The following is a 72,089-nucleotide window of genomic DNA, read 5'->3' as shown; positions in this document are numbered from 1 at the left end:
AAACAGGATATATATAATGACACACATATAATGCAATGTAATATTTCAAAACATTTTAATAAATAAATAAACATTTTAATTTAACCTGCTTACAAACAAAGTTGATTAATTGAAATAAATAAACTATTTAAAGAATAAAACGGAAAATGTAAAATTACCACAAAAACACACATGCATATAATAAATTGTGTTTGTTTATACTGTGTTTGTAATCTTTATTCATAAGTATCATGTTGATAACAATAATGTTGATATTTGTAAATAAAAAATTATTACATTTATTAATCATGTAAATCTCCTGCACCTGTCATAGACGTCCACATGACGTCCAAACAAATTACCCAGTCCAAAGTTTCAAAAGTTGAATATCACAATGACTCCAAGCTGGATCTTGGTTGGACGTCCAAATTGTGAACCTAGTTTGGATGTCACATAGATGTCCAGAATCCCAACATAAACAAAACTTCTGCCTTTATAAAGGTACTCACACTTACTTATGATCAGTTAATCAAGTGCATTTGAACAGTGCTATTCCTAGTTGGAAGACTATACTTAGTTTTTCCCAAGGAGTACTGTGAAAACTCTTGTACACGGCCATATATTTGTTGATTTTGTTTGTTGACCATGGGATTTTAAAATTAGGATCCTTAAATATTAATGAACTGAAGCCCTTAAGCTTAGTTCAGGTTGGTAACTCAAGTAGCACAGTATCGTACACTCTCCTCACATCATAGATATAAAACACATCTTCCTAACTTGGTGATCTCTTTAAACTGCAAAACGTCTTATTCCTCCCTCTGTAAGTCTATAGCCAAGACCCTAAACTGTAACTATACACTGCTGTTGTGTCCAATCAGTGATTTCAAAGGTGGTCTAAATGAATGGTGTAATCAGATAAATTAAATGTAGATGTATCCTTCCCAACTAATTTAGGATATATTTTACCAAGCAAAGTTTGTACATTTAAACAGCTGGTTCTCCAGACTATTGGTTGGTTTCTGAGGAGAAAACCTGTCAAATATAGTGGTGGTTAGTGAGGAAGCCTTCAGGAGGTACATGGAGCCCTAGCAAAATCCAGTCATGTGTCTTTTTGTGAATGCTGTTGCATCATGTATCCACTCAGAAGACAATGTGTTTATACAGGCATTACAAGTACAACACAAACAGTGTCTGTAGATGGAACAGCCATCAGCAAACAGGAAGCATCCCCTAAGCTCTACCTCTTCAAAGAAAGCGTCCTCGCCAACACAGCTGTGGGTGACTGTGCGGCACCAGCTCCCTAAATACGGGCTTAAGCACAGATTGACGTTAATTTTTCAGTGCAGAAACAGTGATTGATTATATATGCACACATTTTAGTGACAGGAATGGAAATCAAGTTTGTAAACATGTAGGATGTCAAAACATTCCAGGACAGTGAAAGCCGACGGACGAACAATACACCTCGAGCTGATTTACACGTATGTGATGCTCTACAAAATGAGCCTGCACAGCTTTCTGTGGGGTTGAATGACTCTGGTTGCACAAGTCTTGATGACTTTATATAGCCTCTGTAGAAACTATCTACACCCTCACTTATCTTAACTGCACTACTGTATAGCTCTGTGTAAATAATCATTCTGTACATTCGATAATCTTTAATCCTACAACTGTTTACAACTTGCATAGTTTCTGTATAGCTGTATATCTCAGATTCTGTAAAGTTATTTATTTCATATTCTGTATAGTTTTTCATATTTATATCCTGTTCATAGCCTGTACATAGCTTGTACTCACTACAGCCTGTACATACTTATAGTTATAGAATATTCACAACATACTTCATACCGTGTACATTATAACGTACCATAATAGACCCATTTCTGTAATATACTCACATATCTATATTATTGCTAATATATATTGTAATATATCTATTAGGGGTGCAACGATACACAAAATTCACGGTTCGGTTCGGTTCGATACTTTGGTGTCACGGTTCGATATTTTTTTGATACAAAAAAAAATGTTCATGCCTTTTTAATTTGTCATTTATTAAAATTATAAATATATATTTTAACTCAAAAGTACAGTTTTTAAATTTAACCCTAACCCTTGTGCGTGTTTTTTATTTTGACAGCGAATGCGCACCTGCGGACCACTTATGTGCAGCCCTGGTTATTTAGCTCATCATATCGCAGCCACAGAAATTATTTTGTCCATGAAACCATAAAGCTGCACTTTCTTTTTGCCTTATATTCTGATTTGTCATAACTTCTCCGTTTTGTGGTAAGCTTTTCTTTGGCTGTCACTTCTTCACCCTGACCTGTCTTATTTGGCTCAGCAGAACTAAAATATATATCCTGCTGCTTTTATACACGCACTCACATAAGCTCAGCGATTCTCTGCGCGATCAACCTCTCACATGTTTAAGCTTGCTGCGTGAGATTTCACTTGTCATGTTTGCATAGTAAGCTAACGATTAATAAGACGATGTCAGAGGAATTGGTGCACAAATTATCATCACTCACAGATCAGTGCTGTCGCTCTCTATACACAGTTCGCACGATTGCAAAGTGAAAGCAAAAAAACAAGCGCAAATTCAAACGTGATTTCAATATGTCACATATTGACAGTGGCTCACCGATGCCAATGACATAATTACCCAGCTACATTTCCGAAAGAATGCAAAAGCATTGACATATATTTTTCCTTCCTACAATAGCCCGACGGGCAGGGAAGAGATAGATTTTGGTAGCCCGACTGAAAAAATCGCTAGCCCCAGGACATCGGGCTAGCGATTTTGCGAGCCCTGTATCTGATTGAGGAATCACTCATCTTTGGAAAAGAGAGTTTATTACAGAGAAATGTCTCTTTCCAAAATAAAAGCTATACTATCCGCTTCTTCTGGGCTATATTCTCAGCAGCATAAGGAGAATCATGTGCTAACAGCTGTCTAAATGACTCGGCTAAAGTTAGTAGCATGCTTGTTGTTTTTGTCTTTGCACTAGGATGATGTCGGCGTAAATGTGCAGTCATATTCGTTGTGTTCCCACTAGTGCTTTCAGGTTAATCTCGTTGAAATGACCTTAACGCCACAACACGGCAAATCTCCGTTAACGAGCTACCGCCGATCGCCCCGTGCATGGGGCTAGACGGCCAACACGTTAACGAGCTAACTGCGCTAACACACTAGTTCCCACCCATGTAATTGAGCATTGCATGGCACATCCAACATACTGTTTTACTTTAGTCCATGACTCGCTTACCTTCAGGGTCATACGTCACATGAAAACCAAAATAATTCCAAACGCCAGATCTGAATGAGGGTGGGGAAGGTCCATGTTGCAAGGAGAGCTTAACTTCTGTCTTGCTAGCTTGCCCTGCACTCTTCCTTCTGACTATGCTGTCTGTGTTGAGCACTCAGTGGATCTGCGCTCGACAGTGCAGCCTAGGCGGAGTAGTCGAACGCAGATTCACTGAGCACTCAACACAGACAGCATCGTCAGAAGGAAAGTTGATAAAATAAATTACAAATGTTGTATTGTTCGATACATATGCGTACCGAACCGAAAGCACTGTATCGAACGGTTCAATATCGATACGAATATCGTTGCACCCCTAATATCTATATCACTAAAGCACTTCTGGATGGATGCAAACTGCATTTCGTTGCCCTGTACCTGTGCATGTGCAATGACAATAAAGTTGAATTCTATTCTAATATATAATAGAATAGAATACTATTCTATTATATCCACCTCCACATTACTGACAGACTCCAAGTCACCTAAACCTCCACTGTCTGCGCTCTGGCTAAAATGCACCATTGTCTTCACCATCACCTTTTCATGTTTGCAGTGCAATTTCCTGCAGATGATTTCATCCCCTGCTAGTGCCAGTGAGGGACTCTGCATTTTATATAATAACCAGCGACCCTAGGACACAGGAGTAGGGAGGGGGTGGCTTTTGAAATGTGCAAATGAAGGAAACTGTGCCTGCAGCCACCAGCAGGACTCAAATTTCTATTGCGTGCGCACACACACATACACACACACACACACGTATACAGTATATGCACACATACTATCTCCCGCCTTAGAGCAGAGACAGACAGGCAGAGGGTGGCCTTATTTTCTATCACGATTCACCACCAGGATGTGTGGGTTGTCTCCTTTTCTATCCTTCTTTTCTTTTAGTCTGTCTCCTGCCATTCCTCTCCTCTAATTTACCTTGCAGTCACTCTCGGGAAGTATTTTTTAATCCATTGCCAATCTATTTCTGCGATTCATTCTCTCCTGGTTCTGTCTCGTTTTAAAAGAAAGTGCTCTTCTGTGTGTTTTCAATAACTGTACCATAACACCCCTTCTTATTACAATGTGCCACCGCACAGGTCTTTCTTAAAGTTCTCCTAAATTAGTCAACGTTTCTAAACTTTGAATTAAAAATCCCCTGTTTGTTTGTTTTTCTAACAGTTGAGAACAAATAGATGTGCATTTGCAATGGCCATTCAGTATCTTTCCCTGAAGAAAAAGAAAGGGTTTGTCTGATGTGCTTAGTCATCTCTGCTGATTACAGTTATTGTGGGAGGTTTTTTTTTTTTTTTGCCTTTTTAATAAAACCAACATTTCTTTCTTTGGAATAAATACGGTACTATCTAATTTAAGTAATGTCTGGAAGTTTTATTTTAGTTCTAAATGAGAGTGGGTATAAGTTTTCCTGGAGTTCTTGTATTAAATCAAAATAACTTGTCCCTTCCAAGGGCACTGTTAGCCACCAGGAAAGTGGCTAATTAACATTAAGATGGTCCCAGCAGCTAAGCAGGAACAGTGGTTCACCAGCTTGCCCAGCAAGTAGTCCCTGCTGAAGAGGGCAAAGTCACAGCAAGCCAAATCTGGCAAGTAAGGCTGAAAGGTGAGTAATGATTATGGTGTTCTGTCGCAAAGAGACAAACACCACAGTTTATGTTCTTTGCTTTACAATGGAACTCTGGGAAATTCAGACTGTTGTGGATGAATTGATGCTGCACAACAATTTTGTAAACCAAAACACCACGACGGCTTCCGATGTGGCTCCCATGGCCTGTATAAAGAAGGACATGGGTCCCATGATTTCATCCATTGGTTTCTGAAATCCCATTTTGAAGCCTTGAGATTAACACTTTCATCATCGCCATCTGTGTTTCAGAAAAACACATGTGTTAGTGTGGGGGTGGGTCTGACTATGAAAACCACTTGCTCATTTGTTAACGACTTCTGGATCAGAAGTCATTAACCAGCAAACATAACAATAAAACCATGACAAAAAAAATCGTTTTCATTCAAAATGACCCAAAAGGAGTTACTGAGCTCATAAACTGAGCAGGAAAGTGTTTACAGAGGTCAAGTCAGAAAGCTGTTTTCCCATTTAACCTCTGTAGGACCAGGAGTCTTCTTGCAACCACGACTATCACCATCTAGTGGCCATTAAACAGAATGCAGGTTTAATGTATTACTGTATGGCTCTATTTTTCTAACATGAAACCTAACTCCTTGTTTGCACTGTCTGTGGTGGCTCCTTATCTGAAGTGTTTTCAGGTTTCAACTCTGCTAACTCTTTAATTAAGGACTGTCCTCTGGTTTCTGGGTCATAGCCGGTTGTCTGTCTAAAGAGTACAGAAAGTCCTTATGATTTCTTGCTGCCACTTATATATTTTTAGAGGTTGACAAGTCTTGGATAGCAATGCTTTTAAACTGATGGCTTCTGTCATTTTTCTAAGAAAATCTCCAACAACACATGAACTAAATCTCCAGCTAAAGTGAGGCAGTGAGTGATGATGTGCAGGATGTGATATTGGGTCAGTATGAAAAATTATTAGATCCACCTTGTCATTTTAAAGTAGACATCACTACATATGGCTTCTAACAAGCTATCTCTGTCACTTCAGCTAGGTCTGTGCTCTCTCCCATTATAACAATCTGAAAGTTCAGGCTGAAACTTGAAATTGCTCAGGGTAAGGTAAGGCAAGCGCTTATGTCTCATCTCACCCAATTGACACCCACAGTTTAAAGCAGAAGAAAGGCTGGCTGCTGCTGTCATGCTGCTTTTTTCTTATTCCTTAATGAGAACATTCGAGGGAGAGGCGGACAAAGAGACAGAGGGAGCGAGGGAGGAAGCATCGGTGTGAGCTTGTAGGCCCAACAGCTGGTATCACAAAATATGGCTCCTCAGGTAGCTTGGCAGTTGGATCCTGCCTCAGTAACAAGACTAGAATAATGAGCTCCTTCACCCTCATCATCCAGTTCTCGCAAAATGCAAAAGTTAGCGTTCACGTCCCAGCCACACAGGGAAATATGAAAGTCCTACAGCACTCATCTTACACTTATACTCACTGGCTGGTATTTATCTGGGGTTTTTCTTCTCACAAATACAAATGTGTGTTAATTTTTCTTCCTGATATTTATATTAATGAATGTGGTACCAAAATTAGAATCGCACACGAAAAGTTCCGTTTGATATATCTCAAAAAAGACCTTACTTTACTTCATATCTCCGCTTTCATACTCACTTCTTTGCTCCTCACACTGACAGAAAGCACCACTTCAGGCAAAATCATAACTCAGCCAATGCCGAGGCAGATGTGTGAGCATTTTTCCACAAAACTATGAACCTCTTAATAGCTAGTTACTCTTACACCATTGCAACTGGGACACTGTGTGCTGTGGATTAAATCCAAGAAAACTGAGTCAGTTTCCAAAGACTAGTGTTAAAGTGTGCAATTTCAGCCATGAAGATTGTATTTTTACAGCACAGTAGAAAAAAACCATTTGTTCATGCAGATTTCTATTACAGATCACCTGTAGGTGGGTGAATATGGATATAGCTAAGGCCTAAAAATAATGTGTAGCCATTTTTTTTTGATTGGTCACCATAGTCAATTCCTGTATCCCAAGCTTCGCTTCTGTCATTTCCAGACATTAAACTGGACTTCTACATTCTATCTGTGATGTTAGAGACTAGCAGATAACATGAATTCTAGTGTGATAGAGCCCATCCACGTATTCTGTGCTTCATTCTTGGTAAGTGAATTTCTCTTTATTTGAATGTTATTTAATATTGATTAGCATGTATTGTTGGTTACTGCTTTCTACTAGCATTAGCTCAATCAACTCTCCTGGCTAAATACTCTCAATAATGTCTCACAAAGCGGTGGCCAAAACCTTAACACAATCACATTTATTCCCTATATTTGATTTATTTTTGCTTTTGCACATATATAAAATATGGTGTCTTGGTGTCTGCGTTTCTTCTGCTAGTGACCTGCTAATCTGAAGCTCTGCAGCAAAAAGGGTTTTTAACTTTGGTTAATCTGTGATGTGACAATAAAACTGAAACTTAATCTGAATACAGAATGTGTAATTAAGTCTGTATTATCCAGACACTTTTTAAAATATTGACACACACCTACTTAAATTATTGCTTAAATGTTGTACTTAATAAAATTTAAAAACAAAATCAAAAGATTGCTCAAGTGCTACTGGTAGAACCATTGACTATTTCAAACTGGTAAGCTTGGGGGTGTAACCATATGTGCATTCAACCACAGCTATTTTATATTTGGTTCCATCCAACCATCCTAAATTTTCTTTTGATTCTCCAGTTCTGCCTTGAGGGGGTGCTGGAGCCTCTCCCAGCTGTCATGGGGCAATAGGTGGGGTACAACCTGGACAGGTTGCCAGTCTGACAGGGCTAACACAGAGAGACAACAGCTACTCGTTCATACACTTACAACCAACTGACATGAACTAAATGGCTGTGATTAGGTGAATCACCAGTTAACCTAATCACAGCTAGAATAGCTGGAGAGAACCCAGAAAGACACAGCAAGAACATCCAAACTCTACACAGATGGAGCCTCAAGTGCATGTTACAGCATCTTACAGTAGCTAGGCCATGTGATGGACGATGTACATTTTTCATTGACTATGATGTGTTAACTCACACAGCTCTCGAAGACTATTTAAGTTGAGTTTTAATTTTCTGCAATTTTCTGGTCACACTGTCCAGGTCCAAAAAAGAACCATTGTAAAGAACAGCGGTCCCCAACCTTTTTTTCACCACAGACCTGTTTATGTCCGACAATATTTTCACGGACTGGCCTTTAAGGTAAATACAACAAATTAAAACCAGTACTGGTACCAAAAAAAAAGAAGATCTATTTATAACACACGAGAAAAGACCCAGGGAAACAGACTTAACAATAAAAATGACAAAAAATTACCCATAAAAACCCTGAAAACCATAAATTTCACACCCAAGCCTCAACTCTTGCGGCCTGGTACCAAACAACCTGGTACCAAACGACTTACCCCTCACACTGCACGGTTGGCTTCAATTGTTCATTTAAGTAAAATATGAAATTTCTGTCTTTATGGGCATATTTATTTTATTTCTTATATATTTGATAGTGGACAGTTTAGTTTTATCTTACTGACAGTTGCAACACTGTCAGTGTTATTGTTGTTGGACATAATATTATAAGAATAGTAATCAGTTTCTCTTTTCTAAAACAATAACAAAATAAAAACTATTCTGCTTGTAGAATCTGATCAAAATCAAGCTGCAACTTCTGGGGCTAAAGATGAAACCAGTGCAGAAGTGAAGAAATCTCCAGTCACTTGAAGCTGGCATCAAAGGCATGTCAGTCTCCATAAAAACCCACGTTAAACTGCGTTACTTCACATTAAAAAAAAACACGTGTACAGCCTGGTAAGATTTCACTCTCTATGGACTTTCCCCCTTAAAACAACTGTGTGGTCAGTGGAGGTGTATATAATCTCACCCATTTGAATAGTCTTAAGGCTTAATGATAGGGGTGTAGCTGCTTTCATTGGCAGGTGTAGCCAACTGCTTTGTGATACAGTTTTTCCAGGAAGTGCGTACAGCTGAAATCCTAATCTGAGGGAAATGCCAGTATATTTGTATTTTTATCAGTCTGTTACTTGGCATTAGCATTATTTCTGGTTCAGAAACCAGCCAGCCTGCTGCCATCTGCCGTAGGGGCGATCGTGGCTCAAGAGTTGGGTGTTCGTCTTGTAATCGGAAGGTTGCCGGTTTGAGCCCCGGCTTGGACAGTCTCGGTCGTTGTGTCCTTGGGCAAGACACTTCACCCGTTGCCTACTGGTGGTGGTCAGAGGGCCCGGTGGCGCCAGTGTCCGGCAGCCTCGCCTCTGTCAGTGCTCCCCAGGGTGGCTACAATGTAGCTGCCATCACCAATGTGTGAATGCGTGTGTGAATGTGTGAATGACTGGACATGTAAAGCGCTTTGGGGTCCTTAGGGACTAGTAAAGCGCTATATAAATACAGACCATTTACCATCTTTTACTTAAAGTCTTTAAGGTCAAACTACCTTCAGATAATTTGACTTGAATCAACTAATTAGTTGTACACTTTTAAAATGTTTTAAATCTGTCTAGAAACAACATAGTAATTATCACATGAGCACAGAAACATGCTTAATGCAAATACATGATCGTGTTTACACGGAAGGATCACTTCTTAATTCTTAGTGTGCTTTCAGTGCAGGTGATGGAGCATAAATGTTACAGCTGTCACTTTGTGCTGAAATTAAATGATGACACCACATTACAACTGCAGATCCTGCATCCCATCACTTATTCTAATCTCATCTGGCTGCCTGACTGTTTTTGAAAGCTGTGGTGTTATTTTGTAATTGTAAAAATCTGTGCATGCCATGTCTCTGTTTTTTAATTAGCAGGTTGGTGATAGTTGAGGAGGTTTTGTTACACTGTGGTGAACATGAAGGGTTGTTGAGGCGGCAGTGCTGCAGAGGAAAGCTAGAAAATGAACATTCAAGCTGCATCTCTAAGCCTTAAAATTCCCTAATCCACCTCCCCCCAAAGCGCCATCCCATCTTTCTATGTTTAATATCGCTGGCAAAATCATTACACAAGTCTGAGCCAGGTGATTAGCATATAGCCCTAAAGCTGAATTGCTGCAGTCCAGCCATTACAACATTATAAAATTGCGATCCGTAAGCTGTAGGCTGCAGCTTCTTGTATAAGAATTTTAACGTATGTTGAAGGACTGCGTGGGGCACCCTTGGGAAAAGTATTTAACCTTTAACTGCTTCCCTTAATGTCACTCCGTCCCAGATATGGGCCACAGCAAAACAGAGGGAAAAGAGCAAAATACTGTGGTGCAATGATGCCCCCATATGGCGGCAGAGAGAACAACACAGGCAAAAATACTGGAATAGTCTTCCTGTAAGGATTCTTCCTCAGTTAAAGGTAGTAACAAATAATGTGGGGCACACATTTCAGTGACTGCAAACAAATCTTACATATTTACATTAAAGAAATAAAGTAGAAAATAAAATTTTCACTCCCCTTTTAAAGGGTTAAATGTAGATGTAAATGTAGCCTATACTAATGTTGGGGGGGGAGGATAGCGCATATTGCTCATGAATAGTATAAAAGAGCAACATATGGAATATATATGTAGGATCAAAACCCACTGGTTTTGGATTTTGAGCTTTTTGAAGCCTCAACATTTTGTGTTTTGGGTGTCACCATGTGTTTTTTTGGATCAAGAAGTTACCCTTACACTGATAAAAGACAGGAGTGCTAAGTTATCGGCTAATGGTAGCCAACTACTTAGCAAACTGCATACATAAACTGGGGCGATCGTGGCTCAAGAGATGGCAGTTCGTCTTGTAATCGGAAGGTTGCTGGTTCGAGCCCCCAGCTCAGATAGTCTTGTTCATTGTGTCCTTGGGCAAGACACTTCACCCGTTGCCGTACCCGTAAAGCGCTTTGGGGTCCTTGGGGACTAATTAAAGCGCTATACAAATACAGGCCATTTACCATTGGCTAATTGGCGCTAAGACTAATGAAACCCCGGAATTTCACCTATCCAGCTTTGGCAAATATATGGGATGGTCTGCAAGCCGTGCTCTTGATCAAATAATACATTAAAAATGCTTCAAATGGCTTTAACAAACACACACAGAGTAGTGGACGAGGCTGAGCTGAGGAAACTACAGGGCTACAGCTGCTTTTTTATGTATGTAAAAAAAGAAACATTATTTTAAGGAGTAGTAGTAGGAAAAGCACAATAGATGTTGGTTATACAAGTGTTATAAAGGCACAGTGCTACATACTCTGCTAAGTTTATTCTTAAAACTTCCTAAATACAAAAGGATTTATACAAGAGGTTGTTTTGGGACTGTGACTGATGGTGGGTGTCGCTTTCTCTTTCAATTAGGTAGTTTGGACTAACAGAAGCTATTTTAAAACTCATTTGGCCAGAAATTAATTTGCTGTGCCTTTGTAGAGTTCGGTGTTTGTACTTCCCTTTTACCTTCATCTTTCATGTAATCAAACGTTATGCTTATGCTCCCTTTTTTGGACAGTTTATCAGTTTTACTCAATTTACAGTACTGTGCAGAAGTTTTGAGTCATCCCTCATTCCTTTATATTTTGCTTCAGAAAAGTCAGACATCCTTGTAATTTGTTTAAAGTGGTCCTGAGCAGTTCTCCAGTCTTTCTGAAAGTTTTTTGAAGTTTTAAAGTTAACATCGACTGAGTAACATGCATAAAAAGGCACCAATGAACCAGTGTTGTGTCTACACATAATGGACAACATAGCAGAGAACCAATTAAATGATATTTTGTCTTTAGGCACTTTATTACCAACAGCCTGTCGTAAAAGCACATCGTTTGCACCCATTTGTTTAGTTGACTCTGTGACAAATGTCCAAAGATAAAAAAGTTTGACAGATAATAAAATAGTATTTAATTGTCTGTATTAATGTAGTATTATAGTATTTAAGACCTATCAGTCAAAAACATTCTGGCTAAAGCCAGGTCGTTAAGAAATAGGGGAAAATGATCAGGTAATTCATCTAATGTTCACTGAAGCTTCAGCAGAAATGGTTTCAGTAGAAGGGTAGCTGTCACAAACCTATTGTTAAGGAAGGCAAACAGGGAGCAAAGGCTCAGGTATACCAAATTACAGAAGAACTGGACTGAAAATCAGTGGAAAATCCCAATTTGAAATTTTTGGTTTAAATCATCCTCAGTAATGTGCAGAGAAGGTCAGGAGAGAGGTACAATAGTGTCTGCAGTCTGTAAAACACAGTAGGGGCCCTTTCATGGTTTGGTGGCTACATTCCAGCCAGTGGTGTTGGAGATCTGGTCAAAACTGATGGAATTATGCATGCATAAAAGTACTGTCATGTTTTGATCTGCAATGCAATATAATCTGGAAAGCATCTGACAACTTAATTTTACAGCAATGACAATGATTCCAAGCACATTGCCAATACAGTAAAAGCATAAATGGATTAAAAACAACAACAACACACAATTATTTTCTCTATTCCCCTGTTTGCATGTTTAAGTACATTACTGCGCCTATTTCCAATTTTCCTAGTGTAAGTGACTCAAGACTTTTGCACAGCACTGTATATCAACTTGTGTATGTCTATTGTTGGGTTAAGTTTCCTTATACAGGTGAATCATGTTGGTCCCAGTTGAGTTATACAGATACCCCAATACCTCAACATGACCCCATTACATTTCTTGAGCAAATGTATTTTTCTTCTTCTGCAACTTGTTTCCAGTTGGAACAAGTTTCAAAATGTCCAAGGTTTGTGAACTGACAAAAGACTGTAAAAATATCTCACTGCATTTGAAGTAAATATAGAATAAGAAGCAAGAAGACAGAGTTGCAGTGTTTTATTTGCCATTCCCTGTGGAAAGGATTAGTGAAATAACACCGACTGCAAATAATAACCTGTGGAAACTCTCATGCATTCGCAATGTGAAATATTTACAAAATGTGATTTTTATATGGATATACAGTGCTGAGAGTGAGAACCAAGAGTTACTCACGTCAAACATATTATAGGCTGTGTGAATACATTGGCCTTTAGTTGTTGGCAGGGTAAACTTACCCCACACATAAACACTGTCATGGAGCAGATATGATTTGCAGTGGCAGAGTTTACAGAGCTTTGTACAGCTGCTCTGGAAAAAAAACTTATAGCAGCTTTCAGTGGCAGCCCCATTAGTATCATAGCCCTGTTCAATAGATGTGATAGAGGCATTTTCATCTGGATGCAAGCTGATCTTCTAGGCAGAGTGCCCGACAGACACATCAACATGACATCGCCAACAAAACCTGGGCAAAGTCTTTTTTTTTTTTTTTATCAAAGCTGCTACATTTCAAACACATTCAGTAAAATGGGTCCATTTGTCAAAGTTTGTTTCATTTAAAAGAGACCTTACTGAAAATATCTGATCTCTTTATTCAGAATCACAAAACACTACTTAATTTTTTTTTTCCTCACTCAATTCCAAGAAGAGAAATACTGTTCCCTCTGCGGAGGGTCATAAGTTCCAGTCATAAAGTCTTATTAGGCAGAAACCACTTATTTATCCAAGTCAATGTTGCAAAGTAGTTTTTATAGTAAGCGATCTTACTTGCGTTTCAAATGATTTGTGAGGAGGCCTGAGAGGAAATGTGAGATCCACTACTTCCTGCAAACAGTTTAGACAGGAGAATGTTTCACTCCTCCCAAATTGTCGATCAATTTCATTACATTATCAATTTCAATTGCCTTTATCCTCTCTCCATGTGAGGAGGGTTTGCTTCTTCTAATGTAGCTAGAGCACTTGTCATTGTCTCTTTGCTTGCCCCATACTGTCTCTGTGGGCTGTCTTAGTTCTGGACTTATATATATAAGCATATAATTTATAAAAACACATCATATACAAGTGCAATATGTGATTAAAATTAAGACATTACATGTAAGTGGTAAATTTGATGTTCATCAAGCAGCCCTTTATATATAACCTTCCTTGTCCTCTCATTCTTATCTTTCTCCATGTCTGAGTGAAGTTATCTCTCTTTCTTTATTCTCCTACTGAAGTACAGCAGCTGGACCTTCTGTTTGTTGAGCTGATAGAAACGTTGAATTTGACATGCACCTGCCACTTAAAACAGCATCACTCCCTTCATGCTTCCTCCTCTTCTGTAGAGCTAGCTAGATTCAGAATTACCACAATCACAACTTAAGGACAACTGCACTTCTTCTGGCCCACTTTAATCCCGGAGTAAAAATGCTATAAATTATACCTTTTAACCAAAAGTAACGAGTCAGTTTATTAACCTTAAATATTTGTAGCAGCAATATTCATCCAAATAAAATGTTTCTACAGAATGAGTATATTAACATTTGGTATTTTATATACAGTTTTCTGGTAAGAATTGTATAGGTTTCCATAATTTTTGATTGCATTGTGTCACATCTGCTGTGGCAGACGTGGAATGGAGAGAGTGTGGACCCAAATGCTGACAATGTAGTTGGAGTGAGGAAATTTACAAAAAGCGAGCCTTTATTTGGGGCTGCACAAAACTACAAACAAAAGCAGAAAACGACAAAGACTAAACTAACAAAACCTAATGTGGGAAGCAAATAAAAAAACAAGCACATAGAAACTAAAGACCAGAAAACCTGAGACATGGACCATAAGAAACACAAGTGCACATATGCAGACGATCCAACAACAGGCAAAGAAAGACAGGGGACTAAATACACAAAGTATAATGAGGGGATGGGAAACAGGAGGGAAACACAGCTTGAGACAATCAGACAAACGAGACGGGAGAACCAAAACTGAACACACTGACATGGGACGTGAGATTGTCAAAGTAAAACAGGAAAAGTGAGACACGCACACACTAAGACACGGACTTGACACTGAGACTGGAAAAAAAAAAAGCAGACATGAGAACGCAGGCAACTGGGGAAGACAGAAAGGTAACACAGAAGGCATACACAGAGACGATACACAGGCTAAGATGAACGCTGAGGGGGGGAGAGCTGAGATCACTAAGAACCTAAGACATAAAGATAACCAAAACCATGAATAACAGTAACCAAAGAATATTTAATCACAAACACAAGCTCTGGGTCTCCAGACCCAGGACTATGACACATTGTTTGCTGAAGGAATGAGCTTCTAAAACATTCTTCCACAACTCATCATCGTTGCCTAATAGTAAATATGCAGTAATAGCAAATATTTATTTAGCTATAGACGTGATGACATTTTAAAAATTTTCAGTCAAGAAGGAGTGCAGAGGGGTGAAGCTGTCCTGGAAGAGTACAGCAGGCTGCAGGAGGTTGTCAACATTTCTGAAAGAATAAAGGCAGGCAGCACAAAACAGCATGTTTTAATATGGTTCAATTGTCTGATCAAACAGTGGAGGAAGTCCGGGGTAGGGGCTTCAGGGTCTCTGCTTGCCTTGCTGTAAAAGTCACTACACACCACTGCCATTCACTATAGGAATGCCTTAATTTCATGTAAACAGGCAACTGTGAACCTAATATTCAGGTCACTAAATGAATGTGACCCGGTGGATATTAAGAGGTTAAACCATCAGATGCGAGGATTTGCTTATTATCTCTGTTCAGTGTTGCTGTGAAGTCACTATCACAGGGATCTGGACTAGAAGCCTTACAAGAGAGATATGGTACTTAAAGAACGGAAATTTATGGGAGAATTCAGCAACAGGAAAAAATGGTAACCTTTAGGGAGAAAAAACCTTTTTAACAGGATTTTTGAAATTGCACTTTATTTACATAATGTTTGAAAATAACTGCCCAGAGGTGTTAGGACAGCATGCATCTGCACAGCTTGCGTCTATTAGATCTTGGTTTTGGACATAATCAGACATAATCTTATTTCTTTTAATGGCTAAAAAGTACAAAAAACTACTCTGGCTTAGACACTCCACTTGAGTGCATGTTTTCCAGGAGTGTATAAAAGACGTATAGTTAGTTAGTTGTAGATGTATGTATAGTTTATAAATCTGTAAAATTAAGCCAACACAAAGTAACCTAAAATTGCATTCTTTTTAATAGTCATCAGCAGAGATGGGCAGTAGGCAAGGCAAGGCAAGGCAAGTTTATTTGTATAGCACAATTCAACAACAAGGTGATTCAAAGTGCTTTACAGAGACATTAGAAACAAAAACAAATAAAGAGCATGATTTAAAATTGATTAAAACAAGCAAACAAACAAACTAACTAAACACACACATTTCACACCTGTTCGCGCGATCTGAACCCTTATCGTAAGGGGAGCTACCAGTCCTTCTGTGGACGAGCTACTTTCTATTTTAAATTCCCTGAATTTAAAATACTCTCTAGACCCAGTCTAGACCCAGCTGGGGAGCTACCCAGAGCTCTAAACCCACTTAACAAACAAACAAACAAACAAACAAAACAGTATATAAAATCAAAACAGATAAAATCAGAACAGTAGATAAGATCAGTAGTTAGTGTAAGTTTTGAAATTTAAGCTTAAAAGTGTGGATTTGGTGCTTTATTCAAATGCAGCTGAGAACAGGTGAGTCTTCAACCTGGATTTAAATAAACTGAGTGTTTCAGCTGATCTGAGGCTTTCTGGGAGTTTGTTCCAGATATAAGGAGCATAAAAGCTGAATGCAGCTTCTCCGTGTCTGGTTCTGACTCTGGGAACTGATAAAAGACCGGATCCAGATGACCTGAGGGATCTGGAAGGTTCATACTGGGTCAGGAGCGTTACTGTAATCCGATTACTTTTTTCGAGTAACGAGTAAAGTAAGGGATTACTATTGCAAAAACGGTAATTAGATTACCGTTACTTTCCCGTAGGAACACTGCGTTACTGCGTTACTAAAACTGTGATTTTTTTTGCGAGAATGTCTCATGACAGTGACGTAAGCAAGTGCAACGTTTGTGACAACAGCTGTGTGCAGATCAACAGTGGATCATATATCGAGTACTGGAGAGAGTATGAGCGTGCAGCGTTTAAAGCGTGGAAGTACTGACCTTACTTTAAGTTTGATTCCATAAAAAGTGACAAAAACATTAGTGTCCGTTGTGCATGGGAAGAAAACTTCTTTTTACAGCGAAAAAAACCCCTAAACTTCCAAGCAAGCACCGAGTGCGCAACAACGTAATGGGAAATTCACAGAGAAACTGCCGTATCCTTCCACTGACCGCTGCGGCACACCTCCACCAGGGTAAACCTCCGCCTACCCTACTCCTGCTTTACAGGTGAAAATAGAGCAAAAGGACCGCTAGTCTTTCACTTTATTTATTTTCTGCTGTGTTTTACTTGCATCTATTTGAAAGAGTGAGTGTAAACACAAAAAAAAAAAAAAAATTATGTGCTGGAATGTGCAGAAAATAGGTTTAAATGTTAAACTAATTTCTTCCAGTCAGGGAATGTTGCATATAATTACATTTTTGCTTGATGCATAAAGTTAAAAGATTAAAACTAATAAAACAAGTTTTAAAAAGGGACTTTTCCATTTGATTACATTTTGTATGATGGATTATGTAGAAAAAATAGAATTGGGCTGAGAGATCTAGCGCTTTATCACCTATTCAGGTTGTAAATTGTTTTTTAAAAGTAACTAAGTAACTAAGTAATTAATTACTTTTCAAAAATAAGTAATCAGTAAAGTAACGGGATTACTTTTTTGGGGAAGTAATAAGTAATTAGTTACTGATTACTTTTTTCAAGTAACTTGACCAACACTGGTCATCAGGTGGTAATATATGTGATTGCTAAAACACTTCTGGTTCCATAAAGCTTTATTGGAAAGCAGCCCTCTGCCCTGACCTCTTTAAACACGTTTCTGATGAGTTTATTGGCTCAGAAAGGAAGATTAAGTATGGTAGAGGTGTGGCTAATATGAGTCATGTATGGGTAATATTTTTTGGAAACATGGCTAGCATTAGCAACTAAACAACCTTTACTGATTTATCATCGTAATGGATAGATATTATACAGGCATACCATTTAATACATGCTAATATCACAAGTAGTGATTACATCCTGTGATCCAGTACAAATACAACTGACACCAAATGCACATTTTTTCACTTTTTTTTTGTTATGACTTTCTTTGTAAGGCAAAGTATAATAATGCGTGAAATAACAATTGTACAACAGCAAAACAAATCCCATCCTCCTAAATGTACCTTGATATAAGCTACACTTATTCTCCTGCAGTTTATCATTTCATTTCACACTTCTTCAAATGACCAATTCATGGGCCATGCTACCAACCATCTGCACTCTGCAAGAAAATTTCTTATAGCAGGACTAATGTACGGAGCATCGTGTTCAAATCTAGAAACACATGAAGTTGCTCTAAAGCATTTACAAACCATGTCTGTTGTCTTTTATTGGATTTGACACGTGACAAAAAAAATTAAACACGTGGTCCATCTACCTTTGCTTTTCACCCACGGAGAGAATTAAAACAGAGTTGTGCATTTGCTGAGATGACTGCCAGACAAGCAAGGCTACTGCTACAAAGACAGCATTTTTAATGAGAATGACAAAAATAGACATGAAATATTTCTCCTTGCTCAGATAATGAAGTGTCTGCATTTTGTGGTAAACAGAAAAAGAAGCCACTTATTACATACCATATAATTCTTAAACACCTTCAAAGTGATGTGAAGGCTGTGATGGAAAAATGCCTGCCTTTTACCTGATGTTTACCTCTAGGGTCTTTACAGGTTAGTGTAAAGTCAAATGTTGATCCTTTATAAGCTCAAGAAACACAAACATGAAACACATTCATTACTCGAGTTTCCTAGTCACTAACCAGGTGCTCTTTTAACTTATGAATCCTCTGTTTTTGTTTGTTTTTGTGCAATATTTTCACCATCTGGACAAGTTTGGAAAGCAAAACTTTACAGTATGGTTAAGGTCTGGGCCTGTATGTTTTATTCAACATTAAATGGTTAAATGTTATTTATTGGGGTGAAGTTTGTACTTTGCTAGATCTATGAAAGACTAAGTACTGCTATTACACTGATAGATATATAACCACTGTGGGCAGCACAGAGGTTAGCACTGTTGCCTCACAGGAAGAAGGTCCTGAGTTTGTGTGGCCTTTTTGTTCTCCCTGTGTTTGCATGTGCTCTCTCTGGGTACTACGACTTCCAAAGTCCAAAGACGTGCAGTTAGTCAGGTTAGGTTAACTGGTGATTCTAAATCATCATAGCTGGTGCCCACCCAAACACTAATCACAATCCTAACTCTAATCCTTTGCAGTGTGAGTAAGTAATTTTGCTTTTGTTATGTCATTCTCCAAAGTGTTGCTGGGGAACATAAAAGCTATTCTTTGTGACATACATTAAAATGTATTTTTGTTTTTTAAAAATTAAAATAAAACAAGAGAGGTGAGGAAGAGAACAGAGTGGGTAAAGACGACTGTTAGGGGTGATTTGTGACCTGCTATTATCAATGCCTTAAAGACAGTGGCACTGACGAAAAAACAGGACTAAGAGCTGGAGGTGGCAGAGTTGAAGATGTTAAGACTTCCGCTGGGAGTCATCAGAAGGGACAAGACATCAGAGGGACAGTTCAGGTTGAGCACGTTGGAGACAAAGTTGGGCTGAGACGTTTGGATATGTGCAGAGGTGGGATAGTGGATATATTGGGCAATAGGATGTTGAATATGGATGTGGATAGGGTTAGATGGACGCAGATTATCAGCTGTAGCTACAGCCAAAAGAAGAAGCCCTTCTCCAAAACATAGGGTCTGAGAAAGGAAAACATAGCTTATGTCCAGGTGTGACAAGTTAATGCCAGCCTTTCAGCTATATCCAAACTTTTCTCAAGTTAATGCTTCACTCCTGTGTAGAGCCTGGGTGTATCTGTGTGCCTGTGAAACCAACATTGCAACAGTGTCACGTACATTTTCCAGTTCCAGTGTCTTGAGCACGTAAGAAAAGCTGCTGTTTCCACAGTGTTGTAGTGCAGCAGTCCCCAACCTTTTTTGCGCCACGGACCGGTTTATGTCCGACAGTATTTTAACGGACCGGCCTTTAAGGTGTCGCAGATAAATACAAAATAAAACCAGTACCAAAAAAAAGAAGATTTATTCGTGAAAACATTAGAGCACTTTTGCAAATGTGTGATGTCTTGATAAATCGAGCAGATATTTGAAGTTTACACAGCTACATTCTCGCATGAAAATATCTTAAAAGTTTATTTTGTGACCCACAAAGAGTAATATTTCAAACTCCGCCACTCTGCATTCCTCTGCCACTGCCTCGTTTGAGTTTTGGACGAAATGGATTCTGGGATATTGCATTTTGCCATTTCGAGCTGATTGGAGACCAAAACAGCCAATCAGATTTTTTTGCATCCAAGTCTGTGATTTGCTGGTTTTGTGGCACAAATATAACGGTGTACAGAAAGAGTTGAGCGCGCACGGGCAGAAATGTTGAGAGCGCAAGCAACATATTGCGAGCAATCACAAATGCAAAAACTGAGCGAGAGGGGCTGCTATTGTGTGTGTGTGTGGATAATAGCAAACACTGAAATACAGTTTTTTGCACGCAGCAATGAATTTTGTTCACTCAAATTTAGCTTTTCTTCGCTCAAAATAAATGTCTCCTCAATATGCAACACTTGCACCTGCAAACTTTTTTTTACGTGAGCTCAGAATAGTGGCACAAAAATACGCCATATAAAAGAGGTTTGCAGTTACATCATAAGTTAGGACAGAGATTTCCCAGAGAAGTCTAAATCACGCTTAAGTGTTTCCTGTGTAGGCCAGCTTCGTCATCGTAGGCTAACATCATCTCAAGATGGTGACCTGACAGATAAGAATATTATTACCAGAGTATTTTACTTTTATACAACACTCCTTGCAAATCCCACGTGTCATACCCATCTCTGTCATTCTATCCTTGTTTTTAAAACATCCCAAATAAGTCCATACTTTTAGTTGAAATTTTTTTAATTTTATTTAAAAAAAAACAAACCCTCAACAACACATAACATCTACTGGACTGACAAAGCCATTAATTGCATTATTATGCAGTGACAGTCAAGAATTTTGCTGAGCCTACTGCATCGTTACTTCAAAAACTGTAGCTAAACGAGGTCAACTCAAAGCTGTTCTCAGTTTTAGCTCTATAACTGTGGTATGAACTCCCCACTGAAAACATTGTTGGTGCATTACCACCTTTCATACTAAAACCCAGACACCCCAGGCAAGCACCAAGCTCCATTTTACTTCCTAACCTCTTCAACATACATGAAGTCACTGGTGATGTATCTAGTACTTCAAATCAATTTATTTCAGTTCAATTCACATTTATTTGTATAGCGGTAATTCACCACAACTGTCACTTTAAGGATAGGGTTTAGGATATGCTAACGTCAAGTAGAATGGTTACCTATTTAAAACATCTAAACGCAAAAGTTTTTAACAGAAAAACTCTAATGTGAGAATAATTATATAATTAAAATTTCAAGCAAAATGACAGGCCTCTCAGGCCTATTTAGCTATCCAATTCCAGTAACGAACCTATACCACCATCAAAAGATCTATACCATCTACATATAGATAGATAGATAGATAGATAGATAGATAGATAGATAGATAGATAGATAGATAGATAGATAGATAGATAGATTGATTTACTTCTATTTTCCCCTGTTTCAAGAAGCAAGAAAGTTGAGCAAGTTTGTTGATAGCTGACAAGGACTTGTTGTTTGCTGGTATCAGGTGTGTGTTCAAGGCCACAGGCGGTAGTCCTGAACAGAATGGTTCTGGGAAGATGAAAATATTCTGCTATTCTCTTGCCTCTGTGTGGTGCTCCTGGTTTGTTTCAGCCCAATGTATGTAACTGCGTTTGCTCTGTAAGTGTGATATAACTGCACATGTGTTGAGCCATGTGCAATGTTTTTATTATGGGGATCTTTAGATGGTATAGGTTTCTAAATTGCCAATCTATGAGGTGCAAATGGAGTGCTGAGCCACGTGGCTCCCCCACGGTTCATAAATGAGCAGAGTGTAATGGTTAATATAGGTACAGGAACACATTATGTGTTTCACGGTATTATGGAAGCCAAGCTGCTTTCTTCATTGGTTGCAGTCATAATATCCTGCAGTGCAGCGCTATTGCATATACTGTTACAAAACATGTATGTGTTTCACATGTATTCTGGTATTTATAGGCTTATTATCAGAGGCAGTGCTGATTACATGTTGGCATGTCACTCCTCCCCCGATATGTATTCACACATCAGCTCTCCTCATTTCTCACTTTATTCTCTGACAGAAGAGTGGGAGGACTATTCATCTACAAAGAAATGCATGCAGCCTGTTTTTAAACTAGCAGTGTATGGACCGCAGCTTGGCCAAAAATATTGATATACCAAAAAACCCCAAAAGCAAATGTTCAATCAGAACAAGTCACTTATTCCAATTTTATTTGATTATTCTTTAAATTGCACATGTCTGAATCATGTAGACTGAATGTGCTTAACAGCAACAACAGCATAAATGTTCAGTTTGCATTGAACAAGTCATGTCTATTGGCCTGCATCCATGTCATGTGACAGTCACATGACATGGATGCTTCTTTTTAAGGTTCAAGGTTCAAGGTTCTTTATTTGTCACATGCATAGTTATACAAGTATAACACACAGTGAAATGTAGCCTGACACGCTCCTCGACATGTGCAAAAATTGTGGGGGGGGTAGAGGAAGAACATTATATATATATATATATATATATATATATATGTAGTATATACATTGGGTGAATGTGCAGTAGTAGCAGCAAGCAGGTGAATTCTGTACATTAATATGAATAGACATCTGACTATTTTACAGGATAGACAATATAAACATATTTAAAATTAAAGGAATTTGAAATGTACATTGTTCCTTGGTTTAGTGTCTGGAAGAGAGTCCTGTCTCAGTCAATTATAGATGATGTGAGAGGGCGGGTGTGTGTGTTTAGGGCCCGGATGGCTTGGGGATAGAAGCTCCTCTTGAGTCTCTCTGTCCTTGCCCGAAAGATGCGGAACCTTCTACCAGATTGCAGAAGTTGGAACAGTTTGTTGCCAGGATGGGACGGGTCCTTCAGTATCTGCGCTGCTCTAGTCCGGCATCTCCTGGTGTAGGTGTCCTGAAGCGGGGGGAGAGCAATCCTGCAGCAGCGTTCTGCTGTACGGATCACTCTCTGGAGAGCTTTTTGGTCCTTTACACAGCTGTTCCCAAACCACGATGTCATGTTCTGTGTGAGGATGCTCTCCACAGCGCCTGTATAGAAAATCCTGAGGATCTTTGGAGAGACCCTGAACTTCCTCAGTTGTCGTAGGTGATACAGGCGCTGCCTAGCCTTTTTGGTCTGGACCTGAATGTGGGCAGCCCATGTCAGGTCTGAGGAGATGTGGACACCAAGGTACTTGAAGGACTGCACCCTCTCCACTGGAGCTCCATTGATGATAATGGGCTTGTAGTCTCTGTGCTGACCCCTTCTGAAGTCCACCACCAGCTCCTTGGTCTTGCTGACGTTCAGCTGGAGGTGATTGTCCTGGCACCACGATGCCAGATTCTTCACTTCGTCCATGTAGGCCGCCTCATCGTTGTTGGAGATGGCACCCAGCACCACTGTGTCGTCAGCAAACTTCACAATGGTGTTGGAGCCATGGGTGGCCACACAGTCTGAAGTGTAGAGGGAGTAGAGCAGTGGCGAGAGGACACATCCCTGAGGTGCTCCTGTGTTGATGGTGATGCTGTTGGAGAAGCACCTGCCCACCCTCACCACCTGAGTTCTGCCAGTGAGGAAGTCCAACACCCATGCACACAGACGGCTGTTAAGTCCCAGATCCCTGAGCTTTGTGAACAGTCTGCAGGGCACTATTGTATTAAACGCTGAACTGTAATCAACAAACAGCATTCGCACATAGTTACCCTGTTTCTTGTCCACGTGGCTGAGAGTGGTGTGTAGGACGTGGGCGATGGCATCCTCTTTACAACTTCTTTGTAGTTTCAGAGAGTTGAAGAGCCACAAAGACCACATTTGGAGTTAAATACTGTAAATACATGATTCTTCCTGTCTGCTTTTATTGTTATTGTTGTTGTTATTGGGGGGGTTGTCTATTGTTTGTTTTCAGTTTATTTAAGTTGCTGTGAATTAACATGATTCTTTTTTTAAACATGCTTTTGATGTTTTCAGTTGATATTTTGTTTAGATTCAAGCAATAAAATACTTGATTATGTCTAGGAGAAGATCATGGCTCGAATAGATCCTTTTACGATGTTCGTGTGGCTCCTCTAAGCTGTAAGTGGTTGTTGTGAAAAGCTCTGCTTCCTGTAAGCAGCACTTTGAGGTGAGGGTGTGTCTCAAACAACCTTTTCATGATAAAATGTTTTTCACTAAGTGTAATTTCAAACATTAGCATCCACCACATTAATACAGTCCTCCTCTACTTTTCTTTTTCATCCAAAAGGATTTCATGCACCATAATTGGTCCACGATTTCCATCTCACATACATCATAAGACTACATCCAGCGTATCTGAATCCATCTTTCTTAAACAGATGGGCTTAGCAGATATTTTCATGTTTAGCAGGAGAGCACTTGATATTTTCAATCTTCAAGTTTGAGTTTCATTTTCTCTTGGAGAAAGTTGTTGTCCGGTTTTAGTTGTGGATTGTAACCAGCAGCTTTTAGGGGGACATTGAGTCAGTTCTTTCTATTCAATGATCTCAAAAAGAGCTGCTTTTGGAAGTTATCATTGTTCACAAGAATTTTCCTGCTCCTTCTTCATGTCTTCACAGAAAGGAAACTTTTAAAGACTATTTTTCAATTCAATTCAATTCATTTTAACTGTATAATGCAATATCACAACAACATTCACTTCAAGGCACTTTATACTGTAACCCTAGAAAAATACAGACACAAACCTGTCTGAGCAAGCACTCTGCCAGGTTCAGGGAGGGTCAGCCATCTGCTGTGACTGTGTGGAGGTGGGGGTAGGGAGACAGGACAACAGACACACTGTGGAAATGCAGAATGAAAAAAGGGGTAAGTACATTGTGGGAAGCACCCACCAGCTTGCAGTGTAACCAAGGATTCAGGGTCATCTCATCCAGCCCTAACTATAAAATGGAACCAAAAGGAAAGTTTAAGCCTAATCTGTCACCTGAATCAAAGCTGGGAGCTGTTTTCACAGAAGAGGGGCCTGAAAGTAAGCCTGCAGTGCGAGAGCAAAGTGCTTTTTGGGGGTGATATGGTAATACGAGGTCTTTAAGAAAGAGATGAAAAGCCACGGAGCGCTACCGATCTGTGAGTCGTTTGGTACCGGGTCGTGAGAGTTGAGGCTCAGGTGTGAAATTTATGGTTTTCAGGGTTTTTTATCAGTTTTTATCTTTATTTTTTATTGTTTTTATCGTTAACTCGGTTTTCCTGGGTCTTTTCCCGTGTGTTATGAATAAATCTTCTTCAACGATTGCACAGCATGTGCTTTTAGGCTGCAACACAGGAGGATTTAAGTGAAAAGGCCTAAAATGTACTGTAGTTGAGTTTCTGACTGCTGACATAAAGCGGGATGAAGTGAACAGCGGGCAGAGTGAATAAATGACAGCTTATTTTGGTAGCGGGGTTCTTATGAGATGTGTATTTGTTGGAGTTCACTACAAACGAGTTAAATTCCAATTTGGTACCCTACATGAAGTCCTTGTGTTTTAATAAGGAGTTTCAAAGATTTGATCATTTACACACCAAATGCTGCATTCGAATTTCCATCGACTTACTGGTTCTCAGCGGCTTTACTAAGCACAAAACAGCAGCCCTGCTGAGAGACATCTGATTAAAGAGCTCACATTTGGTGTGTGTGTGTGTGTGTGTGTGTGTGTGTGTGTGTGTGTGTGTGTGTGTGTGTGTGTGTGTGTGTGTGTGTGTGTGGACAGTGGGCTGATTGAGGATCTTTATCATCTGTTTACCAGGACAGAATCTCTGATTGCAGTACTAATAGTAAATGTGCTCCCACATCCTCAGCCATAATGGAAAATAAGTAGTAGGGAATGCAGAGTCAATTCTGTTGAGAAGAAAGTGATTAAACTTTGTGCTGCAAATCAGCGAGTATTGAGATGCCTGTGTGTGCACAGCACAGGCAAAGCATTTCTCTGTAAGCTCAGAATCAAAGTGGACACAGAACTGAGGTATGTTCTGTTTACTCTCCTCTGGTTTTTCACTAGAACATCTCCAAAGGGAGTTGTCTCAGAACTGAGCAGTCGCCCTCTATTACAGAGGTTAATCTTGATTCACATGCAGCCATATCAGACATTTTCATCTGCTCTCTCTTCTCATTTGGGAGTTTGTTTGAAGTGGAGAAAAAAAACGCTGGGTAAATAATATTAAGTGAAAACAAACAAGTACCCATCCTGACCACCATCATCAATCGTCATCATCATCAATAAATCCAAGCAAGAAGGGCCAAGTTCTTGTTTTTTGGAACAGTGACCACCCGTAACCCCCAACCATTTGTTTTGGTGAAAAGTTTAAACCAAAACTATGAGCTAAAAGAGACCAAATGATCTGTGTAGAAACGTGTAGAAAAAGCTGGAGCTGATATTCTGCTGTTGTTACAGACATGTAGAGTTGTGCTTTATTCTGGGGAAACACAGATTATGTCATATACTCAGAGTGCTTAAAACACAGTTTATAAATCACAGCTGCTCTCCTGTGTATTTTGCTTTGTCTCCATTATTTTGTTTTTTTAGAAATGTATTTTAAAAACTACAGAATGAGTTGAGTGGAACTCGGGAAGATCAACACGGCAACAGATTGTCTGCATTTGCTGTTTGTTCCTTCCACATCTGTGCTTCCTTGATTTCTGGGAGTTACCTCACTCTGGATAGCACTTCAAGGTAGACAGCTTATCAAGATGACAGAGTGTTGGCAGAAAGCCTCAAGGTGAAGTGTTGCATATTGTTCCTTTCACTCGTTTAATAATAAACCTTTGAGTGAACATCTGAAGGGCCGACTCACTTTGCATTAGTCAGTGTGTTCCTTGTCTAGAGGATGTTAGTGCATATGGTTGTAATCCAAAAAAGCATCATATGAAAAGTCAGTAAAAAAAAAACAAATGTAATCCTCTGTGTGAGACAGAATTTTATTATAGCAGTTTGAACTATTATTTTAATGCTTACAGAGAGCCTTATTAACCACTGTTTTTTAGACTTAGCAGCTCCAGGTCATGCTTTTTTTTCTTTTCTTTTTTTACAATGGGACCCTTCAGAGGGCGTTCCTTTCTTCTTATCATCAACGCTGACCCAGACCAATTTGCAGCAGACTCTCTCTAAACCCTGAGGAGAGCCCACTCCATAATCAGCATGTCAGTATAATCAGCACTCATCACTCAGTGACCTTCATGATGATTTGAGAAGGAGAAGCCAAGACCAAATCCCAGGAGCTTGTCTGCAGCTAACTTTTGCATTGAATAAAAAATTAATATTTTCATATTTGGTAATGAAAGAAGATAAAACCGTATCAAGGAAAAAGTTTGTCAAATTGAATATATACAATGTGTTCTCAAAAGAATTTGCTCATCCACCCTCACACACATGAATTTGAGTGTTATACCATTCATAATCCATAATGTAATATGATGTCGGCCCACCTTCTGCATCTGTAACAGTTTCAGTTCCTTTGGAAGATTTTCCACAAGGTTTAGGAGTGTGTTTATGAGAATGTTTCACCATTGCAGCATATTAGACAAGAAGGCCTGGCTCACAGTCTCTGCTCTAATTCATCCCGAAGGAGTTGTTTTGGGTTAAGCTCAGGACTCTGTGCAGGCCAGTCAAGTTCTCCCACACCAAACTCACTCATCCATGTCTCTGTGGACCTTGCTTGTGCACTGGTTCACAGCCACGTTAGAACAGGAAGGGACCATTCCCAAACTGTTGGAAGCATGAAATTACTCAAATGGCGGCATGCTTTATATAGCTGCCTCCAAGCTTTACATTGTGCTTGTTGATGTAAAGCTTTGAGGCAGCTGCTGAGCCATGGAAACCCATTCCATGAGGCTCACTATGCACTGTTCTTGACCTAATCTGTAGACCACATGAAATTTGGAGGTCTGTAGCGACTGATTCTGCAGAAAGTTGGCAACCTCTGCACACTATGTGCCTCAGTAGCCGCTGACCCCTGGTGTTTTTTTTGGTTTTTTTGGATAACCTCAGAATCAGTATAAGTCAGCTAATTATAAGTTTAATCAATTTTTTCTGAGGTCCTTTAAATAGCCAATATTATATAGTGCTATCCTGCCTGGCTTCTCTAATTTTTCTTAAATAAGAGCCATTTCAAAAGCTTGAATAATTTTACTGTGGACTGAATGACTACCAAGGCCAGGTAGAATAAAAAGCTGATTACTTAAAAACTTAAGAAAAAATTTAAGTAATCAAAGTGTTAAATGGTTGTAACTAAGCTAATGCTTCAGTCTTTCTCATGACACTGTTGGGTAGTGATGTCTCATTTGTTTTCACCACTGATCTGCCACTTAGTGTGTAATGTATTTTAGCAGATCTAGTGTGGTAGGTTATAGAACAGAGGTTTCCTATATCCATGATGTGTCTCATATATTGTTTGTTTGGCCTGGTGGTTAGTATTGTTGCCTCACAGCAAGTTGGCCCTAAGTTTGACTCCACCATCTGCCTGGGGATACACAGAAACTCCTTTCTGTGTGGAGTTTGCACGGTCTCCCTATGTTTGTGTGGGTTCTCTGTCTTCTTGGGCGACCGTGGCTCAGGGGGTTGGGAATCGCACCTGTAACCAGAAGGTCGCCGGTTCGATCCCTGGCCTCTCTGTCCTGGTCGTTGTGTCCTTGGGCAAGACACTTTACCCTACTTGCCTACTGGTGTTGGCCAGAGGGGCCGATGGCGCGATATGGCAGCCTCGCTTCTGTCAGTCTGCCCCAGGGCAGCTGTGGCTACAACCGTAGCTTGCCTCCACCAGTGTGTGAATGTGAGAGTGAATGAATAGTGGCATTGTAAAGCGCTTTGGGTGCCTTGAAAAGCGCTATATAAATCCAATCCATCATTATTATTATTATTATTATTCTTTCCTCCCTCTGCCTGTTGTAAATCTCAGTGCTTCACCTTGGTCATGTTAGACCAGTGTCTAGACTTCAGGAGGCCATGCTCTGCTACAGTACGTACATTTATCTAATTGCCAAATATCTTATTAATCAAATTCTGTATCTCAATGAATCATGTTCAGTCTCCGGATGCCTTTTTGCCAACTGCACTGTTGCCAAAAACCCAGTGTCAGATGGTCAATGTTCCTTCCTGCTGTATAGTGTCTTGGTGCAGTTGAGAGAGAACACTGGGTACTAAACCCTAAAATGTGATGCCTCCTGTTGTGCACCTGCTTACCTGCTTAGAATTTTTTGGAAGTGGCCCAGAGGGGCACAAGGAGAGAACTTTGAAGGGGGAATCAGCCAGATTTAAATGAAGTATGATTTGTGCTTTTTAATGGGAGCTTTTTGTTGCTTTCTGATCACACCCTCCAAAGATGTGGAAATCATCTTCATTTTAAATGTCGCAGCAAGACAGTAACACAGACTAATGCTACAGTCATGATGAAGACTTTTGATAATTTTTTTAATTCACATTATTCCAAAACCCAAGTTGTTCTTTGCATTGCAAAGCTTTAGTAAACTGGATTTTCTTCTTTCTTTTTTTAAGTCTCTCATAGCTTAAATTATGAAGAATGGCACATAGCAAACAAAGCAAGAAGAGACTTATGTAATGCCTAATTTATGATATGGGAATATACTGTTTACCCAGCCAGAAAAATAAACTTAACTTTTACACCCTCAAGAGTTCATCTTCTATTCAGATATTCTCTATGGCAGAGGTGGTCAGAAACACGAAAAACTAGGCAGTGGATTGTAATTCTGGCTCAATGTTTAGGTTATATCTGCCAACACAATGCTGTAAAACCCTTGTGACACAAACATATACAGTATATACACTGGAGCAGAAACCAGATCCAAGTGAACCACAAAACAACATAAGTGCAATTGAGATTGTTTGGCATTGTGCCCAGAGCAAAGGTTTCATGGTAAGTGTATATTTTAGAGTTTGGGTGTGTCTTCTGGGACAGAAGCAGTGAACCAAAGATGATTCAGTAAAGAATAGCCTGCAGCCACTGGCCCCGTATATATTTATGAGACAGTAAAAGGCGAAAGAGAAGGGAGAAAAAAAAGCAATACTGTAACAAAAGGAGAAGCGAGGAGCAGTGATGTGTGTACAGTAAGTTCTGTCTTGTCTGACTGTGTGCTTGTAGGGGTGTCAGCTATCTGTCCATCTTTAGCTCTCCATGGCATGGTGTTGCTTCTGTGTTGCATGCTTTTCCTTTTCACTCACATACCTACCTACAATATTTGTACTGCAATATGGTTGCACATATGAAACCGATGCACAACAAAAGAGGAACCTTTATACTCAAATAACTCAGTAACCTTTGGTACACACTAATAGGAAGTCTCATTACATGAACTTTAAAGTGTATTTCTGTAGAAGAGAAAAGCACTCTGGAATTTATTACTTCAACTCAAAATAGGGGAAGGATGAACAGTACTTTGTGTTGGACCAGAGAAACAACACTGAACATAAAACATGTTCTTCTCATTTGCAGGTGTGTAGGCTTCACTAGTATCACATCATCCCCACCATCCTATCAGCTGATTTTAGGTTCAATGCAACAGCGTTTGAGTTAAAGCACATGTTCAGTTTCACTGCAGTGAATATGTATTTTCATGCTTGACAGGAGAGAAGTTAATCCGGCAGCCTGCTGGGAAACTTTCCTGTGGTTTGTCCAAATGCCTTCAGTAATGGATCTGTACTCGAAGCTGCCAAAATGAGTTTTAATGTCAGAAATATTATTATAAATGTATTGAGTTCTTTAGAGGGCATCTCAATGGATTTCCTCTCCAAGATATTTTTCACATATTGCAATTTTAGGCTTAAAAAACAAATCAATACTCTTTGAAGGCCAGACAGTAAGAACACAGTCTGCAAGCCTTGAGAATATTTTGTTACCTGCTGTGAAGTTAAATTGGAATCTCGCTGAGGAGCAAACTTTTTGTTGTTGTTGTTCTCCCAGTCTGCTTCCCCACAAAGAAGAGCTACCCACCAGCTGATAAATATTTTATTTCTTGAATATTAATTTTCCTTAATGGGGCTCAAATGAGACAGGTGTGCTGACACAGACAGCAGCCGTCTGCTACACTTCAGCTCCTCTAACTCAAGTCAGCCTGACCTCATGAGCATGTTTGTGCCTTTAACTCACAAGTAATGCGGCCTGCTATGCAGCTGTATGACACTCTAACAAGCCTTTGCTTAAGCAATTCATTTGTTGTATTTTATATTTGATTTTTATAGATAAGCAGTAGACATGTGTCTGGGCACTGTACCCATACATTTCCATGGATGCTGCTTTACAAACCAAAGTTTCTAGCACATGTGTTGTGGAAATGCTTGCAAAACTTTAGGATAGTTTAGCAAAGTTATCTGATGTTGTAACATTCACTAAGGTCTCTGTTATATAAACTGGATTCTTGCATAAAGATATTTTCCTGCAAAACCTCCATGAAAAGTGTCCAATGAAAAAATTGTCATGGTTCAATAAAGTTAGTTGAGTTTAATATATTTTATTCACCTGATTGATAAATTACATATCAATATGTTATATTTTTATAATTTAATACATAATTTTAATAAATTCGATGCCACTTTCATACCTGTGTATTTTCCTTTAACCATATCAGACTTTAAAGCCGAACACTGAATGTACCTGATTCAGTCACAGCTCATCTAGGGGGGGGATTCAACAGACTGCTGCTGGCTATTATTTTTTTTGATCTCTCCGTCAATAAAATAATCATTCTTACAGGCATCAAAAACTATTTCCATTTTTTCCAAAACCTTCTTTTTTGCTTATCTCCAAAATCCTTGGTTTATGATTAGACGGGGTCGTCATCAATCCTGACTAATTAAAATAGGCCAGAAAGTCAAGCTTCCTATCATTTTTATCTCATTGGATTCAATGCATGACAACACTCCACATTTGGGAAATATATCATTTAAAATAAAATCAGTGTTTTTGTTGCATTTTAAAACTCTAAAGAACTAAAGAGTCTGGCACAAGAGGTAATAACCATCCGGAGGCCAGGCCACTGCAATTAAATTAGCAGGTTTCAGCAAAGAGAGGGCTCGAGTCTGGCAGGTGAAAAAGCTGAGCTGTGTCTCCGTGAGTGGTTAGTCCTGGAATAAAAATGATTTTTTGAGTGATTACTGATTTAGCAATAACACAGATGTAGTGTTTTCAGCCAATCACCAAATAAACTTTTAGCAAGTTAATTGATCTGCGAATGAAAATGTCTAGCAGTACTTCTGCTATAGAATAAAGCTACCTCGCAGTTTCTGTGTGTAGATTGCTTGGAGGGGAAAGCAATTTCCTTTCATCTTCCCTTTCCTGTGAATCATCTGTGAAATTCTTGCAGTATATGACCCTTTTCCACAGGGTGTTGGGTGTCTAATCCAGAGGCAGTTTAACACATTTGCTCTTCCCCCCCCCCCCACCGAACTGGTGCAGGTGTCAAAAATACAGGCACCAGCATGACACCATATAATTGCTGGGTCCAAAGTTGGAACCACTGAGTCAGTCACTAGCTATTGGAAGGTCTACCACAAGAAATTCACTAATGACTGGCAGATACATGTCACAAATTCTGTCATATGACATTACTAAAATATTACTGCAACCTCTATGAAATGCATTTTCATTTAACCAATAATTTGCCCATAAATGAGGCTTTTTAACAAATCAAACTGCTTGAAAATTGATTAAAAATTCATTTTTTAAAATACAAAATTCAGAAAAATAGCCCTAACAAAACACAGTGTGGGTACCTCAGTAAACATGTTTCATGATTTTTAAGTATAAATTTGCAAATTAATGGGCAAAAGAATGAAAGGGAGTAAACCAACTGTAAGGCACGTGAAGTACAATTTTTCAAATGCATTCAGTGCATATTATGTGAAGTTTTATTAAATTTTTGTGCGGATGGGCTGATTTCTGGCATATCCCCCTATTAAGACTATCTTCTTGAGCAAGTACTGACAGATTCCATCACAGCTGCTTGTTTTAGATCTCTCAGCAGACGTCTCCTCGTACCTGTGCCTCTGCCGTGGACAGTGTTCTTCAGCGTACTGTAACAGTCGCAATTGAGTGGTGTCTCTTTAAGACAACCTAAGTTAATGTTTAGTGATGTCACAAGCATGCGCCACTGCCATCTGGTGCGTATGGAAGAAACGTGCTTGCATATGGACACGTGGACTGAGATGGTCCTCATATCTTTACTTCCCTAACTCAATGTAGCGTTACAGGTTGTATGAACACTGCTCGCCTCGTATGATAAAACAGCAGCCGTTCAATCGGGCCTTGTAAGGTTTGTGCAGAGTGTGTTTATTAAAGAACAATCACTGTGGAATACCCAGTACCAGTGTGGCTGTGGGTTTTTGACTGCCGCCTCCTCTCAACCACTGTTACAGTACCATACAGTGAATATTCAGCTTTTAGTGAAGTAGATGGAGACGCAGTGAGTTCTGAGTTAGTGTTGGCAAAAAACCTCTGCATTCTGAGTGAATTTTGAGGTGGCACAAGATGGGACATCACAGTTGAGATCACTTGCTATGAAGATTCAGACTCCACTCAGACTCTGTTTGTTTGTTTTCCCAAGAAAAACAGGATGTGTAATCCCCCTCTTCCACCCATAATTTACACCGATTGACATGACACCACAGCTTTGATGGGAACTCCAGTGGGGCCAGTGCCACACCAGACTACCTTTAGCCACACCCCTGGATAAAAACAGAGAAATAAAAAAGATCATTATATGAGCAACTTCTGTGACAACAAAAGCAAATTCTTTTCTGATCTTTTCTCTGACAACAACAAGAAAGTTAAAAGAAACACCACCACCGTCTGTTGTGCTGCTGTGACTAAACATCATTTTACTTCTCTTCTGTCATTAAAAAAAAATCCTTTCATTAGTTGGGAGACAAAGAGCAGGCTGTTCTTGATCCTCAGTGGTTACCTCTTATCTTCTCAACAATAAAGAGAATCAGAATCACCAAAACTAAACTGCAAGCGATGCGGAGCAGAGACCAGGGTTCAACTGTGAAACCTTGGACATTAGCAACCATATGGAGCTGTAATTTAATGTTAAACCAGTCTTGTTTTTGAAACCACATGGATAGCACCTGACCAATCAGCAATGGCCTGGAGCATGTCAAACTTCTGTGTTCTTCCAAAATTTCTTTATACCTAATCCTAAGCTTCTGGTTATAACTTAAAAAACTAACAGTGGTAAGTTGATTGAAAAAAACAAACATGCATTTTATAGTACAGATGTTGTTCTAATAATAAGATGTGTATTGTTTGTGTTGGATTCTTTAGAAATTTGTGGCATACAGGGAGTGGCACCACAAAACTAATGCAAGTGATGGTAAGTCCAATTTTAGACATGCACCAGTTGTCTTGTGCAACAAGTACAGTTAGTAATTCAATATCTGTAATGTATTCAATTTTGATTTGAATGAATTAGGTATAAGAAAAAAGGGTATCACCAGTAGTTATGCTATTTTTTTTTTTACTTCTTCTGTGTTAATATAGCTTGTTTTCAGATCTACATTTCACTCTTAAAGTTTTCCTTCAAATTTTGCCAGATAGTGACTAAAAATGTACTCTTTTTTTTTGCAGTTGTCTGCTTGGCTCTTTTATGGAAACCAGTCCATTAAGTATCACGCCATAGAACTGCACAACTCTGTATAAGGGTGTATGCTTGTGCTCAGTTCAGTGAATTAACTTAAATCTCTTCATTGACCTCAACTTGCACTATAAATCTGAAAATGTTTTGAAAAATGTGTCACACAAAAGTCCTCTAATATGCTCCAATAACACTAAGATTGAGATTTTGATTTTCCATGTATTTCAATAAGTGCCCTGCAAAAGGCTAAATTATAGATGATGTAAAAGATGGACGCAGCTTCTAGGTCTGATGTGTCAATGTGGAAGTCCCTTAAGCCTGAATTGTTTTTAAAAACCATCTTGTTATTTATAAGTTTGTAGAGTATGACCCTACAATAATGCATTAGAGAAAAACCCCAACAATCACCGATGAACGCCCTTTTAACAGGAAAACACCTCCAACAGAACCAGGCTCAGGGAGGGGCGGGGCCATCTGCTGCGACCAGTTGGGGAGAGAGAAGTAAGGCAGGATAAAGACATGCTGTGGAAGAGAGACAGAGGTTAATAACAGATATGATTCAATGCAGAGAGGTCTGTTAACACATAGTGAGTGAGAAAGGTGACTGAAAAAGAAAAACTCAATGCATCATGGGAATCCCCCGGCAGTCTACACCTATTGCAGCATAACTAAGGGAGGATTCAGGGTCACCTGGTCCAGCCCTAACTATATGCTTTAGCAAAAAGGACAATTTGAAGCCTAATCTTGAAAGTAGAGATAGTGTCTGTTTCCCAAACCAAAACTGGAAGCTGGTTCCACAGAAGAGGGGCCTGAAAACTGAAGGCTCTGCCTCCCATTCTACTTTTAAATACTCTAGGAACAACAAGTAGGCCTGCAGAGCGAGAGCGAAGTGCTCTAATAGGGTGATATGGTACTACAAGGTCATTAAGATAAGATGGGGCCTGATTATTTAAGACCTTGTATGTGAGGAGCAGGATTTTGAATTCAATTCTGGATTTAACGGGAAGCCAATGAAGGGAAGCCAAAACAGGAGAAATATGCTCTCTCTTTCTAGTCCCTGTCAGGACTCTTGCTGCAGCATTTTGAATTAAGGTTTAAGGCTTTTCAGGGAGTTTGATGTACATCCTGATAATAATGAATTACAGTCGTCCAGCCTAGAAGTAATAAATGCATGAACTAGTTTTTCAGCGTCACTGTGAGACAGGATATTTCTAATTTTAGAGATGTTGCGCAAATGAAAGAAAGCAGTCCTAGATATTTGTTTAAAATGTGCGTTGAAGGACTTATCCTGCTCAAAAATGACTCCAGATTAAGTATCTGGTTAGATAATATATTCTAAGATTTTTAGGGCCAAGTACAGTAACATCAGTTTTATCTGGATTTAGAAGCAGAAAGCTAGGGGTCTTTGGAGGTTGGAAGACATTCCTGCAGTTTAACTAATTGGTGTGTGTTATCTGGCTTCATGGACAGATAGAGCTGGGTGTCATCTGCATAGCAGTGTAAATGTATGCTATGTCTTCTAATGATACTGCCTGAAGGAAGCATGTATAATGCAAACAGAATTGGTCCTAGCACTGAACCCTGTGGAACTACCTGTGTGTAAAGAGGACTCTCCATTTACATGAATAAATTGGAGTCTATTAGATAGATTACTACAACCCAGTGCAGCGCAGTACCTGTAATACCTACTGCATGCTCTAATAAGATATTTTGGTCAACATTTGTAACCTTCACTAAAGCTGTTTCTGTGCTGTGATGAGCTCTGAAACCTGACTGAAACTCTTCAAATAAACCATTCCTCTGCAGATGATCAGTTAGCTGTTTGACAACTACTCTTTCAAGGAGTTTTGATATGAAAGGAAGGTTAGAGATTGGCCTATAATTAGCTAAGACTGCTGGGTCTAGAGATGGCTTTTTGAGTAACGGCTTAACTACTGCTAGCTTGAAGGCCTGTGGTACATAGCCGATTATTAGAGATAAGTTGATCATACATTTGGACAGATTTCTAGAAACAGTTTTAAATTCTCCCTAATGTCGCCTGCTCTGGCCCCTGGAAGACAACTACCTGTGTTTGGTGGCATAGCTTTGCATGTCTCAGAATAGAATCGCTAATTAGATTGATTGCCGGGCGGTGTCGCTGAGAGGGGAGAACGAATTAGACACATGAACTGGTTGGTGTACCAGGCTTCTGTTTAAACTACATTTCCTCCTCACTGTCACCCAGCCATCCGGTTTCCCCAGCTGCTCGGGACAGTCTGCAGGGGGACAGCTATATAGGGGGGCCTACGCTACCTTTGGGTCCACAGGCTACAGGGACCTGGCTATTTTGAGGGTGCAAAGCAGAGCCTCCAGTTCAGTGATCCTGGCCTCCAGAGCTGCAAACAGGCTACATTGAAGTATCATTATTGCTAAAGGAGGCTGAGGGGTAATTAAACTTACTTAAAAAACTTAGACTTGTATTACTTTTAACAGAAAAAAAAAGAAAAGAAAAGAATAAGACAGAGAAACTCTTCCGGGAAAAAGTTTAATCGTTGTCATAGTGAACATGGTGAGCTAAGACAGCTCGCTGATACACAAAAACAAACATCTGCAATTACAACCACATTTTGGGTGAGGCTTCTCAAAAGGCTACCGACTGAAGGCTGGCTGACAATTATAATACAATGCATCATTAGTAGAACACATGACAGAAATACCACTCAGTCTGGGAACCATATTTCTCTTGCTTTGGTCTAAAATCTTTTCCAAAAATGAGGTTTGGTCTGCCTTGTGTACTTTTAATTCCATCAATAACTGCTCCGTTAAAAGGTTGAAAATCACAGTTGTTTATAAATCAAGGACTTAACACTCACAAGCATGCTGTCACATAGCTGAAAAATTGGGTGGTTTAAATAATAAACATGCTTCTTACAACAAAATTATGACAACCAAAGTAATAAGATGCATGGACTCTTAAACTGAGTGGCATTTCCTTGTAATTCTGTGGCAGTTGAAAATAGCAAAATGTTTTTGGAAGAGTCTTCAAGAAGCAGGCAAACAGTTTCTATTCAGCAACTGCGTATGTGTCACAATTCTTCAACATCAAAAAAAAACAAAGAAAAGAATGAAATGGTCAACGATTCATCTTTTCAAGTGAGCATTTCTGAAGCATAAACATTCATTTTGTTTTAAAGTGGAGCTCTGCAAAGAGTAACTACACAAACAGACAGCAGTTCTGCCTCTTGAAATCCTCCCCTGTGCTAGCAGAGAACATAATCCAAAAACTACCCAAAAAAAATGTAAATAAAAAAAAAAAACACCAACATTCAGGTTGTGACTCACTCTGCTATGACATTTTAGTTTATAAAAAAAAAAAAAAGAAAGAAAGAAAAGAGAAGGAAAAAAGGATGTATCAGATTCTATAGTTTAAAGTGCAGAGCTGCTGTAATGAGCTGCATGTGACACATGTAGTGTTGCATGTGGGAAAAGAAAACTGCTTCTGCACAGCATCAAGGCAGCGATGCCTGAAATGTATGATTCCCCAGCTGACCTGTGATTCTTTTTTTCCATCCCAATGTCTGGAAACACCTTTATAAAATATAATTAAGAAACAAACAAAAGAAAAGATAAAATCTAAAATACATTACCAATCACAGTGCAATAAATTCGGAGAAGATTCATTCAAAACTAAATTTCACCATCTATTTAAACTGTGAGAGATCAGTTGTACAACCATGTACCACTCATCTGTATCACCCTTTTCTGTATAAGTGCTGCATTATGAGCGTCCACCAGCAGGCGGTGCTGTTACACTGTATGATGACAGAACAAAAGCAAGGATGTGGGAACTGAAAGCGGAACAAAAATGGACCTATGGCTCTGTAAACAAATATATATTGTCACACTACTACGCACGTAGCAATTACTTTATAGTTAACAGTTCTATTCATGTGGTCCATCCTGTTTTACTGCATTTTTAAAAAGGCTATTCACACAACAGGGCTCCCTCTGAAGTTTTGAAACAGAGACTGCAAAGAAGGTAACAGAACTCCAATTTTTTTCTCCTCCACTTCCATGAGAGATGCCTGATTTCTGTGATTAGGGACAGTATGGCCACAGAACCAGAGTCCTTTCTGATTTTGAATTAATTACAAAATCATTATGAGAGTCTGCGAGGTGCAGCATAAGTTGTGGTAAAGCTGTCACACAGAGAATCAGTTGGATGGCTTACAAACAGGTCCATCTGTAAGCTATCCAATGTTTGTAATATTTCAATATGATGCTGATTTCTTTTTCAAATGAACTAATTTTATTTTATTTTATTTTTTTTAAATTGCACTGGCTATGGCTAAAAAGAACAGATTTCTCTGTGAGCTTTACTGTAATGACACGCAGACACGCCAATCAGCTGTGTCCACATTTGATCAGTGGCCTCAGTGTCCAGTACAGTCAAGCAACCCTGTTTGCTGTGCATCAGAGAGCGCTCCAACATCATTCTGTGTGTGCAATTCAAAATGCTCTTCAATTCTTTCTTTCTACACTGCACAATGAACAAAATCAAGGAAACTTCCTGAAATTGTATGCATGTTCTTAAACCTTAAATAAATTCAAACAAGATGGAATTCTTGGCAAAAGACTCTTAGTGCCGGCAGTGTGATGAAGCATCATCGAGTGTTCCCAAGTAATTTTTTTTTTTTTCCATGTAGACATTAACGGCTGCCTGTGAATATGGTGAAGTATTTTATGGTTGTTTTTCTCTCCTGGGGGGTGGGGGGGGTGGTTATAACTTTATTCTTAAAAATCAATCAGAGAACACAGTGCCATCTGTGATTGAATTTCTAGTACGCAACATCTTTACTCATATTTCGAATGTTCAACCATTGCTAATCAGCTAGCCTTGGCTATTCCTATTTCTGGTTTTCCTACTTCCTGGTCAAATAGACTGCATGGACAAAAGTATTGGGCCACACTTTTTAAACGTTGAATTCAGCCATTTCCAGTTCTAGTGCTGCAGTTGTAAAAATCAAGCATCTAGCCATGCAGTCTGACTTCACAAACATTTCCTAAAGAGCTTATTGAATTTAAGCATGACACTGCAATAAGCCAGTTTAATGTTTCTTCCCTCCCAGATATTCCACAATCAACTGCAAGTCGTCTTATTCCAAACTGGAAGCATTTAGGAACTGCAGCCTCAGAGTGTTAGACCACATCAAGCTACAGAGTGAGGTCACCAGGTGCTGAGGTACATGGTGTGTTACCAACACTCGGCACAAAAATTGTGCGCCAGGAGATCATAGCATAGGTCTCTATGGCTGAGCAGCTCCTACAGGTATTATGGTAGGTGACCCAGTAGTTTGGTCCATAGCTGTGCAGCTGTTCTAGTCTTTGATGCCAGGCAACTTCCAAAAAACAAGCTCATCCAAATATACCATCTTGGACAGCACGAGTTCTTGTTCTACTCCGGACAACTGTCACAAGCTCGACTCGACTCTAACCAGAAAATACAGTCCAAGATGGAGAGCCTTTTTGGGAAAAACAGAAGAAGTTCCTTTCGTGGCACAAATCTAATCATTTGAAGTGCTGAAGTAACATTCGAGGTTGATTTTTGATGTCTCGGTCCACTTGGGGTGAATTACATTCTTCTAAATAAAACAAATAAAATCTTTAAAGACCTCAATCAACAAAAACAGCTACAGTACCAAAATATGGTTTTCCTCTGTGTGTCCATGGTACACATGCAGATGCCTTCAGAAGGAAGCTGCCAGACTGTTACTGATTAATGCTACACATGAGGCCCAGAGGAAAGCTGTACGGTTCAAAGCCTATGCCAAACGGAATGAGGGAGTTTCAGCTCTTACAGTCAGTATGCAATGTTGTATCACCAGGAAATCTCACAATGAAGAGAAAGTATGTTTGCCCACTGGGTGTCTGTTCTTTAAACTTACTGAAGGCGGTGGGTGGTCAGCAGCAGCAGTTTAGGGGGGGCTGCCATATAAAGCAAAAGGAAGGTGAGCAAGGCTTTCGGCTGCTGTTAAACTTCTTCAGAGGACACTCACTGCCAGCAGCTTTCTTGACCAAAGGTAAGCACCAGTTTAAATCCAGACCACAACGCTTGGAAAATAACTTTGAAAAGGTTCGTCCTCTCTGAACTAGAAGCTTAATGGTACTTGGTAGACTTCCGCTCTCAGTGCACTTCATGGCGACCGTGGTCAGTCAGTTAATGACTTTGATTTGAGGGTTGGGGGTGAAGTAAAGTTCAAAAGTTTGTCCTTCTATTGTCGTCTCATCTCCCCGTCCTCCTCATGGTTCTCACATGTCCACCTGGTTCACAATGTCTCTTTTGGAGGCACAAGAGTCAGCCAGAAGAAGCGCCAGCTGATGAGAAGTGTGTGTGTGGAAGAAGAGGGGCGGTGGTGGCATTACCAAATATGGGATTCACAGTGAGTCATTTTAATGACGCCCACTCCTCCACCTAACCGGCGGTAGTTCATTCCTCCGTACAACCTAGAAAGAGGAGACAAGTCAAAGAATGTCAACAGTGCAAACACAGGGCTGCACAATTAATCCAAATGTAATCTCCATCACCATTTTTGCTTCCCACAATTATATAATCACATTTGAGCAATATTTAAAATTCTTGCTCTGCCATTGAAAACACAAAGAAAAAGCCACTCAAGTACTCCCTAAAACTCAGCCCCTGTCCACATGTCTGCATGTACTAATCACAGCTGTTCACTGCGTCATGCAGCTTGAAGTTTCCTGCAGGAGTCTGTGTGGCTGCAACCAGAGTTAAGATTAGCATTTGTGTTCAGTGTCACAGCTATGAATTATTTAACACATGTAGACGCAGATCGCATAGCTAAGTGTTTGACAGCTGTACTTGATGTATAGTAACTAAAGAACTGATCCTACTAGAATACCATTTACCTCCATGTGTTGGCGTCAGGGTCATAGACTTCTATAGTTTTCAGATACGTCGTGCCATCAAAGCCTCCAACTGCCATCAGTTGACCATTAACCACTGCTAAGCCCACCTACAGACACACATAGTTACTCCAATGCCTCATACAACATATGGTATCATTTAAGGTGTGCATTAAAATACATAAACATCCATCATGACTCTCCAACACACACACACACACACACACACACACACACACACACACACACACACACACACTCACCCCACTCCGTCTGGACGTCATTGCCACTACAGGAGACCATTGATTGGTCCTGGGGTTGTATCGCTCTGCGCTGCTTAGCTCTGTGGTGTCGTCTCTACCTCCCACAGAGTAAATCATGTCCTGATAGACCGCACAGCCAAGGTGCTTTCTTCTGGTTCCCATGGGGGACACTGTGTGCCAGCGGTTCTCTTGAGGGTTGTAGCGCTCCACTGAAGAGGAAAGAATGAGGTGATTAAAAAACAGGAGAAAATGACAGAAATATGTAGACAGATTTCAATCATTGGTTCAACTAAGAACATCGTTCAAATGTGGTTATCAATGGGAAACAAGAAACACCACTTACACACAGTTTGGTTTGCTTTACCATTAACTTTAACCACTAAGAGTAAGTGTAACTCCTTAGCTATTGGTCATTAAAGATAATCATCATCATCAAGCCTCTGTAATTGTATTCAAGCCCCAAATTGCAACCCCTAAACTGCTCCCTGTTGGTCAAACTTAACTGAAAAAGTTTCAGTTTTTATTACACTGCTTTTAGACATAAGTTACTGCATTTTGTGAGATAAAGTATCAGTTTTTACATACAAATATAATTCAACAAATTCTTTTAATCTAAGCATTTTAAAATGTTGCATTTTTTTTAATCCTCAGCTTTTCAACTAAAATCTGTCTAGTTATGTTTAGTAATTATAGTAGTCAAAATGTGACACTGTACACTGGAAATTGTTATAGCGATTCAACTAAAGAAAAAAAAAAAAAAGACTTAAGACATTTGACACCCATCCAAACTGAGGCATGTTTGTCATTTGTATTAGTTTCTGTGTATTTTTGACATTTAAAATATTTATTTTTAGGCCTTTTTGACACTATAGAGGACGGGAACAGAGAGCAGTGAATGACACACAGGAAATGTCCAGAGCCAGACTAGAACCCAGGCCCCTGCAGCAGTCTTTATCTAAATGTGGCTCGCCTGCTCTGTGAGCTGTTCTGGCAGCAATACTTCAGACATAAAGACTTGAACAACCTCCAGGGAGAAAACTGAAGGCAATTCTGAAGTGCCAAAAACTGCAGTTCCCGAAGTGGCCATTTGAGCCTTTTCCAAACATTTGTCCATCAATGACTGTTAAAATGTTAAAATAAAGTGCATAAAAACAAAGAAGTTGTTTACACTCCTATGGATTTCCCCCCTTTTAAACATTACAGCGATCATTTTTGTGCTGCCATATGGGGCTGCATCTGCTTGCTGTTTGGTATAGACAATCTATGCTCTCATTTGGTGAGTGAAATGCCACTATTTGAGATTAGTCTATTACTTGGCACCAATTAGCAGGTACCGGATAACCAAATCTTGCTAAGGTTAGCAGATGACTTAGTATTTCTCCATCTTTTTTATACAGTCCATGCTTACACATGATTCAGTGCACACCTGTGTTTAATGGAGATGTCCCATCAGATCCTCCTACAGCATATAGAAATCCTCCCAGTACAGCCACAGCTACACCCAGTCGCCTGGTGCTCATGGATGCGACACGAGTCCATTTGTTCTCCTTGGGATCATACCTGAACACAGCCAGGTTGGCCATTTAATTCCAAAGAATCATTTTTGCATTAAACTAACTTTTATCTAGTAGCCACCAATGGAACTGGAAACCCAAATAGTATAGTACAGGAAATCTGCTACCTTTCAACTATGTTGAGACAGGAAACTCCATCCTGCCCTCCCACTGCATACAGATATCCTCCAAGTACAGCGACGCCAACACTGGTGCGACAAGTACTGGTGGGGGCCACATCGCTGCTCCACTGGTTGGTTTTAGGATCGTATCTAAAGTGGAGGTAATCACGTAAGTAGAATAAGACACACACACAAACAGACTGTTGGAAAGCTGTGAATATCTACAGTGAAAGCCTCAGGGACTGCCGCTGACCTCTCCACAGAGTTGAGATATGACGAGCCATCGTGACCTCCCACTGCATACAATAGATCATCCAGGACACTGACACCAACTCCACATCGCCGCTTACTCATTGAAGCTACCATCCGCCACTCATTAGTCTGCGGATCATAGCGCTCCACACTGGAAATAGCGTCACCGCTGCACCAACCTCCAACTGCAAGAGAAAGAAAGAAAGAAAGAAGAAAAAGTAAAAAATAAAAATCAGGCTTTTCCTACAAAATACCAACAGTCGACTGGTAAGGACTTAAAATAAAAACAAATAAAAATGCAATATTAGGAAATCATGGTTTTAATTTCTGTGCCTAAGATACTGACCTGCAAAAAGGACCTCTCCACATCGGATGGGTTTCCTGGGTCGGGTTCTGGGACCCTGCATTAGCGGTCTCTCCTGTGGTAGCAGCAGGTAATTCTTGGCCTCATCCACCAAGTCTCTGTAACATTAACCCCAAAGTAAACAGTTTCATATTAACCACAATAGCATCAATTTCCTCGATTATATGTGCACAAGCAGGATTTTTACCACTACTCCCCTTACAAACAGCACTCACCTGCACTCCTCGTCACTCTTGATGAGTGGATCTGAACCCACTGTGCCCACGAGGAACTTGGGGCTGAGGAGTGGCAGGCGGACATGCTGTAGGACCTGCAGAGCAAATACAACTAAAGAAGTCAAGCTTGAAACATTAGTCAGAATAGAACAACTAACTAGAAATGTAGTTCAAACTATCAGAAAAACACTCAAACTAAACTAACAAGGAAAAATGGACTAAGAGAATTAAACCAAAAGGAGATGTTGAATGTACTGCAGGCTTCTAGCGACAAACCTGGGGTAGCTGAGGTCTTCGCTCCTGGATGCTGTATTTCACCCAGGCCATCACGGCATTGAAAACCTGCTCCTCACTCCGCACATTCAACTCATCACTGGAGATTATGTCAATGAGCTGGTTGGCAGGCAGGAGCATGAACTCCTCACTTTCCATTACCTACAAAAATGAAGTGCAACAGACAGTCAAAGAGAGCACTGTTCATTAAAGGTCTCAGCACATCAGTCAGCAAATCAATTTTCATTACCATCAACGTCAAATAAATTGTATTCACACTTTTTAAAGCAAGTCACCTTTCTCACAAAAGCATGATGTGAAATCTCATTTCTACACTAACAAAAGCAAAACCTGTCACGGGGAATAATCTCGCTCTGTCTTTTCTTCTCTCTGTTCTTTGTTTTCCAAAGACAAATTGGCTTTTAGCTGATGACATTAAAAATAACTGAGGTGAGGTGACTGAATAGCTCTCATCAGTTCATTTCACAATATTTTAGTTGGGCTAGCATCCTGACTTTCTCCACTTAAGATCATTGCCCTGTTGATGCCTGCATTGCCATTGCTCTGTAAAAATGTGTTGGCACAACTTTGAAATCATTGTGTGAACATGGACTGGAAGGAATCTGGGCCTTGAGGTAGCAAAGTGCAATTTTTAACATAATGGCTTACAGTACTGAAAACAGAAAATTCACTTTAAGAGAGAAGTCTTAAAGGAGACCTACAGCACTGCTGTAACACTTTCTCAAAGTGTTACTGTGGACTACGGTAATGCCACCTAGAGTAAGTATATGGTTAGACACCACGTTTGGAAGATTTTTTTTTTTTTTTTTTTTTTTTTTACAAATGGGAAAGAGTACAATAACCTCAGTGTCTGAATTTAGCAGGAAATTAAAGGTCGTTCTTTATCTTTAAGACATCCTACATCCTGTTTTTGTTTCTAATGTCTCTGTAAAGCACTTTGAATCACCTTGTTGTTGAATTGTGCTATACAAATAAACTTGCCTTGCCTTACAGTTTAATTAGTTTGTGTATTCTAGTTTCATGGATAGATAAAGCTGGGTATCGTTGCATAGCAATGAAAATGCAGGCTATAACTTACAATAATATTGCGTATAGAAATGGCCCTAGCACAGAACCCTTTTGTGTGTGAACAAGACTCCCTATTTATTAAGATAAGATTCAAACCACTGTAGTAAAACATTGTGGTCAACAGTACCAAATACTGCACTGCGGTCTAGCAGCACAGAGAATAAGAGTAAGATCATCTGTAACCCTCACTAGTACTGTGATGAGATCTGAAACCCGACTGAAATTCCTCTGCAGATGAAAGAATAGCTGTAAAACAGATAACTGATAAAGATTTATTTAAAAAAAAAAAAAAAAAAAAAAAAGGACGGGGAAAAGATTGGTCTATAATTAGCCAAGACAGCTGGATCAAGTAAAGGATGATGACACAGCTGTTCAAATATGTCTCTAGAAGGGACAATACTTTGTGTACAATGCCTTCTGAGAGAAAGGTTTATGATCAGGGATTTGGTAATTAGGTTAAATGACAGCTGTTTAAAGCCACGATTTTCAAAGGACGGTAAGGTCTTGCATCATGCGTGCTTTGCACCGTGCGGGTATATTTGTGGTGTTCGTTGCCTTTGTGGAAACATGGTATTGACAGTTTGCAGTGCATGCTATTCAGCTTCTTTTTCAGACTTTCAAATTCAATTTTATTTATATAGCACCAAATCACAACACCGGTTGCCTGAAGGCTCTTGTGCCCTGTGATATGTTGGCCCTTTAAACAGCCGAAATATCTTCACCATCTTTTTCAGTATTTTCCTTGTCTTTGAAGCCTTGGGCTAATTCCACTGGCGCTTCAGTTTCTGTTTTATAGTTTCATCTTTTATCTGCTCACACTCCTTACGCACTGGTATGTATAGCTTCAGTATCCAAAACAGTAGCACATGTGCTTCCGCTAGCCACTTCCCTACACTGTATTTGTTAAACTAACTTGAGATGGCTGTAACTGTGTTCCAACCACATGACTGATCTGGCTGGCTGGCTATAATATACATACACATACATGTATGTATGCATGTATGCATGTATGTGTATATGTATATATATATATATATATATATATATATATATATATATATATATATATATATATTCAAATTTTATAGCAACCATGTCTCATATGAAGGTTATGTTGTGATAATCTTCTCTACAGGGAGTGCAGAATTATTAGGCAAGTTGTATTTTTGAGGAATAATTTTATTATTGAACAACAACCATGTTCTCAATGAACCCAAAAAAAACTCATTAATATCAAAGCTGAATGTTTTTGGGAGTAGTTTTTAGTTTGTTTTTAGTTTTAGCTATTTTAGGGGGATATCTGTGTGTGCAGGTGACTATTACTGTGCATAATTATTAGGCAACTTAACAAAAAACAAATATATACCCATTTCAATTATTTATTTTTACCAGTGAAACCAATATAACATCTCCACATTCACAAATATACATTTCTGACATTCAAAAACAAAACAAAAACAAATCAGCGACCAATATAGCCACCTTTCTTTGCAAGGACACTCAAAAGCCTGCCATCCATGGATTCTGTCAGTGTTTTGATCTGTTCACCATCAACATTGCGTGCAGCAGCAACCACAGCCTCCCAGACACTGTTCAGAGAGGTGTACTGTTTTCCCTCCTTGTAAATCTCACATTTGATGATGGACCACAGGTTCTCAATGGGGTTCAGATCAGGTGAACAAGGCGGCCATGTCATTAGTTTTTCTTCTTTTATACCCTTTCTTGCCAGCCACGCTGTGGAGTACTTGGACGCGTGTGATGGAGCATTGTCCTGCATGAAAATCATGTTTTTCTTGAAGGATGCAGACTTCTTCCTGTACCACTGCTTGAAGAAGGTGTCTTCCAGAAACTGGCAGTAGGACTGGGAGTTGAGCTTGACTCCATCCTCAACCCGAAAAGGCCCCACAAGCTCATCTTTGATGATACCAGCCCAAACCAGTACTCCACCTCCACCATGCTGGCGTCTGAGTCGGACTGGAGCTCTCTGCCCTTTACCAATCCAGCCACGGGCCCATCCATCTGGCCCATCAAGACTCACTCTCATTTCATCAGTCCATAAAACCTTAGAAAACTCAGTCTTGAGATATTTCTTGGCCCAGTCTTGACGTTTCAGCTTGTGTGTCTTGTTCAGTGGTGGTCGTCATTCAGCCTTTCTTACCTTGGCCATGTCTCTGAGTATTGCACACCTTGTGCTTTTGGGCACTCCAGTGATGTTGCAGCTCTGAAATATGGCCAAACTGGTGGCAAGTGGCATCTTGGCAGCTGCACGCTTGACTTTTCTCAGTTCATGGGCAGTTATTTTGCGCCTTGGTTTTTCCACACGCTTCTTGCGACCCTGTTGACTATTTTGAATGAAACGCTTGATTGTTCGATGATCACGCTTCAGAAGCTTTGCAATTTTGAGACTGCTGCATCCCTCTGCAAGATATCTCACTATTTTTGACTTTTCTGAGCCTGTCAAGTCCTTCTTTTGACCCATTTTGCCAAAGGAAAGGACGTTGCCTATAATTATGCACACCTGATATAGGGTGTTGATGTCATTAGACCACACCCCTTCTCATTACAGAGATGCACATCACCTAATATGCTTAATTGGTAGTAGGCTTTCGAGCCTATACAGCTTGGAGTAAGACAACATGCATGAAGAGGATGATGTGGACAAAATACTCATTTGCCTAATAATTCTGCACTCCCTGTAATCTTCTTTTCTTGACATTCACTCCATCATACATGCATGTGTGGTTTCAAACAAATGAAGGGGAAGGAATTACGGAAATGCCAAACTATAAAAATGAATTTTCAGCATTCGCTTAAAAGAAAAACTAGAACCTCAGTTTTACCAAAACTGAGAGAGGAAATTAGAATACATCCAATTAGTAACGGCAGAGAAATGTTCCTTGAGGCAGGAGAGGCTGTTGAGGTTGTTGGGCTTGACAGAAAAATATAACTGTGTTTCATCTGCAAAGCAGTGGTAAGAGATTCCATTAAAACCATTAACTAGGTGACCCAGGGGTAACATATAAAAATAAATAAATAAACAGAATTGGTCCAAGGCTTGAAGCCTAGGCACTCCACAAACGAGCGGTGCAGATTAGAGCATACATTGATTAATATGAATTCTAAAATATCTGTTTGATAAGTATGAGAGAAAAAAAAAAAAACAAAAAAACCACACTATTTAAGAGCAGTACTGGTGATCCCAACCCAGCTTCATAGTATGCTAATAAGTAGCATTATCAACAGTATCAAAGGCTGCAGATAAGTCAAGCAGGACATAAATGGATTGCTCACCTTTATCCGAGTGCATAAGGACATCATTAATAATTTTCAATAACGCTGTTTCAGTGCTGTGTCTGTAACCTGATTGGAATTTATAGAAAATATTATTTACTCTAAAATCCGAATGAGTTGACGACCAACAACTTTCCTAAGGATTTTGAAAAGAAACAGATTGGAAATTGGCCTATAAGTATTTAAATCAGTGGGCTCTAAGGAGGTTTGTTTTTTAGTAGAGGGACGACGCTGGCTGGAATCCAGCCAGATGAAAAGGACCGACTGACAGGCAGGGTGAAGTGCACAAGTGTGAGACTATATTCAAAATATCTGTTGAAGAGATTATTTGAGAGAGACTTGGAATATAGAGAGCAGTCTTTTTCCGTCTCTGTTCAGCCTTTCTTCATTCTCTTCTTTGGTGAATCTGACTTTTAACAGTGCGACATGATGCTGAATCGAAGAGCATATATTATTAAACCAGTTAACTAAGTCACTGATATCTGAAAAAATAGTTTTTGATGCAGTTACATCTGGGTTGCACATCACCAGCTGTTAGTATCTGCACCTTCACAGCCTGTTTGTACTTGACAGTGTGTTTTTTGCCTGAAGTGGAGAAAGTGATGCTTTCACCTTTAGCAGGAACAGATTTCTATTTTATGTACTGTGATTTGTTGGTTTAAAGTCTGAAGCTTTGAAGTAGCTCCAACTGTCGTCTTTACCTGCATTTGTCTTCTTGTTGTGCGCACCACAGAACGTAAATGTATGGCCTTACTATACCAACAACACCATGATATGGCACTTTTAGATCATTTCCTCAAACCAAGATGGCGCCGCGTATGGATGCCCTGGTGCTTCAGTGCGTTACTTTTGTTTTGCTTTTGTGCATTTCTTCTGTGTTTGGGCACTCCTCTGGATACTCTTACACCAGAGAAGAGCTCCTTAACTACAGGACTACAACGCCTGTGGATTTATTTCCAATATTTGTCGCATCTGCGGCAGATTTACTGCTGACTCTGACCAGGAAAGCGAGACGCCGAAAGAGAGGGAAGCGAGCCGGCGCACTCGTGCGTTTGAGGAGACGCGGACTGCGTACTGCTCTTCCTGGGATCTTCCTTTCTAATGTACGCTCACTCGGGAATAAGATTGAAGAACTGGCCCTGATGAGAAGCATGAACAGAGACTTTGCCTCCTCCTGTGTCTTATGTTTTACGGAGTCGTGGCTCAGTGAGAACATCCCAGACTGCGCGCTCAAGCTGGAGGGCTTCCATCTGCTGCGCGCGGACCGGCAGGCCGCTCTCTCCGGTAAGTCCAAAGGTGGAGGTGTCTGCTTCTACATCAATAGTGGCTGGTGCACAGATGTGACAGTGATTGCTCAGCACTGCTCTTCCTCTCTCACCTTCAAACTGTTCACCTACAACACCCCCCTCCTCACCCCACACAAAAGAGGATTTCACACCACCTCCTCCCACCACAACTCTTCATATTCATGAAGCAGATGTGAGGAAGCAGTTTAAGAACCTGAATGCTCGGAAAGCTCCCGGCCCAGACGGCGTGTCTCCTGCCACCCTCAGACACTGTGCAAACGAGCTGGCCCCAGTGTTTTCTGGCATTTTCAACTCCTCACTGCAGGCATGTCATGTGCCTGCCTGCTTCAAGTCCTCTACCATAATCCCTGTCCCCAAGAAACCTAGGATCACTGGACTAAATGACTACAGACCCGTGGCTCTGACATCTGTGGTCATGAAGTCATTTGAGCGCCTAGTTCTCTCCCATCTCAAGACCCTCACGGCCCCCCTCCTGGACCCCCTGCAGTTTGCATACAGAGCCAACAGGTCTGTAGACGACGCCATCAACATGGCCCTACACTTCATCCTGCAGCATCTGGACTCCCCAGGAACCTACGCCAGGATCCTGTTTGTGGACTTCAGCTCTGCCTTCAACACCATCCTTCCAGACCATCTCTGAGGCAAGCTTTCCCAGATGAATGTGCCTGATCCCATCTGCCGGTGGATCACTGACTTCCTGACGGACAGGAAGCAGCATGTGAGGCTGGGAAAGAATGTCTCGGACTCCCGTACCATCAGCACCGGCTCCCCTCAGGGCTGTGTTCTTTCTCCTCTGCTCTTCTCCCTGTACACCAACTGCTGCACCTCCACCCACCAGTCTGTCAAGCTAATCAAGTTTGCAGATGACACCACCGTTATTGGGCTCATCTCGGACGGGGATGAGTCTGCCTACAGGAGGGAGGTTGAACGTCTGGTGTCCTGGTGCAGCCACAACAACCTGGTGCTGAATGCCCAGAAGACAGTGGAGATTATTGTGGACTTCAGGAAGCACACAGCCCCACTCCCCCCCATCATCCTGACTGACACCCCCATCACCTCTGTGGACTCATTCCGCTTCCTGGGTACCACCATCACCCAGGACCTGAAGTGGGAGCCCACCATCACCTCCGTCATTAAGAAAGCCCAGCAGAGGATGTACTTCCTGAGGCAGCTGAAGAAATTCAACCTGCCAACACGGACGATGATGCAGTTCTACACTGCAATCATCGAGTCCATCCTCACCTCCTCCATCACTGTGTGGTACGCTGGAGCCACTATCAGGGACAAACAGAGACTGCAGCGTGTTGTGCGCTCTGCTGAGAAGGTGATTGGCTGCAGACTCCCATCTTTGCAGGACCTGTACACCTCCAGGACATTGCGGCGTGCAGCTCGGATCTCAGCTGACCCTTCTCACCCTGGACACAGTCTGTTTGACCTGCTACCCTCAGGCAGGAGGCTCCGGTCCATTCGCACCAGAACCTCTCGCCATAAGAACAGTTTCTTCCCCTCTGCTGTTGAACACATGAACAATAACCGTATGACTGTCCCCGCCACTAACACATGACCCTACGCTGTGTCACTGCATCATTCCATGTTTGGCACTGATCACCACCTGCACTCATGTATATATCTTTCTACGTAGCACTCTTAATTCTTATTCTCATGTATATATCTCATGTATATCTCATGCACATATCTTTCTACGTAGCACTTTTAATTCTTATTCCTACTTTTATTTTTTTCATGTCTATTTAAGTGCTATTTATGACACTATGTTTGCACTGAAGCACCGCAGCAATTTCCTAATGTTGTAAACCTGCTCAACATTTGGCAATAAACCCCTTTCTGATTCTGATTCTGATTTACAAATGTAAACCATTTTTATAACAGACGCATTTGGCACGACAGAAAGAAATCTTTATATCCTAAATGTATACTAATGTATGTATACTAAATGTAAATTTTGCACATTCAATCTAAAGCAACATGTAGAATCATTGTAACACGTAGCACTATACAGCGATTATAAACGACCGTGAACAGTTGTATGTGGGTTCTTACCTCCTGAAAATTGTGCTGGGTGAACTTATCTGCAATGCGGAGCAGCTCGCGGCAGGAGTGTGTGTCAGCAAAGGCCCTGATGCCCAGGCAGTTAGATGGATCCAGCTGCCTCTTAAGGAACTCGCAGCACGCCTCCTGGATCTCAGCAAGCTGGAGGAGGCAGGCTGCAGGGAGCAGCGTCTGGACATTCCCTTCCTCTACAGTCACCTGAAAGGGTGCAGATCAGGACATCAGATACACTGAGTTTTTTAGCTTTAGCAACTGATTGATCACAATGTGTGGTCTCCACAGCTCCTCCGTTTTTACGCATTCAAACTGTGGCTCCATGTCAGTCTCCTCACATCTTTTAAGAAAGTTCTGCTATAGTCAAGGTTATAGCCAAGAAACATGTTTTTCATTTTAATCATAGACCTTACTGTACTCTGCAGGAAATAAAGCCGCTTGCAAAGGTTTTGCTCTCCTGATTCGTACTTTTTGAAAACTTTGCCATAGACTTGTTTGGACCGGTTTTTTACATTCAATATGCAGTTTCATCAGTTTGTCTTTTTTTTTTTTTTTTTTTTTAAAAAACTTAATGTGCACCTGCGGTTAATTCTAATAGCATGCTACCATCCCTACCTGTGATGTATAAGCAAAGTCAATCAGCAGCTCCATGGCTCTCTCATCAATGTCACGAATAACTACTTCCGTCTGCCTGCTCTCTGCCAGCTCTCCAGTAAACATGGCCCTGAAGAAGAACGGGAAAAAGAAAGATGACATCATTTTTTGTGTCACAGCAATCACTGGAGCCCAGGAATTTAGCTGTAAATAAACTAGCCTGATGTGGGATCACACAGTGTCTCCTCATACCTGAAATAGGGGCTGCAGGCAGAGAGGATCACACGGTGCGCGTAGATCTTCTTGGCACCCACCACCAGCACCACGTCACAGAGCTCCCGGTGTTTTCTCAGCAGGTTGATCACCTCCAGGGTCTGCCTCGGGTGTTTGTCTGAGACGTAGGGCATGCGTGCAGGCTGGGGGACCCCTTCAGGGAGCTTGTTGGGGTCCCCCAGAGTACAGCGGCTGGTGATGTCCATTCCAGTGGCGTCCTGACGTGCGCTGGTGGCCCTGACATTAGCACATATCAATATACTCTTAGTTACATTAAATTAATTTCAATTAGAATAAGCTAGCCAAGAACCCACAGTGATGGTAATGCTGAGAGAATGCTGACCCCAGCCAGGCAGTCGGACCACGAACTTTAACAGGTAACAAAAGTGATGAGCAGTCAGGCTGCACCTTCCATTTCTACCACTCATGTTTCTAAAGTACAATCACTGTGGTGATCACTCTAAAGTCTCTTTGTGCTCATTTTCATCTTTGCATTGTATTAATATCTAAATCCTTCTTTAGTTATGCTGCAATAGGCTTAAGGCGCCATGGGTGGCTTTGCTCACAATGAAAAGGAGCAGAATAGGTCAAAACATGAAGCCAAGACTTTGTTGAGTGGTTTTGGGGTTTTTTTTGCAAAGTTATTTGCACAAACGAAACTCCTCCCCCTTTGTGTCTGTGTGTCTCTGAGCTTCTGTGCAGGATTATCAATAAAATACCGGTAAAAAGTGGCTAGATCCTAGCCGCCGCAGTTCTGACAGAGGTTTCTTCCTGTTATAAGGGCATTTTTCTCTTCCCACTGTTGACTCGCTCGCTCGCTCATAGGGGGTCGTCTGGTTGTTGGGGTTTTCTCTGTGTTATTGTAGGCTCTTTACCTTACAATATAAAACGCCTTGAGGCGACTGTTGTTGTGATTTCATGCTATATAAATAAAATTGAATTGAACTGAATACAGTGTCAGTCTATGGCCATCAGCTGAACCTAATATAGCAAGGTCAGTACCGTGCATGTGCCTCAGCCAGTGTAAACTTATCCACACCGGTCGGTTGACTTGGTGTACCCCTGCATCTTTTTAAATCCCAGGATGACTTTGGGTTTGGGATTTACTTCAGCTCATGTTCCCAGTACTGGCCAAGAATTCCTAACACCTGAACGCATCCTCTTCACTTTGTGTCCTTACCATTACAGATGGGAGAAATGACATCATTGCACATACATGACCTTTGTTAAAGACGTTTTGTGGATTGTATTTAATACATAATGTAACGTTTCAAATCTTAGTCAATAAAAAAATAAAAATAAAAAAAAATCAGCAAATAAATATCCTTTGAGTGACATATTTTCACATAATAATGTGAAAATAAAATGCAATGTAATCCAGGGCAACTCAGCAACAAGACAAAACAGCTGTGATATTTTTAAAAAAGGAACTTCATCTAGCCAGCATTCACAGGAACTGTTGGCCTGAGAATACGTTACTGAAGAGAAAAGGTCATGATACACTGAGCCTCTAATGCTTTCACTCAAAACATTCTGACCTTTCATTATGTCATTTGAATTGCCCTAACAGTAACAGTAGTAAAAGTACAAAATTAAAAAGCTTAAGTAGGTGTAACGTTTTAAAGACTGGAGTCAAAGTAGTGGGGTAAATGAGGAGACATAAATGCTGCACCTATAGAGATTTTAATTTAAATTTAAACTGCTCCAGACTCTTATCAGAGACATTCGGGAAATTTTTTCTACTCCTGTAATTGGATCATGTCAGAGTAGGCGCCATTCCTACACGATTAGCTTTGGCTCTGGCGACACCCCACCGATCTGATGTTCAAACCTTATGTTTATAAGTGGCAGCCAATCAGATCAAAGTGTCTTAAAATGTGGGTGGTCTTTAGAGGGCTAAAATAGCTCATTTCAGACAGAATATGAACTGAGGGGCCACAACAAGGTAGTATAAGATAAATAAGCATCATTTTGAACAATGACTCATACAAAAGTACTCCAGTAGCCAAAGATTACAATTATGGACCTGAAAATTGACCTAACGAGTATCCTTTAAAGCTGCTGGTTGCACAACACCGGCAACTTTTAACTATAAAGCATAAAACGATAATTAGATACTGTCTTAGTGTTAACGTCTTAAATTAGGTCCTACCTACCCAATTACACAATGCTATTTTAGTTTTATATGACAAATGTAGAATTATGCTGTTTCATTTCACATTAATGACACTAAAACTGCCTTTACAATTAAACTTCCGGAAAATCGGGTCAGGATATTTTCTTTCCTCAGACAGAACAGAGAAAAGAGTTCACCTCAGTCACATTTCCAATATTCTGTGTGGTTTCTGCTTGGACTGCACGAGTTCATGGCTGCAACACATGCATGAAACAGCTCATGTTTATAATCTGGATGGGACCTCAGCCCTTATACACTATTATGTCACATTATACAAAAATGCTAATGTTGATCATTCTTCCCCCACCCAAAAGAGAAAAAAAAAAAAAAAAAAACCTAATGTCCATCCCGTTTCACCTGTAACATGCACAACAGACTCCATGAACACAGTTTTTCATTTTGCATAGTGGCTCTGGTGTTTCCCCTTACTGTGAAAAGTTTATTTTTAGCCAGTCTTGTTTCACAGACTCCTGCTCTGCATCGTGACACCACCTATCTTCTCCAGTGGGCCATCAAACCTAAATTTAAAAGCCCAACAAAGCAGCAGAGCTAAGGTCAGTACCACCAAGTGCTATAGAGAGTTCTGGGTAGAACTTCTATTGAACTATTTGATCCCGTAAAGCAGGGATTTTTCTGCCTTTTAAGCTTATGTGGTGACATAACAAGGTGTCAATGAGCAATGGAGGATCTTTAACTCTCACACTGAAGGAATTTGATTGAGGATTTCCGTGACTATCACATCTGATATAATACTGCCGCTAAAAAGAAAATTGGTAAACGGTAACCAAAGAATCTGGAATTAACAGCCACATATTTTTGCCATTCTTCCCAGAAAACTACCACACTTACCTGCGCATTGGCTTTGCATCCATGCACTGAAGAACAATGTTTGGTCCTATACTTTCAAGTTAACCTGTGAAGAAAAACAACACAAATCAGCATTTCCTGCAGTTAGTCTGACCCCCACAAATATAAGATAAAAACTAGTATTTTTTTTTTTTTATATCTGATTTATGATTCCTGCTTGCTGATGGGAAAAAATTACAACCTCTTGTGACAGCAGAATAATCATTTTTCCTGTAATTTACTCCACACCACAATCCTACCTACCAAATTGACCACTTCTGTCAGCAAGACTGAGACCAAACAATCTACTGCTATCAAATTATGATCCTGCAATAAAACCTACCTTTGTATGCGTTTTGCTGACACTATGTGTGTGCAGCCTTCTCTCTGTAAATGTTCAGGAACTGGTGACTCACAATGTCTTTCCGCTTCCTTCACATCTCACTCCACTATAACAAATTCTTATAGCCTTCTTCCATTCCATCAATTATTTCCTATCAAACACTTATCATCATATCAACCTCTGCTGCCAGTCTTAATTTAAGTTTTTTTCCCCACATCCAATAACTTTTTTGATACTCACTAAAGCATGGCTCTCTATAGGCAATCATAGTCCTCTTTTCCTCTTACCTGAGGCACACCTACACCAACCCTGGCTGGTGGGGATTGCTGTCATTTTTCTTTTTAATTTAATGCATTCCCATTTTACTGCGTAGTATAACTTCATTCGAACATCTTGGCTTTACCAGAAAACTCTGAAGACCCTGGAATGATTTCAATATTTTACAGTCCACCTAGGCCACACAATGTTTTACCCAAGAAGTTATCATATTTTACTCCAAATTATGATCAAATTCTTATCCTCAGTGATTTTAACATTATCAAAATTATGTTCTAACTGGTCAACCATCAATGACCATTCTAAATTTCCCTATATGAATGAATCCATCCAAGCATTCATTCATTTTCTTCTGCTTATCCATTTCATAAAAATCACACACTTGATTCTAAAAATAAAATATCAATAGTGTAAATAAAAATAAATATCTCAGCACTGCCAGCAGCTCTCTGTCTCACGAGTGGCACAGAATGCTAAGCTGGCTTCCACCAACTGTTGAGTTAACAGACTGCTATCTATCTCCAAACATCATACTACAAGTAGCTCTCACTGTTTCAAACTTCAAACACACTGCTACCATTGCAGTGAGACGGAAAGAGACAGCAGTAAATGCTTAAGCCTACTGTAATTAGTGAAGATCAGTGGAAAGAAATGAGCTGAACAGCTGAAGTTAAATATCAAGATTTTTATGTATGTAAATAACAGTTAACTAAAAAAGTAAGCTAATTCATTACATAGTTTAACGGTTGCACCTTTTGTCTAAAAGAAAACCTCTTAAAAAGATAAAATAAAAACCCCCACACAACAACAAAACAACAACTGGCCTTACTTCCAGTTGATGCCACTCATTCAAAACCTGGAGTCCCTCCTTCACACACACACACACACACACACACACACTCTTTTTTTCCTTCTCGTTTTTGTCATATGGTTACACTGAGGTGTCAAGTGTTTCAGCCAGCTGCTGCTGCACTAGATTAAATTAACCTATCCAGAGAGAAGTCAGAAAACAAGACCCCAAAATGGAAAGCGCTGTGTGGGTTCATCCAGACAGTAGCGGGCTTAGAAGGCTCATTTTAACGTAAGCTTTATTTCAAAAATATCCCCAATATTACTCCATCGGTCTACATTAACACAAGGCAGCTCTCTAGGAGTTATTTATTTTTAGCTCTTCGACATGTAGCTTAGCTAAGACACGCTAATTGTTGGCTGATAGCTGCATTAGCAGTTACCAGACTAGTTGGCGATTAATGATTTCCAGTGCTGTGGTAAGAGTTATGTTAGTATGTGACTTAGCCAAAGAGGAGATAAAAGGAGAAGTAACGTCTTCCGAGGCTAAATGCGTTCCAAAAAACTGAAAATCGGGACTAGCTTCTTAACGCTACTTAACTTCCCGAGGATATGTGGGAAAGCTAGTGCTACAGCTAGCAATGAGATAGGAATTCCCTTCACAATACAAACGTTAAAACAACCTAATACAAGCAGAGACAACAAATTTAAACTATAAACGACATTCAAGAATAATCCAAAGCGTTTAGACTATTTCTGGTCGTCAGAGATGCTGTTTTAGCATCAGCCCACAAGCCACGGATTGAATATTATAAACTGTAGTGCTAACATTAATTAAATCAGTAGTGAGCGGTATATACCGATACCATAAGCAATGACAACTACGTAGGAAAAAAGCAAGAGTGTACGAAACGGGTTTTACCTTAGAGTTCCATCCCAACCACAGACATTAGTCAGCCAGGCTCTTAATGTTTACAATTTTAAGCCGTCGGTTGTTTAACTCCGCAGCTTTTCTTCCTCGGTAATATGCGCATGCCGAATGTCAAGCGCCACTTCCTGATAATTTGATTTCAAAATAAAAGTAGGGGACTATGTCATCGCACGTAAAGATAAATAATAAAAAATAAAATGTACCTGAAGTACTGTGCAAAAGTCTAGTGTAAGGATCTAAGAAGTAGTTTGTAGTATTCCAACGAGCTTGAAAGTCGACATTTTGTTTGAGCATCTTTTTTCTACAACAAAGCCTGTCCAAGTCCAACAGGACAATGCCAGTGCTGATCGTGCTGATCGATGTAGCAGTTCCGAATGACAGCAACATCAGAAAGAAGGAACACGAGAAGCTGGAGAAAGACCAAGGGCTCAGAGAAGAGCTCGAGAGGATGTGGAGGGTGAAGGTAAGTCGAACGCAGATCCACTGAGCTCTCAACACAGACAGCATTGTCAGAAGAAAAGTTGATCAAATAAATTAAAAAATTTGTATTGTTCGATACATATGCGTACCGAACCGAAAGCACTGTATCGAACGGTTCAATATCGATACGAGTATCGTTGCACCGCTAATATATATGTATGTGTGTGTAGTCCATTAAGGGGTTTTTGAATATCCCTGGTATATCAGTTGCAGCAGTTAGCTGCTTTACAACACAGACCCTTTATATAGTTTCATATTCGTTCTTCTTTATAAAAGTGCATACTCCCAAAGAACACCACGGTATAAAAACAACTTTGTTCCAACAGCCATCACTCAAATTATCAAATCATAGTTTCTATATCCTACAAGAGTGCAGTGTGGACTTTTGATTGGCTTTCTGTATATTTGTGGTATTGGATATGTGCATGGATATGTATACACTCACTCAGTGTGTAGTTCAAACAAATTCTATTAGAATCTAGCGTTCATTTATTAAACACATTTACTGTATTACTTTAAGAATATCACTACTGAGCAACAAGTGTTCATTTAATTTTAGTCAATAACACTTTCAGTGTCAGCTGGAGAATACTGACATTTTGTTTACATTTGCTTTTTAATATACAAAACATGTATTCTACATGTTTATCTTTGCAACAACAACAAAAAAAAGACTGTTAGTAGTGTAACTCAATCCTGACTTTTCTAGTAGTCATAACACAGGAAAAAAAGCATTTTAAATCCCATCCCCAGTTGTTCTTTAACCTCAACAAAAACATCACTCAAAGAAAAAAAAAAAAAAAAAAAAGCAAACAAGCAATTTTACATCATTTTCAAACAAAGTGCCTTATCTCATCAAATCCTTCAAATAAATTAAATTTAACACATTAACAAAAGTCTCATCTTACAAACATCAGTTTTCACATTAATTCTCATCCATTTCATTTCATGAAATTAATGCAGTAACTTGAGCTGATGAAGTGTCTGCTTACATTAGGCAGCAGTGTAAATTCAGTACTCTTCATATGCTGGACAATGAATTTAACCCATCCAGTCCTTACAAATTCATTTTAAACCAACTCCTCTCACTCTCTATTATTTGCTCATCATCCAACCATGAAGGAACCAGTGGCTTTATTTCTCAGGCAGCAGGTTGAAGCTTAGGCATGGCTGACTGGCAGTTGTGTCAGTGAATGGGACATGTGTGGCTGCAGCAGAAGTGGGTCTGGAGTTTGGACTGTGGAAGTAACAAACTCAAAGTTATTCAATGATCATAGATGTCGGTAAATAAGCATGGTTTCTGACAAGATCTCAGACTTTGATTTTAACAACAATAATTGATTCCCAGTACTGAAAATGGGATTCCTCCAAACTATCAGCAAGTGATGCAGAGATTACCTTAGCTCTGAGTTTCCTGCGTATTGGTAGATTCAAAGACTGATCAGCATAGCAATGACCGTATTACCATCAGTGTTGGGGAGTAACGGAATACATGTACCGCCATTACTCATATTTTGTATTTTAAATACGTAACTGTATTCCGTTACAGTTACTGTTTAAGAAGGTGGTATTCAGAATCAGTGTTGGTCAAGTTACTTGAAAACAGTAATCAGTAACTAATTACTGATTACTTCCCCAAAAAAGTAATCCCATTACTTTACTGATTACTTATTTTCAAAAGTAATTAATTACTTAGTTACTTTTTAAAAACGATTTACAACCTGAAGAGGTGATAAAGCGATAGATCTTTCAGCCCAGTTCTACTTTTTCTACATAATCCATCATACAAAATGTAATCAAATGGAAAAGTCCCTTTTTAAAACTTGTTTTATTAGTTTTAATCTTTTAACTTTATGCATCAAGCAAAAATTTAATTATATGCAACATTCTCTGACTGGAAGAAATTTGTTTAATATTTAAACCTTTTTTCTGCACATTCCAGCACATAATTTTTTTTGTGTGTGTGTTTACACTCACTCTTTCAAATAGATGCAAGTAAAACACAGCAGAAAATAAATAAAATCAAAGACTCGCGGTCCTGTTGCTCTATTTTCACCTGTAAAGCAGGACTGGGGTAGGCGGAGGTTTACCCTGGTGCAGGTGAGCCGCAGCGGTCAGTGGAAGAATCCGCGAGTTTCTCTGTGAGTTTCCCATTACGTCATAGCGCACTCTGTGCTTGCTCGGAAGTTTAGGGGGTTTTTTCGCTGTAAAAAGAAGTTTTCTTCCCACGCACAACGGACACTAATGTTTTTGTCACTTTTTAATGGAATCAAACTTAAAGGTCAGTACTTCCATGCTTTAAACGCTTTTTGCACGCTCATACTCTCTCCCGCACTCGATATATGATCCATTGTTGATCTGCACACAGCTGTTGTCACAAATGTTGCACTTGCTTAGGTCACTGTCATGAGACATTCTCGCAAAAAAAAAAAAAAAAAAAAAAATCACGGTTTTAGTAACGCAGTGTGCCTACGGGAAAGTAACGGTAATCTAATTACCGTTTTTGCAATAGCAAACCTGTTACTTTACTCGTTACTTGAAAAAAGTAATCGGATTACAGTACTGCCCATCTGTTCAGAATACAGTTACTTTGTTCAAATGAATGGATTACACGGCAGTATTTTCCTGTTTCATATGTTGGGCTATGCCCTCTCTATTTTTAGTTTTCCATGCCGGTGGACACCCAAACAAAACGCGGATTAAGAGGCTCTAATGTCTGTGTCTCAATCTCGCGGCTCATGTCACCTCTACTTGCGGACCGCATAATGACGTGAAGAAATATTTTTAAAAAAAAATTATTCACAAAAATGATTTAATATGAAAGCATTAGGCAGAGTGTTACAGGCATCGCCTTAAAGAATGTAGCCTCATGGGCAGTGTAGTCCAGGAAGGGAGGGAGAATGGACTGCCATACCCGTTATGTGTCTGTGAGCGAGGGAGGGAGAAAAAGGAGAGTCGAAAAGTACAAGTTGTCACCGACCAGAAAGCAGAGATGGAAGCACGTAAATATAATAATAACCACTGCAGCCAAGAAGAGTGCCTGACGAGCCCAGTTGTAAGTAAGCTATTAAGACTCAACTGTACACTGTGTTCGTGTTTTCCTCCGAAACAATAAGTTCCGTTGGAGCAGCCTTTCAACCAAAGTAAAGCTAGTTTTCAGCTACGAGCCCGACACGAACCCGACATATTAGCCAGAGATCCCTTTACGGTTTTACGCCTTTACAGCTCAGAGCCGCGAACCTGTTTTACAAGTGTGGAATAGTTTTCTATACGAGATCGCTGCAAAAAGTGCAGCCTTACCTAATGTCAACCTACTGTTACTCATTTTATATTAAGATTTAAAATCTAGTTGGTATTGGTATGGCAGTAAAAGTAATAAATCACACAGCAATAGTACATTCATGTAGTTGTAAAAAGCATGAGAATATATTAAGTAATCCAAAGTATTGAGAATATGTTACTCTCATTGAGTAACGTAACGGAATACATTACAAAATACATTTTGGGGCATGTTATGTCATCTGTAGTGGAATACATTTTAAAAGTAACCCTCACAACACTGCTTACCATCCATATAAGTCAGTGTGGTGAGGAGAGGTGCATCTGGAGAAATATAGGTGGTATACTGGAGATCATCCATCAACGGTGGAGACAGCTGACCAGGAGCAAGTGATGTCATCATTGTTGACTGGGCAGGATTTGGGTTAATGTGCTTCTTTTGACGAGCTCGGCAGTTCTGAAACCAAACCTGTATGAAAGAAGCCTGGATTAATCGCTGGTCTTGGAGTGATGGTTTCCCTTGAAAGCGCAGGGGATTGTTTTTCTTCACACAGAAAAATGTCTAGACATCAACTGTGCAAATACCCTGGATTTCTCACTATTCTCAACTTGAGGGAAAACGAACTTTGCAAGTTCATTATGTTACTTGCTGGCATTTTAAATTCTGGATTTAGCTCCAGATTCTAACTGTTTACATTAATCCAACAATTAGCGCAAAGCAATACACCAAAAGTTACACCTATGTTATGACCAGTTATGAAGAAATCTGACAGTTACTGCAAACTTTAAAATTCTTACAAAAATTGCCACCCACAGAGTTTAATTATGACCCAAAATTTGTTCACTCCAACCAACTAAGCATGCATTATTTCAAAGGGACTGCTAAATTTGCTCACTTAATCCTGTGACACCTTATTGCAGGACCTCCCTGCAGTCGTTTAGTATTGTCATTCAGGTCTGTTTTACCTGAATAACCCTGCGGCTGAGTCCGGTTCTCTCTGCCAGCTTCTGCAGCGTCTGTGCATCTGGGTTGTTATCTTTAGCAAACTGGGTCTGCATCACCTAAACAAGTGGAGATGACAGATGAGTAAATGTTTACATCACTGAAATCTAAGATGAGTTTCACTGTTATTTTAACAGACCATGGTAGCAGAGTGCTATGGTGTTCAACTGCCACTAGAGGGCAGAAAAACGTCAAAATAAACTGAACAAATATCACTGGCTTATATTGTTCTTTCCTCTGAACACACTCAGCAAACAGAGCCCCAGTAACATTCACTAGTCACCATACAGTCATACACAGCCATCACTTTAATATTAAAACAGTAACTTAACAGTGTTCTCTCACAGCAGTACAAAGTATTCACTGGATATTAAAAATGTAGACATGAAAATAGACAAAGTGCTATTATTTTAGTCATCCATGCTAGTGGTTGTACTTGTTGTGACACTTAAGTGTAAATGGTCTAATGGCAATGCAGGAGTTAGCACGCAGGAAAAAAAGAAAAAAAAAAAAAAAAAGTGGACAACACCTGTAACTGGTCCACAGTGAAGCTGGTCCTGGCCCTCTTAGCTGGCTTGGGCAAAATGCTAAGGTCATCTTTGTCTGCCATCTCTTCATTTTTTGGTTGTTCTTTAAGAAAAACAGGATTAAAGGACATTTTAAATGACTGGTCCCATTTCAGATCAGATGCCCTGCGGACATCACCGGAACACGAGTTCCATCTAGAAGACCCATGTGTTAGAAAGGTGTGTTTTTGTACAGGGTCAGGCTATATCATTCTTCAGTATGTGTGACATAATGGTAACAGAAGGATTCAGCTGTCTCTCTGCAGAGTTTAAGGTTCGGTGTGATATTGTGACAGGCAGAAGCATTCGTGTTAGCAGTACAGATATATTTTCAAGGTGGGTGTTACTAAGAACTTCTAATATTTTCATTTCTATCCTTGAGACATTTATTCAAGTATTTGATGTTTGAGTTAAACTAAAATGCCAATGCAAGCAAGTATGGCATTGAACTGTAATGTCTGGAGTATTCTAACCATAGGTTTTTTTGGAAAGACTTCCAAAAAATAGTTTACATGGCAGCAGAAATGACATACCTCAGTAAGATGAGCATGTGGTCTGTACATGACATTTGCTCGTCTTTTACTTAACTTTAAAATTCAAAGTTGAATTTTTTTTTTTTTTTTTGGGGGGGGGGGGGGGGGGTGTAATATTCGTTTCACAATCATTTTACTGTTTGCTGTAATTCAGATCGGACCCTTGTCCATCCATACACTCACTGTTTTCCTTGGCTCGTTTGAGATTCTCCATCATAATATCATAGTGTGGCCGGCAGAAGATTCGATTCTCCAGAAGTCCGCATTCTTCCCCTGTAGAAAGCTGGCGTTTACACGAGGTGCAGGAGAAACAAGCCAGGTGGAAGGTGCTACCTCTCGCCCGACGCACCCAGTCACTAGAATGGATGTTACGCCCACAACGGGCACAGCGAGTCCCATACCGCCTGGAACAGAGGGAAAAAAAGAAAAAAGAAAATCTGTATTTATCTATGAAAGACTTTCTTCAGGTTTTCAGTCCATCCTTGATACCCCATTTAAAAAAAAAAAAAAAAAGTAATTTACATTTTTCCTGTACTTAAAATAAAAACAAACAAAAAAGAAAACGAAAACCCTCACCCAAACAAGATTTTGTTACTGATTATAATGTCTAAGGCATAATCCATTGACATTTTTAGCCTTTCCTGTCAGTTCACTGTACCCACATTGCCTACACGCCCCAGTATGTGCTGCATGTGTAGCAGCCCGGCCCTGACCCTGCATGAGGGCTGATATCAATCATCATCTGAGATCAAAGTGCATGTGTACCTGATCGCAGATGTGATGAATATAACCAGACAATCCATTTGAAACAAACATATTCTTCTCCAGTGATGCATTTGGGGATAAGCTGCAGCAGCTTGCCCTTCTTATCCCCTAATAAGAGAAGTTGATGTGTCATACGTTATTTGGACTTCCTTAAGAGTCATGTTTTAGTCAGTTGGAATAGTCTCCCTCTGCCAAATATTAACTATTAGTCAAAATTTAAACAGGATGGAAATGACAGGAAGTTCCTAAACAACTGAAAGCAAAAGGCAGCCCAATTGCGAGGTGCTAAATATTTTCACCAGTCAGTCGATTCTGACTAAAATTAATTCATGCACGTAACACACAGATCAGATAGTTTTCTGCTCTTTGATATCATTACTTAAAGACTAGATGTGTACTATAAAAATATGAATATCATATATGCAACAAAATCTTACATTAAATTATATTAAAAAATTACCTGGGGGCATAGTCCCCACCTCTTTGCATTCAGAATGGTTTCCTCTGTTAGGATAAGCATTTGGTTAGGTCAGTTTGTTATAGTGTTCTTGTTCTTCTAGCCAAATTGTTTTGTTTAAGCTCATTTTCCATTCCTTCATGTTTTGGATAAAATCTTTATGATCTTTTGGGGTGAAGTGAAAGCTACATTTTTGTAATTGTAAAGCGCTTTGAGGGCCCCGAAAAGCGCTATATAAATGCAATCCATTATTATTATTACATTTTGAATAGCAAACCTGTGTGTCCTTTGACTGCTTGACAGAAAGAAAAAAAAAAAAAAAAATCATATACCGATAATGTTAAACTATTCTTGAGTCCCAGATTCCCACAGTCTGACATTTTATAAAATTCACATTTAGAATAAAACTAACTGCATATATAGGACACAGGTGGTGTGCGTGTGTGATGTACCTGAAGTAGTCGAGTTTGCAGAAAACCTCTTTGTCTCTGATGTAACAGCTCACGTGTCGGCCCAGTGAAGTCTTACACACACTGCATGAGAGGCAGCGCACGTGCCAGCACAGATTATTGACCTAGGATTTCAAATTTTGACAGAGTTTAGAATGATTTAAATACCCTTCCAAAGTAAATTCTATTATCATTACTAAAGACCATAGAGGCTCCTGGAATTATTGGTAATGCTTTTATTTTTCTGAATGCAATGAGATATTATTGTTCTCATTTGATAATTAATAAGCCTTTTGTGGTGTGATTCCAATTCCAAAATACCAAATGTACATCCAGAGACAGAAAAGCTTTAATGAGCCAAATGAATTTTGACTGCACATCCATTCTGTCCTTATAGGCACAGAAGTGTTTAAAACATTTTATTTATTTTTTTTCTTTAATTAATTTTCTACAAAGTTTTTTTTTTTTTGTTTGTTTTGTTTTTGTAAAAGCAGAATAATTATGTTCCTAGTGTTAGAAGTTAGTGTTAATAGAATTCTTTGGAGTACTTTAAAGGACAGTACAGATACAATGAGATTTATGCATCTTAATTTTACAAACACAAATATAAAAATAAAATAAAAAAAAAGTCAATGTATCAGCACTGCCCTCTAAAGCACAAAGAGGACCCCATGCCAAGGGTTCAACAGCTGTACCTTAAGAACTGTGACCCCAATGACAAGGCGATCATAAACCTACGGGCAAAATGAAATACTTTATTTTCTGAGGGTGAAGATTAGTACGAAGCATTAATGTGCTGTGTAAAATTGCAGAAATACTTGTTCTGCTTAGGCTAGCTCATATATTTATATCAGTTTTCAAAATTAATAAACCCTTAAAATGATTTAATTCCTCTTGTAGGACAATCAAATCCACATTTAGCTATAAAGAGGCAACTTTGCTGTACAACTCTATTAAAAGAAAGCTGACAAGTGCTGAAAATATCTGAACTACTTTTTCCCCCCTTTTCTTAGAATGATAACTGGACTGCTTTGTATTAAAACTGGCCTAGTTTGGAAGTGTTGTCAGTGATATTTTGGCCAGACACAGTATGTTAGTTTGACCTTCAGGAGGTATCTGTCCACTATCTCCAGGCCGCAGGAGGTGCACACCGGTTTCCCCTGCACACAGACCTCGGTGGGGACCGCAGACGAAGAGGACGAGGAGAGGGAGGACGGAGAGTAAGAGTCCTCATCAAAAATATCATCGGGACCAGAGGAGCCCTATTAGAAATAACAGTCCCCAGAGTAAAAAAATAAATATAAATCAAAATGATTAAAAAGGGACAGCAAAAAAAGAACTTTACACTTTTAAAAATATCCTCAAATGTGTCACGAAATTTAGGAGCATAAGTCAATTTAAAAATTAATTGCGTTTGTTTTATGTACATTTGCTACTCAAATGCGTACACTCACGCGTGCTCCTTGCAATTTCTGTGTCTGTCTCAAGCTGTTATCCCCACGGGAAAAAGAAAACGCAGTTAATTTGGAAGTGAAACACCTACTGTGTCGCTATAAATATGTCCTTGTTGTAGCTGAGTGAAAACAACCTCCGTCGATGGCGTTTCTTCTTCTGACATGGTGTCAGCCATAAGTCTGGAGTGACGCACTAGCCTGACTGGCACCTAGTAAAAGTTATGTCGTCCTCATATGACAACCATCGAGATTAGCCTTCGCTTTCTATAGGTATGAGTGTGCATTTATTTTATTTAAGTAGACATGGGTCCAGTCATGGTGTCGAGCTAAATATTATTTTTATTACGGAAGCCCACACATGACTTAAAATATTCTATTAGCATTGTGGGGAAAAGAGGACGTATATGTTCAATTAGCAGCTCGTGGGACCGCATGTAGAGCGGCCTCGCGCACAGCTGAATTTAATTCTGACTAATTGTGTGTTTAGTTACGCACGTGCACAGGCTAAAGTCACTGTATGCTTGTCACGCTACAGTCTGCACTTGGCTACAGTCTTTCAGAGTCAGATCACAAATCAGGCTTCCCCCCCTTTCTATTGCCTTTTTTGAAAGTGTAGCTACATGGCGTAGGCTACGAAAATATGAAACGTGAAGGTGCCCGTCTTTATTTTGTATTTATATTGCTAACGTCTGCATGAATAAATATTTATATTTTGTTTTATTTTATTTTATTTATGTACTGTGATGCGGAACTTATGCAAATTGAAGAAAATGTGTCACTTTTTTAGAAGCCTGTACCTGACTTTATCGAAAACAAAATATTTTACCGGCAAAAAGCTCGCTGAACCCTCTAACTTCAAATATTGCATTATATTTGGGGTATCTTAAAATTTCACTAAGCTAATTTAGGTCGCTGGCCCACATTCGTCAATTGTTCGTTGTAAATGAGCACTGGGATACAGGGCAGCTGAAATGTAACGAGTCTGTTTGAAAATATTATGTAACTCATTTTCCGAAAAAAACATAATAATAATAATAATGATGATGAAAATAATAAATAACTATAAGCTCGTACGAAGTTTGTTTTACCTGTGATTAACTTACAGAATGTGACTTAATGATAGATTTGTACTCACCACGCTGTTGGACACACAGTTAAACATTTTCATGAAGCATCCCCGTTCAGCCAGATGTTCACAGCAGCAGCGGTTCGCTGTTTTACCCTCCTTGTTTTATTAGTCCACCGCGCTTCTGCCGACTCGCCTGCTTTATTGTGACGGTCAGAGGTTTGTTTCTCTTCTTACCACTTGTTGCAAAAAAAAAAAAAAAAAAAACGACAGAGAAAGACTGGCGCACCTCCCACTGCGTTAGTCTGAGACCGCCCGCTGTAGCAAGAACTCCATTTCTGGTAGATTGGTTTAAATCGTTATTGTTAAATTAAGAACAAAAATACTTATATTGATATTGATGAATCGTGATCTTTAAGGCCTCAAAACTTTAGATATCAATATCAGTCAGTGAAAAATTACAAATTGTTGACTGAAATTACAAAGAAATGAGCCAAAAAGACATTTTTCCCCCCATTTTTGCTTAAAATATAGCAATAGGTCCAGTAAAACGAATTTGATTTGGAAAATTCCCATGACGCAATGTAATATACAATTATTTAATGGAAAACGACTTTACAGTATTGTACTTGGGAAAAATGTTAATATTTGCACGCTGACAGTGTAGAAAGGGAATTTACAGCAGACAGCTTTTCCGTCGAAAACATCTAACCCAGGGTTTTATATGGAATCACAAGATTTCGGTTTATATCATTTAGTTTATTTCTCATAACCTGGAAAAAAACATACTGCAACACTTCGAGAAAATCTTCTTAAAAAATGAACCTTCATAAATCTTTTCTTGTGAGAGACACTTATAGGTTCAGTTAAGCCCAGCCGGACTTTATCACCACTCTTCATCTTTTCCTTCCTTGTCATTAGGGACCTAAAGAAAACATCACAGGTTGTGTTTGGGCGCTGAATTATATTTATTTAGACATCCACACCATCTGAGCAGCTGCTAAAGTTGTTGATTTAATCCTTCAAAACTGCTCACAGTACATTAGAACAACAGTTTTAATGAATTAAATTAAGTGACCCTGCTGTTCTTTTGCTGTGCAGCATTGAAATACAGTGTGTCTATATTTATAACTACAAATAAATATTGAAAGTTAAGCTATTTATTGCAATATTATCATAACACTTTCATGACTTTTCATGTACCTTTTATTGTCCCCTTTAAAAAAGAGATGTGCCCCCCCCACATACACACATCCATTCTTTGACGATTACCTTATGAGACATTAAGTAAAGATGAAGGCTGACCAAAGATTGGGGTCGAAAAAGCATGAATGAAAACATTCTCAGAGGGCACTTTCTGAATGGAGAATCAAGAGGCAGGTCAAGAATTCCTTCGGGTCTTATCTGCATATGCAACCCAATACCGCAGCCCCCTCAGACTTTTAAAACTGTATCTTTGACGTGGAATTTAATGGCTTGATGTGTGCTTAACCCTGAACAGAAAAGTCTGCTTTAAAAACTATAATTTGAAATATGAAAGTAGCAGCACCACAAAACATTCAGTTATTAATGGATGTCATCTGGACTTTTTCTGAAATAGCTATAAGAATGTATGAACATATTAAATGGAACGGTCTTTGTCAGCACTTTCTAGGAACATAAACTTGTTAAACTGTCTAACAGACCGAGTATTGTATCTTTGTCATTAGATGGTACTGTCATTAAAATGAACATAATAACTTTTTCAGTGAAACAGGCATTTCTGATATTTTCTTGCCCTACTGGAGGAATGGCGTGTAACATTTGTGCAGTGGTTAGCACTCTTGTCTCTCGGCAAGAAGGTTCAAATCCACCATGTGACTGGGCCCTTTCTGTGTGGACTTTGCATGCTCTCCCCGTGTCTGAGCTTCCATCCAGGTGGTCTGGCTTCCTCACACATTCCAAAAACAACCAAAAAGTTGAATGGGAGGCAGAGCTAATTGGTGATTCTAAATTGCCCATAGGTGTGAATGTGAGTGTGACTGTGTTAGCCCTTTGACAGACTGACCTCTCCAGGCTGTACCCTGCCTCTTGCCCTATGGTAACTGAGACAGCCTCCAGCCTGGATGGATGGATGGATGGAACTTATCATCATATCATTATAACTTCAGAGTACACCAAAATGACAGATAATGTTGTAAAAGGTTAAATCTAATAAAGTTCCTGTCTTTTTGTGTCTAGAATATTCATGGAGTTTTACATAAAAAGATTTTAAATTTTACCAGAAAATCTCTGGGAGTAATTGTAATTGGACAAACTCTTGAAAAATTGCCTAACCTCCCTATCAGCACCCAATGTAGAGACCCAAAATGCCTCTCTAAGATGTAATTTCCCTTGGGCAAACATAACTCTACTGTAACTCATCTCTCTCTCTTAAACACACACACTGAAGCTGATGTAAGAGGATGTTTATCTCCCAGTGATGCTGATTACAGACATGCAAACCCTTACTTGCTTCTTCTCTACAAATCTGAATGGAACTGAATGGTTCAGCTCCTTCAAAAAACAAACCAAAACTGCCCTGTTTGCATTTGCATGACATCTGACATTAAATTTGAAAATTTATAGTCGGACAGTCAGCATGTGGTAACTCTAATAAAATCTTTGTAGCACAATTAGTTTGATCTTGCTTTTCTTTCCTTTCACTTTAATTATCCACTTTAAATGTTCTGCCAAAATTAGCTCAGGCTAATGAACTTTTAGTAAAACTACAATGTGTTCCATGCTAAGTCAAAGCCATGAATGGCTATCATTCTTAAACAGAAAACACTCTTTTTGCAAAAGAGTTACCCCCTGCACCTACTACAGCTTTCTTCAGGCTTTATTTATTTCATTTGCAGCAATATGCATTAATCTCATGTCAATGAAGCTTCCAGTTGAGGACATGTGAGATGTTCTCAAACATTTATACTCATACATACTATGATTTACTGCAAAACTGCATCAACACTATGCAAGCAAATGTTTTATTTGTCTTAATGTCACTGTAAAATATTCTAATAACTACTGGCCTCTGTGCAGGAACAGAAGCCCGGTGCCCTGTCCCCCTCCCCTACACAGTGGCAAGTTTACTGTCATTAAGTCAGAGTTCGTGAGCAGTGGCAGTGTTTGTCAATGGGCTTGGTTTCCCTCTTTGGTCATAAACATCCCAGCATCATAAAAACACACAGTTATTTTTGGTTTAAGGCAGCTTTTGCTTTTAATTTGCATGTGACATGCTAGGGCTTATCTCGCTGCTTGGAAGTTTTCTCAGTACGGGTGTGTCTCTGTACATCTTTGTGTGTTTGTGTGCAAGTTTATCTGAGATGATTTAGCTGAATGTCAGAGAGTTGCTGCTGAAAGATCGGTTGGGACTGCGTGCATCATGGCTGCTCACTGAACGTGTGGTTGAGAGAGGAGACCACCTTCCTCGCCAACTGCTAGGTT

General features: G+C 39.6%; 2 protein-coding genes across 3 annotated transcripts; both read right to left on the bottom strand.

Annotated features, from left to right (window-relative positions):
• Positions 1 to 37,158: 37,158 nt before the first annotated feature.
• On the bottom strand, positions 37,159 to 58,695 carry klhl20 (kelch-like family member 20). Its single transcript, XM_040039533.1, has 14 exons — positions 58,564 to 58,695; positions 56,237 to 56,300; positions 53,191 to 53,448; positions 52,960 to 53,068; positions 52,342 to 52,548; positions 44,597 to 44,755; positions 44,321 to 44,415; positions 44,088 to 44,203; positions 43,743 to 43,926; positions 43,496 to 43,639; positions 43,241 to 43,374; positions 41,815 to 42,023; positions 41,555 to 41,661; positions 37,159 to 41,131 (listed from the first exon to the last, which is right to left on the bottom strand). The coding sequence occupies exons 2-14, from the start codon at positions 56,257 to 56,259 to the stop codon at positions 41,047 to 41,049; spliced, it is 1,830 nt and encodes a 609-aa protein (XP_039895467.1). The 5' UTR covers positions 56,260 to 56,300; positions 58,564 to 58,695; the 3' UTR covers positions 37,159 to 41,046.
• Positions 58,696 to 60,193: 1,498 nt separating this feature from the next.
• On the bottom strand, positions 60,194 to 68,822 carry LOC120738378 (LIM/homeobox protein Lhx8-like). Of its 2 annotated transcripts, none has more exons than XM_040039571.1 (8): positions 68,694 to 68,822; positions 67,208 to 67,366; positions 66,108 to 66,229; positions 64,617 to 64,837; positions 63,864 to 63,964; positions 63,298 to 63,393; positions 62,620 to 62,800; positions 60,194 to 60,289 (listed from the first exon to the last, which is right to left on the bottom strand). In XM_040039571.1, the coding sequence occupies exons 1-8, from the start codon at positions 68,724 to 68,726 to the stop codon at positions 60,213 to 60,215; spliced, it is 990 nt and encodes a 329-aa protein (XP_039895505.1). In that variant the 5' UTR covers positions 68,727 to 68,822; the 3' UTR covers positions 60,194 to 60,212. The 2 variants fall into 2 exon arrangements, with proteins under 2 accessions (XP_039895505.1, XP_039895504.1); XM_040039570.1 differs by lacking the exon at positions 68,694 to 68,822 and adding an exon at positions 67,648 to 68,209.
• Positions 68,823 to 72,089: the final 3,267 nt, after the last annotated feature.

The sequence above is a fragment of the Simochromis diagramma genome, unplaced genomic scaffold, assembly GCF_900408965.1.
Source record: "Simochromis diagramma unplaced genomic scaffold, fSimDia1.1 OVJJ01000337.1, whole genome shotgun sequence".
Taxonomy (NCBI): Eukaryota; Metazoa; Chordata; class Actinopteri; order Cichliformes; family Cichlidae; genus Simochromis; species Simochromis diagramma.
Note: the sequence above shows the minus strand (reverse complement) of the source record. Positions and strands in the feature narration are given on the sequence as shown.

Excerpts from the sequence above, each read along its gene's own strand:
- klhl20 (XM_040039533.1), bottom strand. The coding sequence starts at position 56,259 with ATGGATGCAAAGCCAATGCGCAG. Across the intron at positions 53,449-56,236 it reads GATGCAAAGCCAATGCGCAG|GGCCACCAGCGCACGTCAGG; the intron begins GTAAGTGTGGTA and ends TGCTAATGTCAG. Across the intron at positions 44,204-44,320 it reads AAGAGTGACGAGGAGTGCAG|AGACTTGGTGGATGAGGCCA; the intron begins GTGAGTGCTGTT and ends TTAATGTTACAG.
- LOC120738378 (XM_040039570.1), bottom strand. The coding sequence starts at position 67,734 with ATGGCTGACACCATGTCAGAAGAAGAAACGCCATCGACGGAGGTTGTT. Across the intron at positions 67,367-67,647 it reads GACATATTTATAGCGACACA|GGCTCCTCTGGTCCCGATGA; the intron begins GTAGGTGTTTCA and ends TATTTCTAATAG. Across the intron at positions 62,801-63,297 it reads TCAGCCGCAGGGTTATTCAG|GTTTGGTTTCAGAACTGCCG; the intron begins GTAAAACAGACC and ends TCTTTCATACAG.